General features: G+C 40.8%; 1 protein-coding gene across 1 annotated transcript; it reads right to left on the minus strand.

Moving 5' to 3' along the window:
* Positions 1-1,227: 1,227 nt before the first annotated feature.
* On the minus strand, positions 1,228-26,381 carry CDR2 (cerebellar degeneration related protein 2). Its single transcript, XM_060033069.1, has 5 exons — positions 26,029-26,381; positions 17,624-17,736; positions 5,121-5,269; positions 4,702-4,863; positions 1,228-3,209 (listed from the first exon to the last, which is right to left on the minus strand). Exons 1-5 carry the CDS (start codon positions 26,105-26,107, stop codon positions 2,357-2,359), a joined length of 1,356 nt encoding a protein of 451 aa, XP_059889052.1. The 5' UTR covers positions 26,108-26,381; the 3' UTR covers positions 1,228-2,356.
* Between the last annotated feature and the right edge of the window lie 43,191 nt (positions 26,382-69,572).

Raw genomic sequence — 69,572 nt, forward strand, 5'->3', positions numbered from 1 at the left:
GTGAAGTAAGTCAGAAAGAGAGAGACAAATACCGTATGCTAACACATATATATGGAATTTAAGAAAAAAAATGTCATGAAAAACCTAGGGGTGAAACAGGAATAAAGACACAGACTTACTAGAGAATGGACTTGAGGCTATGGGGAGGGGGAAGCGGTGACAAAGCGAGAGAGAGGCATGGACATATATACACTACCAAACGTAAGGTAGATAGCTAGTGGGAAGCAGCCGCATAGCACAGGGAGATCAGCTCGGTGTTTTGTGACCGCCTGGAGGGGTGGGATAGGGAGGGTGGGAGGGAGGGAGACGCAGGCGGGAAGAAATATGGGAACGTATTATATATATTAAAAAAAAAAAAGAATCTGCCTGCCAATGCAGGGGAACGTGGGTTCCATCCCTGGTCCAGGAAAATCCCACATGCTGCGGAGCAACTAAGCCCATGCACCACGACTACTGAGCCCGAGCTCTAGAGCCCGAGCCACAACTACTGAGCCCGCGAGCCACAACTACTGAAGCCCGTGTGCCTAGAGCCCATGCTCCGCAACAAGAGAAGCCACCGCAACGAGAAGCCCGCGCACCGCAACGAATAGTAGCCCCCGCTCCTGCTCGCCACAACTAGAGAAAAGCCCACGCGCAGCAACTAAGACCCAACGCAGCCAGAAAAAAAGAAAAAAGGGATGATAATGAGCACACTTGTAAGGATATACCAACAAACTGGTAACCAGTTGATTCTGGGAAGAAAGGTTGGGAGGTCAGGGAAGATGAGACAACTTACTTTACAATCTCTTTGTACTGTTTGAAAAAATAATGTTTTACCCCATCAATCCAGTTTTGCCATTGAGCAAAATTAGATTCAATGCTCATTTTAACATCTGAATACTGTAAAATGTCTTTCCTATGACTGAATGATCAAATGTTTTGAGAATTACCTAGTCAAATGCTATTAATTCAGAACCAAGCCTGACATTTCTAAAATAGTGAAAATTATATACAGCATATAAATTTGAAAATGTTTTTAAATCATATAGTAATTTTAATGAACATTTATCAGTATGAACAGAATTTGTGCTATTACACAATTCCAAGGAATGGGAAAAAATGGAAATGGAAAAAAAAATCACTCAGTTCTTCCCAGAGAGATTTGTTGGAAGAAGAAAAGTTGGTAATAACAGCGAAAAGGCTTAAGCTTAAAATAACAAGCAATTGATCCATTTGTTCATTTTCATAGGTAGTTTTATTTGGTTTTTAGAAAAATATACACAATAAATGGGACCTCAGTTCTCTTAAATAGTTTTAAATTAAAAGTATGCAAAAGTATGCAAGTGAGAGGATGAGTGTTATTTCCAGTCAGGACATCAACACTGTTTAATAAAGTGGCAGATAGGAATTTCTGCAGCAAGTCACAAACGTTTACAGGAATGGCAGGAAGTGAGGAGAGCAGCCTGAGGCTGGCAGGCTGGCCAGCTCAGACGGCACAGTGCGGGTACGGGTTCATCGCGCCCCTTCAGCCTGAATTTAAGAAAAGAATGATTTGCCTATCCTAACCACTACAGCTTTGAGTAAAAATATTTGAATGTGGGGAAGAGGCCCTCCAGGGCTCTAACAAGCTAACTGGGCCAACCAGAGCCTGCCCTTTTAGTTTGGTATTCAGTTAGACTAAAATGTTATTAGGGTTACCTGTCAGTCACAGTTCAACCGGTAGCCCATGTAACCAACTCAAAGGCTTGGAGTATTTGTTAATGCCACGTATTTTGGATTAGACCCCTGCTTTCTCCTGAACATTCTTCTTAATGAATTCACAGTATCCAACAGTGTTTGCGAAAGAGATTTTCCCTTGGCAGCCATCTGACTTCTACATAGTTTTGAGAAGTTAAGCAAGGAGGCAGTAGGAATTGCCTTAGCTTTGTTTCAGCTCTGCCCTTTCCCCTATATAATATACACTACATATATATATATATATATATATATATATATATATATACACACACACACACACACACACACACACACACATATACATGCACACTATATACTACAGTTACTCCAGGCCTACTTCTCCAGGAGCACATATTTTCCCTCCACTGGTCCTGGGGTTTTTCAAGGAATCGCAACCTAATTGTCACGCCAGCCAGAGGCCAGTTTGTCATGGGAGTTACTGAGGAGCTTAAATGGAACTCGATTATACAACTGCCGCCGGTGCCCACCTTCCTCCCTCGCTGTATGCATCTGCTAAGTAAGCAAAGCAATGAGGCAGACGTCAGGAGCAGTATCAGGTTTGGGGTCTACACACACTTGTGTGAGTGGGAGAGAGAGGTGATAGGAAACAGGCCAATTAGTGGTGGAGCTGGCGGTTCACTTAGGAATGAGAAGAGAGAGATCGGTATTTTGTTCTCTGTTCGTCTATTTCCTGTTTGGTTTTCTTGATGCAACTAAAGATCTCCTTAAAAAGCACTTTGTATTCTGGTGGTGTCGAGGTGGTGGGGCAACTGATGGGCTCTGGGGTGACCGAGGCCGGTTCCCAGCCAAGGGTGCCAGGCTCGGGCTGGGCGTTCACTGCGGCCGGGTCCTTGGCCCTGGAGGTCTGCACAGCCTTGTGGGCCAGGGAGTCCTCCTCCTGCTGGCACTTCCTCAGCAGCTCCTCGTACTTCACCTTGAGGGTGCTGTACTGCATGTCCACCTCGTGCAGGAGGGAGATGCCCCTCTGCTTCACGGCCTTGGCCCTCCGGATGCAGGTCTCCTCGTGGCCCTTCACAATGTCGCCGCCCGCCAGGCTGCTCAGCACCGTCTCGCTGCTGCTGCGCTTGAGAGGCTTTCTGTGCGCTTCGGGCATGGTCAGGAGCATCTCCTCCAGCAGGCTCTGGCTGGGCTCCTTGACAGGGACAAACAGAGAGTCTGGCACCAGCTTCTCAACCCCATTCACAAAAGGGCGCTCCGACTGCAACATCTGCCGCATCTCCGCCACGTCGGCCTGCAGCTCCAGCACACGGGTTCGGTAGGCCTCCGCGGCCCCCAGCTGCTGCTCCAGTTCGCTGTTCTCCTTCAGCACCAGCCCGTACTCCTCCTCCACGGTCGCCCGCTTCTGCCGCTCCAGGCTCAGCTGGGCCTGCAGCATTGTCACTGTTTTCTTCAAATGCTCGTTTTCTTCTTCATCAGGGCTCTGCTGTAAGGCAGTGATCTTCTCGGCAAACACATGATCGTACACGAAGTGCCTGGGGAAAATGTTGCAAGAATCTATTACACAGGTCAACTGAGAATGCAAAGAGGGAGACTGATGATTTTTTTCAACTCCCTGTTTTTGAGGAGCTGTGATGTGAATGATGTTTTGCCTATTCCACACTAGAGCAGTGGCTAAAATGAACACGTGAGAAAACACAAGTTCTGTGACTAATTTTTGTTTTAAACATTAAAAATACTACAGGGCAATTATACTCCAATAAAGATGTAAAAAAAAAAAAAAACACTACAGGGCTTCCCTGGTGGCGCAGTGGTTGAGAGTCCGCCTGCCGATGCAGGGGACAAGGGTTCGTGCCCCGGTCCGGGAAGATCCCACATGCCGCAGAGCGGCTGGGCCCGTGGGCCATAGCCACTGAGCCTGCGCGTCCGGAGCCTGTGCTCCGCAACGGGAGAGGCCACAACAGTGAGAGGCCCGCGTACCGCAAAAAAAAAAAAAAAAGAAAAAACTACAGAACATCCATTCCCAAAGATCAGCTGTATGACTGATACTGTTCAAGGAAATCAGAACAGCCAGTGGTGCTCAGTGTTGGCTGCAGATTAGAATCACCTGGGCAGTCTTAAAAAATACTGAAGCCTGGGTCCCACCCACCTAGATTCTGACGTAGCTGGTCTGCCACCTGGACTTGAGTTTTTTTTTTTTTTTTGTAAAGCTCTTTATGTGATTCATAATATACAGCTAAGACAGAACCACTGCTGCAGCGATTTTTAAACCACAAACACATATCAGAAACACCTAGGCAGTCTTTTCCTCACACCTAGAGATTCTTATTAGGCCTGAGGGAGTCGCTGGTTTGGCAGTGTGAAAAGCTGCACAGGTGACCTGGTGAACGGTCAACGCTGAGGACCACCAAGTGCACGGGCTGGTCTCTCGCCTCTTCAGACTCCTAGGCAACTTGTAACTGTACTTATTTGTGTGGTTATTTGCTTATCTGCCTCTTCATGAGACTGAAACCTCCACGAGGGCAGGAACTTTGTCTGTTTTGCTCACCACTCCTCACATCTGGCATTAGCACCTGCCTTGCAACAGGTGCTCAAGAAATAGTTCCTAAATAAAGATTCAATCTTAGAACTCTATATTGTAAAGGCATTTCTGCAGGCAAAAAAACCTTGTTTGCCTGGACTTTTGTTTTACTGAATTTTCCATTTTTTTCTTCACTGGAATGTGAAATACAACCCCAAAATCTGTAGTATATCAGAAGTACTGCACCTTATTTTAAATTAAGATTTAACACATTAAAAGCACTAAAATACACGAGACTTTCAAAAATAAGTGTTCACCGAATTACTAATACTCAAGAACTCAATCATTTGTATGTTTAAATTAAGTGGTTTTGTTCAAACCACCGGTGGTCTAATAGCCAAGTGGCATTTCCTAAAAGGGTACTTTTAATCTGCTGGAATCCGGAATGTGTCAGTGACACGAGATGCACTCCTGCTTGCAAATGCCATGGAAAGGCAGGCTCTTACTGGCGGAGGTCATACAGCTCTTTCAGAGACGAGAAGCTGGGTGCCGATTTCTCCCGGTCATGCTTCCCCCGGCTCCTCCCTTGGCCAGATGACTTCAACTCCTCCACTTGGCTCTGGAGGTGATCAATGTTGGCTTGTAGGCATTCAATTGTTTCAGTCAGACTGTGAGGAACAGACAGAAGCCAGTTGCTGCTTGTCATATTAAATTAAGGGCGTAAGCAGTGAGGAGAGATTAGCTGCCAGCCACTCAAACTGGGCTTGCATAATTGGAAAAGACTTCTATTTAATCTCTATTCTCCACAGAGAATTAAATTAAACCTTGCCCCATATTGACCCAAACCCACTACAGCCATGTTCTATTCTAGTTGATAGTAAATGACTTCTCCTAGGGCTTCTTCAATAGATTCTAAAAACTTTACCTCAGAATCTTCTGCTGTGAGGCCCTGCTGTCAGCAACGAGCTTTTGATTTGTTTCTTCCAGTTCCCTTGCTGTGACATCTAATTGCTCATAAACCTTTGCGTGCTGTTCATTCATCTGCCGCAGGAGCTCCACCTGCTTGGTCAGATACTGGAAGAGATGATTGTGACCAGTTTACACGTTAAACAGATAAGATACCTGCAGCATTCCAGCACCAACTGCATCCCACAATTCAATTCAGTTCTGGCACTAACTACTGGAGCTATGAGGGCTCAGCCCCACAGAACCGCCCCCAGTTCAGGCGCTGCTGTCAAGTCCCAGGGATCGCCCGTACATTCAAACAACCAGCTATAAATCTGGGGGCTCCCGTGACCTCCCCTCAGGTTCAGTAATTCGCTAAAACGACTCACAGAACTCAGGAAAGGGATTTACTTACACTTACTGCTTTATTCTAAAGAATACAACTAAGGAACAGCCAAAGGGAAGAGAGGCGTAGGGCAGGGATGGGGGTGGAGAGCAGTGCGGGGCTTTCTTGCCCTCTCCAGATGCACCACCCTCCCAGCACATCCATGTGCTCACCAACCCGGAAACCCAGCTTCACTGCACAGACATGATTCATTCAATCACTGGCCACTGGTGAATGAACTCAATCTCCAGTCCCTGACCCCTCTCCAGAGGTTGGGGATTGGGCTGAAAGTTCTAACCCTCTAATCATGTGGTTGGTCCCTCTGGCAATCAGGAAATCCCAAAGGACTTAGGAGCGCTACACCAGGACATGGGGACAAAGGTCAAATATATGATTTTCATTATACCACAATACCACAGGTTTATTTTATGAAAAGAAGAAATTTAAATCTCAAACTACTTTCCTTAGTAAGAACTGAGTACAAGCCATCCTTTATACGCTTAGTTTCCCTAAAGCTCACCAACATCTCGTGTATCATAAGGCTCTTCTACTCTTACAAAGCACAAAACACACATAAAATTAATATTTGACAGGAAAATCTAAGTGAGACACGATAATCCCACAAGAGAAAAAGCATGGAATACATGATCAATGTTTAAACAAAAATATGTTTTATAGACATAAGAAAAGCCTAAAGAGGAGGATTTTAGATGATTTTTGTTTGAAAAAAATTTAATTTTTTTCCCTCTGGGTGAGACATTCTGGACAAAGAACAGGGAGAAAGTATTGATTTAACCAGAAAAAGATATTTTAACTTAATATTATTCAAAGATACTTTTAATTCTGTGAGAATGTTGTCACCATAATCCTCCTTATTTGTGAGAAACTTGCCAGATTATTTATTTTGGTACTGCTAAGACTGCTTTCTAAATGGCCAAGGATAAAGGGGAATAGTCACAACCTTAATGCCTCAATGTTACGTTTCCTTGTTTCCCCTCCGACTCAACTCCACCTGAAGAGGATGAAAGACAGTATATATTCCAAATGAAATAGTCACAATATTTCCCTGGGGCAAAACCAGAAAGAGGAAAAAGGTAGGTCTGAAGCATTACCAATGACCAAATGGTAATAGACCAGACATGACTTTAAAAATACGTTTCTTGAGGCTTCTCTTACATACCTATACAAGTATTTACAAAGCTAACAGACTTCTTTCACAGACTTCTTTCAAAGAAAGGGCTATATGACTTTCAATGGGCTCTTTAAATGGCAGTGGTATGGCAGAGTTGAAAAAAGTATATGAGGCCTTTTTTCAAACTAGTTACATAGCTCGGTAGCAACGTGTTGAGAAAACACTTAATTCTCATACCTTCTCATCTGAAACTCTTGGCCAAGAGTGTTTTGGAAAATTCTTTAAATTTTAGGAAGACAACACACACTTTATAACATCCCAGCGAGGGTTGGGTAGCACTCTGTTATCAAGCATTGATATTCTCATCAAAAGTATGAATAAAGATTATAAACAGCCTCACATGAGTTCAGGTCAGGGTTTGCTGTCAAATGAACTTGTTGCCTACTTAAGAAAAATATCTTGTTTTTACAGAGCTTTTCGGGTTCAGAACTGAAAATAAATTGTGGATCCATTAGTACCTACCTTGTAGGATTGAAAGTATTAAATGAGATGGAGCGAGCACGCAGCATAGCCCCTGTAAAAGCCTATGTTTATTCTTCACTCCCTCAATCCCCACCAGCTTCTCCTAGAAGTGTGCCTGTAATCCTGCCCTCTGGCTGTCAATATTCTGGTAGATTCCTGTCACTGGTAGGGAATGTTTTCAATCTCTTCGGAATACTGGAGTAGAAAAAGGTTCAGAACATAGGAGTGTATATAATAGCTGCAGAAATTTTGCAAGCTACTTTATGTCAAGTATAAGATCTCAAGTATTCTTTGGGACTGATTCACAACAACCTAAAAAAAGTCTAATGCACAGACCAGACACTAATTATTAAGTTACCACAGGAGCTGTCCCTGCCTAGTGATTGGAACAGTCACATCCTCCGTAGGACACATTTGCCCCACAGAGGGCAGGTGGGACGCCAAGTCTTGGTGGGCACAGGATCAGAGAAGAGAGATGGTCTGATGGGAGGCAGCAGCACAGAAGCTAAGAGCACAGGCTGTGGGGTTGGAATTTGGTTTGAAGTCCTACTTTGCCATTGCTAACTGGGTGACCTCCCGTAAGTAACTTAGTTTTTCTAAGGTGAGATTTCCTCATCACCTACCTCACAAGGTTGCTGTGAGGTTAATATGAGGGAAGGGTTCAGCATGGTATCTCGCAAATGGTAAAATTGCTCGATAAGAGTAGCTATTTCATCCTTATCTACAGTTATGCGTTTTCAAACTTTACATGTGCTAAAATTCAACTGGGGGATTTATTGAAGTATAGGAATCTGGGCCCCTTTCCCCTAAAATTCTGAGTCAATGAGACTGGGGTAGAGCCAGGATTCTGCATTTTTAGTAAAAACCCCAGGTGATGTTAGTGCAAGTGTCCATGGATCACACTTATTAGAGAAATGTTGATCTTGGACATAGAAAATGCTGGAAGCCTCCCCTCCCCCAACCCAATGTCTCTCTTTCTCTTGGGTCCAGGAGACATAAACATTCACTTGGATCGAAATGATTCTTAAGCTTAATGTATACCATTTCCCTTCTTAGGACTTAATTTAGTTGCAGTTATTCACAAAAATTAGGCTATATTTTAACTGTATCGCAACAGCATTCTTTATCATGTTGTATTTTGACATGTTCCTACAATCATAATTCCCTGAAATTATATACTACTTATATAATTGAGTACTCCTTCCTAAACTCTCAGTCCACCCAAATACTGATTCTCTACAGGTGGCTAATCTTAACTACTGCATTTTAAAAACTTGTTAAAATGGGGCTTCCCTGGTGGCGCAGTGGTTGAGAGTCTGCCTGCCAATGCAGGGGACACAGGTTCGTGCCCCGGTCCGGGAAGATCCCCCATGCCGCGGAGCGGCTGGGCCCGTGAGCCATGGCTGCTGAGCCTGCACGTCCGGAGCCTGTGCTCTGCAACGGGAGAGGCCACAACAGTGAGAGGCCCATGTACAGCAAAAAAAAAACTTGTTAAAATGGATAATTTCAAACATATATAAATGCAGAAAAATGGTTTAATGAACCCTCATCTATCCATCATCCAGTTTCACAATTATCAATAGGCAATCTTGTTTCATCTCTACTTTTCCACTCCCCTCATTCCCCAATCAATTTAAAGCAAATCCAAGACATCTTAAGTATACATATTTATATATTTCTAAGCAATAAGACCTCATTTTAACCACAATTCCAATCACACTTTAAAAAACCCCAACAATTCCTTAATATGTTTCAGTGTTAACATTTTCCCATCTCTTAAATGGTTTTTCCAGCTTCATATGTAGTCCTTATTTCACCCTCAGGGGGTACCTTTATCTTGAAATTGTGGAGTTGCCTCCCTTTAAGGCAAGCTCCCCCTTCCTTTAGGGCCTTTATTACCCAATCTCCCCTCTCCCAGGGGCCTCGCCTTTCCTGGCTGGCTCCATCTAATCCAGCAGCCCTTGACCTGAGGTCCACGGGTTGAGAAAAGTTACACCTTCATTTTCACTAACTTCTAACTGAAATTTAGCATTTTCTTCAATTATGAATGGAGGCAACAAACCACCAGTAGTATGAGGAGTACTCAGGACTTCATCACTTACAGGAATCACAGATGTTTCCATAGCACATGATAGTGGCTGCAGAAATCTTGACTTACCTCATCACTATTTGAAATGACAGTTTTTAGATTGCTATTAGATCTTGGTATTTAATGAATTAATAAACACATATTAATATATCACAAATTTATTTTTTCAATATTTTGATAGTCATTTCAATATAACCGATTCCCTCTGTAATTTTATGTATTTTATGTATTTTAAGAGGTTCATCTTAGAGTCACGAGATAGCCAAAGGGATCCACAGCACAAAGATGGCCAAAAAACTCAAGATTATCCTTTAGGCCTCCATGCAAACATAGAGGCTTCAGAAGCCTTTCTAGACCACCCCGTCTAAAGCAACACCACTCCCAAGGCACTCTATTAATTTCCCTCAAAACACTTCACACTTAATAATAAACAACCAAACTGCTTACTTGTTAATGTCATAGTCTTCCTAACCCTCCTTGAAGAAGGTAAGGCTCTTATACATCTAGTCCATTTAGCACAATTCTTGATACACAATAGGGACTAAAAAATACTGGCTAATGGCAATTTCTAGACCTCTCTTCACAACAGCTCATCATGCTTGGTACCACAACTCAGACTGCTGGAATGTCGAGAGCCTTCTTTCAAAGAGTTTGAGAATGGCTTTGGCTATAGCCCTTTTGGGAAAAGGCCCTAATAGATACTAATTCTTTCCCCTCTTGCTCCATTTATGGACAATTTCTCTGTGTTTATTCCCATGGCACAGCTATGCCTCAGCAATCTGAAAGAGACATTTTTTACCAGTCTCTCTTACATGGGCCCCAAGATGTGTCCCTTTTTAAAGATATAATATTCAAATTAGAGTCGTGGCCGACATAAAGGAAATAAGTCAATGTGTAAATAAGTACAAAGAGGCTGTTTAGAAAACTGCAGTAGGTCCCCCTCATTTGATATATAAAAACCTGTAGGGGATAAAAACCACAATGAAACCATTTAGGAAGAACTTGTGATATTTTGGTCTTAGAGGACTTGGCTTTAAGGACAATCTAAAGAATGGCAGGAAGCTTGCTTTCACGTGGTAGGAGTTTAATCTTATTATGATTAAATCAAAACTAATCAGAAAAGCCCTTCACTTCTCCAAGAATCTGTGATAGGTTACCTAACAAAGAAATCTGACTAAATTGGTCAGCAACTTAAAAGAAAAATTTTTAGCTCTCTCAGCAAGTATTGATGTGAGGCCAGAGAATCAGAATCCATGTAGTCAGACACTGCTTTAAGGCTTGGCCTCTAAAACTTCAAATTAGTATTTAATCAAATTTTTTCTGATTCTACAAGGAAATGGGTTAGCTTGTTTTCTACCCTTCATTTAAAGGTATGGCTATGCTTCTCATGTTCTGGTTTTCTCAATTCAGAATCTTTGATCATAGCCTCAAATGAACCTGTCTGGACTGACAAGATCCTAAAATTCAAGTGCCAAAAAGAGATCGAGTACAAAAGTATTTGTCATATTAAACAGCGGTGGGTGATGAGGGGATATTTAAGCTAAACAGTGGAGGGAGGGGAACATGGGGGTAGCAAAAACACAGGCAAAAATGTCCACTTATAGGCAAGAGTGTCAAAGTTTAAGTTCCGTGGGTTATCTCCCACTTGTCTTAGAATTTGTACAGAATGTCGCCTCAACTAGGAGTAAAAGGTTCAGGTTATGTGAAAAAGCTATAAATAGGCCACCTTTACAACTGAGGCAAACTTTTGAAAAAGGCCAGCAGGATTCTATTAACACCTGTTTGCAACTGTAGAACCCTGACCTGGAATGCTGGAAAAGACAGACACAACCAAACTAAAAACTCATAAGGAATGGAATGGAAATTCAGCTTTTATGCAGTGTTGGGATTATTCTTATATTAAGGATTACAGCCCAAATCCTCTGAATTTAGTATCGAAATGACCTTCCACAATACTGAAGAAATATTTCCCATTACCTTTGAAAAACTTCTTTCCCCTGATTAAAATATTGTATTTCCCCTGAAGGAAATTTAGGAAAAAAGTAAAAAGTATGAATATGAAAATAAAAACCACCTATAATCTCACTATTAAAAGCTTGGCTTGTTCTTAAGATCTATTTTCCAATAATTGAAAAGGATTTATTTTTTTCAGAATTAAGATTCTTTCATTACTAAAATTCTTAAAACACACGGATAAACTGTGCAACAATTTATACTGTCCAAAATATATACACACACATAATCTCATCACCTCAGAACAACTCTGTACCAATGTCACGCAAGCATTCTTATCACCAGTACACAGCAGAGCAAACAGGATCTGAAAGGTAATTCACAGGCCTAAAGTCCAGCTATTTGCTATAGAATTAAGGGCTTAAGTCTGAACATCCTAACACTGAGGCCAGAGCTCCTTCCACATCCTTTCAAAATCTCCAGAGGTGGAAACCCACAGTTTAGGAAGTGCTTCGTAAACTGCTTACCTGTCTTCTGTTAAGATACTGATTTGAACAGGTATTCAGTGATTACCTACTATGTTCCAAAGACTATGAATAAACACAGCAACAGCCTTCAATGTTGCAACGGAAAATGGGGAGGTGGCGGGGGGAGAGAAACAGAATAAAACAAATCAAGAAATAAGTGTAATATATAATAGAATATCGATAAATGTCATAGGGGAAGCACAAAATGCTTTAAAATCTCCGAGGATGACGTGAGCTTTTGAAAGAAGGGACACCTCTAAGGCCAGACTTCTTTGACTCCTGTGGGGATAATGCAGGTTTCCAAGCAGAGAAGCAACAGAAACACAAGACTGTGGGCTGCTCACACAATTGTAGAAAACTTTACGAGAATCCGATTGTGTCTGATGTGTCAGATCTCATTACTCTGCAAAGCTTCTCTCCACCCCCTCATTCAGGAGAGAAAAACTTGCTCTAGAATCTTGAAAAATTAGACGCTAAGTAAAAGCCACACAGGTTATAGGCATCTCTGAAGCCAATCATTACTTTCAACGTTTAATCTTTTTTTTACATTAAAAACAATGCCTAACAAAATACTAATTTTTATGAGGACTGTTTGAAACCTGTTAACAGTCTTTGAAAGCATACTTGTAGTTCCACTGAGAAAATATCCTTTCACAGTTTCCTAGTTGTCTATTTCCATAATGAGTCACAGTTTGGGGGATTTTTTTTTAACATCTTTATTGGAATATAATTGCTTTACAGTGGTTAGTTTCTGCTGTATAACAAAGTGAATCAGCTATACATATATATATATATATATCCCCATATCCCCTCCCTCCCACCCTCCCTATCGCACCCCTCTAGGTGGTCACAAGGCACCGAGCTGATCTCCCTGTGCTATGCGGCTGCTTCCCACTTGCTATCTATTTTACATTTGGTAGTATATATACCACTCTCTCACTTCGTCCCAGCTTACCCTCCCCCCTCCCCGTGTCAAGTCCATTCTCTACATCTACGCCTTTATTCCTGTCCTGCCCCTAGGTTCTTCAGAACCATTTGTTTTTGTTTTTGTTTCCAAATATATTTGTTAGCATATGGTATTTGTTTTTCTCTTTCTGACTGACTTCACTCTGTGTGACCAACTCTAGATCCATCCACCTCACTACAAATAACTCAATTTCGTTTCCTTTTATGGCTGAGTAATATTCCATTGTATATATGTGCCACATTTTCTGTATCCATCCACCTGTTGATGGACACTGAGGTTGCTTCCATGTCCTGGCTACTGTAAATAGTGCTGCAATGAACATGGCGGTACATGACTCTTTTTGAATTATGGTTTTCTCAGGGTATATGCCCAGTAGTGGCATTGCTGGGTCGTATGGTAGTTCTATTTTTAGTTTTTTAAGGAACCTCCATCCTGTTCTCCATAGTGGCTGTATCAATTTACATTCTCACCAACAGTTCAAGAGGGTTTCCTTTTCTCCACACCCTCTCCAGCATTTATTGTTTGTAGAGTTTTTTGATGATGCCCATTCTGAGCAGTGTGAGGTGATACCTCATTGTACTTTTGATTTGCATTTCTCTAATGATTAGTGATGCTGAGCATCCTTTCGTGTGTCTGTTGGAAATCTGTATATCTTCTTTGGAGAAATGTCTATTTAGGTCTTCTGCCCATTTTTGGGTTGGATTTTTTTTTTTTTCTTTTTTTTTTTTTTTGCAGTACGCAGGCCTCTCACTGTTGTGGCTTCTCCCATTGTGGAGCACAGGCTCCGGACACGCAGGCTCAGTGGCCATGGCTCACGGGCCCAGCCGCTCCGTGGCATGTGGGATCTTTCCGGACTGGGGCACGAACCTGTGTCCCCTGCATCGGCAGGCAGACTCTCAACCACTGCGCCACCAGGGAAGCCCCTGGATTGTTTTTTTGATATTGAGCTGCATGAGCTGCTTGTATATTTTGGAGATTAATCCTTTATCAGTTGCTTCGCTGGCAAATATTTTCTCCCATTCTGAAGGTTGTCTTTTCCTCTTGTTTATGGTTTCCTTTGCTGTGCAAAAACTTTTAAGTTTCATTAGGTCCCATTTGTTTATTTTTGTTTTTATTTCCATTTCTCTAGGAGGTGGGTCAAAAAGGATCTTGCTGTGACTTGTCACAGAGTGTTCTGCCTATGTTTTCCTCTAAGAGTTTTATAGTGTCTGGCCTTACATTTAGGTCTTTAATCCATTTTGAGTTTATTTTTGTGTATGGTGTTAGGGAGTGTTCTAATTTCATTCTTTTACATGTAGCTGTCCAGTTTTCCCAGCACCACTTATTGAAGAGGCTGTCTTTTCTCCATTGTATGTTCTTGCCTCCTTTATCAAAGATAAGGTGACCATATGTGCATGGGTTTATCTCTGGGCTTTCTATACTGTTCCATTGATCTATATTTCTGTTTTTGTGCCAGTACCATACTGCCTTGATTACTGCAGCTTTGTAGTATAGTCTGAAGTCAGGGAGCCTGCTTCCTCCAGCTCCATTTTTCTTCCTCAAGATTGCTTTGGCTATTCAGGGTCTTTTGTGTTTCCATACAAATTGTGAAATTTTTTGTTCTAGTTCTGTGAAAAATGCCATTGTTAATTTGATAGGGATCGCATTGAATCTGTAGATTGCTTTGGGTAGTATAGTCATTTTCACAATGTTGATTCTTCCAATCCAAGGACATGGTATATCTCTCCATCTGTTTGTATCATCTTTAATTTCTTTCATCAGTTTCTTATAGTTTTCTGCATACAGGTCTTTTATCTCCTTAGGTAAGTTTATTCCTAGGTATTTTATTCTTTTTGTTGCAGTGGTAAATGAGAGTGTTTCCTTAATTTCTCTTTCAGATTTCTCATCATTAGTGTATAGGAACGCAAGAGATTTCTGTGCATTAATTTTGTATAGTTTTGGGGGTTTTATCCTAGCGTTTTCACCGGTTCTGCACATTCTTCATCTACTCAGAGTAGCTTGTTCCAAGACCATTTTCTGGCTGATTTAAAATTTCTCTGGGCTGGTAGGATAAGAGCTTACTTTTTGGTTTTCAACTGTATTTTGCTAAATTTAAAAAATGATCATGTATTACTTTTCGAATCAGGAAAACTCCCAATAAACATTCTAAGAAGTCAGTTTAAAACTTGTACAAGTGATTCCATTTGTGTAAAGTTCAAAGACAGGCTAAACTAATCTAGGGTGTTAGAGTGCTGTTTAGGGGGCGTGGTGACTGGAAGAGCTGGTAATGTTCTCATTTCTTATCTGGGTATTGGCTGCATGGGTATGTTTATGAAAATTCTCTGAACTATATACTTAGCATTTGTGCCTTTTTCTGTATGTATATTTCAAAAAAAAAAAGAGAAAAAAAAAACATAAGGTTTGAGTTAAGGAAAGAGTCCTTATAAAGTTTAGGGGGCTCTGAAAGGATATAATGATAAGAGGCACTATACCTATTGCAAGGGTCATCTTTTAGTACAGAATTAGGTTCTTCAACTGCCTGGTTACTTTTACAAGAGCATCAGGCTTTCCTTGTTGTAGACTACTGGAGGGAGACCTTGGAAGTCTGTTGTGATCTGCAAGTCTGCCTGGGCCCAGGTGTGAACCAAACAGGCAGTAAGGCTGGTCTGTGGGAGGCCTCTGGCTGATAAGCGGGCTTAGCCAGAATTGCCATTTCATCTCCCTGTTTCATCCCATTCCTATTGACTTTCAGGAAGTGATTTATAAAAAGAAAGAAAGAAGAAAGCCAGCCGTAATGGCAGAGAAGAAATCTAAGACAGTGTTGTTCTTAGTCAAAAAACAGCTTTGGATAAAGAGTGAAATGTTGAAGGCTACAATGCTTGGATCTATGAACCAGTGGACCACGTGCTCTGTTACAGAAACAAGAGATCCATGGAAATGTTTCTGGAAGTAATCCAGGCTAAATTTATTTAATTAGCTTTATACATATATTTAATTGTATATTTATTTAATCATTAAGGTCTGACCTGGATACTTCATTTTTATTATGCTTTTCAACATCTTATAAGAATTGGGGGTTGGGGAGAGGTGACTGCAGGGGCCAAGGGACCACATCCGTGTAAAAGCTTGATTACAAACATTTTTTAAGGAAAAAAAAATCTTACAGAAGACTTTAGATAGTGGAGTATTATTTGTAGATTTGGAGACTCTTCAAAGATCTTTGGATTTTTTTCAGAATGTCAATGATCTGTTTCAACTGTTTAATCATCTTCAATACCACAGAAAAGAAAATAAAGGTAGAAAGACAGGTAACTTAGATCATAAAGTAACTGTGTTTGTCATCTCCTATAGTAACAAATAGGCATCATTCTCTAATTATACAAATATTTGGACTTTTTTCATCTATATTTGGAAAAATGTCCTAAAATAAGCATTATAGTATTGAGTTATAGTGATTTATAGGCGCTTTCATGGAAAACATCAATACAATGTATTAAGACTATGTTTCTACCCAAATACAAATAAATGTATCTCACGGTATGCGGTGATCTTCATGTATATGCCCTAGGACCACTCTATGAAATTTTCCAATGAGTTGAAAAACGACGTCTATGAAGCAAAACAGGAATGAGTTCCTTGATCATGTATGACATTTGGCTAGTTTAATAGTTTTAAAATGCCTGGTTTTCCTGCATTTTTAGATTTCTGCCCAATTCTATTCCATTTTGGGTATGGCATGTTCTATGCTCTTCTGATATAGAATATACCAAAAATGATAGCTGGTGACTTCAATATCATTATAAGATACACCTTCCTAGAATTATAAAGGTATATTTCAGTCACATCATTGGCTAAATTCATAAATCCTGATGAAGGGGGGAGGGAAATCTACCGTATGCATCTTAATTATGGTTACTATGTAAAATTAAGGATACTGAAATAGTAAATTTGTCTTAGTTTTGATGATAGGCTTATTTGTATTCAAAAACTGAAATCTGTGTAATTTTGATTGAAGTCAAGGACAGTGTTATTCCACGTCTTTGCATTTTTAGCACCTGGTTCCATATATAATCAGAGCTCAGTAAGTTCTGATCATGATGAATGGCTTCTGTGTTCTAAGGTCTTTTATATTTTTCTGCACATAGACATAAGAGTCCTGGTTCTACTGCACCAATTTGAGGAGAAGGAGCTGTAATTTAAGTGCAATGCTTTTTGGGGGTGGGATGGTAGTTTGGGGCATGAAGTGTTCTAACAGGACAACTGTTTGGTTAATATCCATAACTAGCATCTTTACAGTCACCTGACCTACACATAACTGGGCTACTTTAATGGGACTATGTACAAGACAGCACCTCCATTTTAATCTGGTAATCTAGCATCTTTCATATTACGAAATGCGGTACTACAATTTTTAAATCTTTCATCAAATTTAGGATGGTGTTTGTTAGGGGGAGGGGATGCAGCCAAGGAGGGGTTATAGAGGGAGTCTCAACAATGTGGATGGTTTTCTTTCTTAATCTGCTTGGTGGATACACGAGTGTTCATTGTATTATTCTCTTGTACCTCTTCGCATATCTCAAATATTGCATCATTCATTTTAAAAAGAAAAAAGTGAAAAACTAAGTATAATATTCACAGCTTTACTTTGCTTCACATACTTGTAAATACTGCACCATTTACTTCTAGTATACTTCACCAAGGGTGAAGAGAGAAATTTCTCTCATCACAGCAGACTTACATGTTGGGAAAGCTTAAAGAAAGTAAAAGTCAACCTCCACACACTTCCCAATGGTTCTTTATTCTAAAAAAAGTGTATATTAGAAATTAAACACCGCTTTTAATTCCAAGTGTTATTTTAGTAGAATACAATTGGCGCTAGAGCAGCGACAGGCCACACCTCAAAGGTAACTCTCCCGCTGAGTAAATTACCTCAATTTCCTGGAACTGCTCCTGATTGGTTGTGTACATCTGCTGAAGAGAATCCTCCAGCTCTGTGTTCCGATCCAGTAATGTCTTCCCAAGCTCAGCAGCAAGTTGGAGATCTAGCACAACAAGTAAATCTTAGAATAGTGCAAATGATCTCACCTTAACATTTTACATAACCCAGTCCTTTATTTTAAGAATGAAACAAGACCTAACCCCACATATAAAGTTTAAGTCAGATCCCAATGGAAGGTGGAATGGCACAGAAGGAAACCTGGATTCTACTTAAAAGTCGGTTGTATTAGGGCCTTTTACTAGGTAATGTACTCTTGATGTACCCTCACTTGTAAGACGTGAAGAATAGTGATATTCATTTCTTTAGGAATGATCATTCAGGATTGTGACATCTAAGATCACAATTATTTGCTAATGGACTGGACTTAATCATATCCTGATTGTCTACTTTTCTGGATGGACTGTTAAGCCAAAGTACAGGCAAACCTTTCAATAGTCTCTAAAGTTCCCAGGAATCTGGCTGCTGTGAATGCAACTGTCAAAGCAAAGTGTGTTGTTACAGATCCTGGCCTCCTAAGTGGACTAAAAATTAAGTCACAAAAAGGAAAACTATTGATACATCAGTGATAAGAACACTGCCACAGGTCTCTCTCATTTTTATCTGTTTCTCTTCATGTCCTTCTCCAAGATGAGCAAACCAGATAAGCAAAGCAGAAGTACAGTTTGTGTGGTAACTCAGTCATGGCTCATACTTTCATTTAGCAAAGAAGCATATTTCTTTTCTAAACCTTATTTTTCAAAGCTCTCTCTTCTTAGGCATATAGGCACGTAAGACAGGATTTGTTATAAATCCCAGAAATAAAAATTTAGTGATACAAAAAAAGGACAATAGTTCTAACATAGATGACTGAAACACTTATCTGCATAGTAAATTTCTTTGAGAGGTCCTTTGATATAGTGGGAAATGCACTGAACTGAGTAGGAAGGTCTGGGGTCCAGTTCTGATTGCCATTTACCAGGTTAACTTTCAATATAGTCCCTACATTTAGTGTTTTGTGTAGAGAGATGACTGTCCTGTCAATATGATTCTGAAAATCAAATGAAATAATTTACTTACTTTACAAACTAAGCTGCAATACACAGGCAAAGTTATTATTGGTATTCATTGATTCACAAATGAATGATTTTGTTGCTAGGCACCATGCTAAGATTTGGCTAGAATGGTGAATAAATGGATGAATTTCCTGCTTTCCTGACACTCCCAGATTAATGGGGAAAGGCAGACAGCAAGTAAGTAAATAAACGTGCAAACTGTGATAAACACTGTGCTTCCATACATGTATGCATAATTCAATAATAGCAGACACTGTTCTGGGGATACAGGAATAAACTCAGCTAAAAAATTCCCTGCCTTCATGGAGCTTATACTCTATTGGGAGAAACAGCATGAAAAAAATATATACTAGATAGCAAAAAGTGCTAAAGAAAAAAAAAAAGAAGAAGAAAGGGGGCAGGAAGAGTACGGATGTGGGAGGTTGAAATTTAAGAACAGGTGACAAGGGCTTCCCTGGTGGCACAGTGGTTAAGAATCCGCCTGCCAATGCAGGGGACACGGGTTCGATCTCTGGTCCGGGAAGATCCCACATGCCACGGAGCAACTAAGCCCGTGTGCCACAACTACTGGGCCCGCGTGCCTAGAGCCCGTGCTCTACAACAAGAGAAGCCACTGCAATAAGAAGCCTGTGCACCGCAATTAAGAGTAGCGCCCGCTCACCGCAACTAGAGAAAGCCTGCGTGCAGCAGGGAAGACCCAACACAGCCAAAAATAAATTTATATATATATATATATAAAAAGAACAGGCGACAAGGGTGACATAAGACTCAAGATGTGAAGGAACTGAATACGTGACCCACGTAGATCTACTTAGGGGACCGGAATTCAGGCAGAGGCAAACCTGGCAAGCATGACTGGGGCCAATAAGGAGGCCAATGAGGCCTGAGGGGTGTGTGTGTGTGTGTGTGGGGTGTGTGTGTGTGTGTGTGTGTGTGTGTGGTGTGTGGGTGTGTGTGTGGTATGTGGGTGTGTGTGTGTGTGGCAGTAGGAGACAAAGAGGGGCTCCATGGAACCCAGTGAAGGCTTTTCATACGATCACTCTCTCTGGCTGTTGTGTAAATAGATGGAAAGGGACGAAGGTGGAGGGAGTGTGACAGGGATATTGCAATCATCTGGGTGAGAGAAGGTGGTGGCTTAGACTACGGTGGCAGAGATGGAGATGAATAGAGGTGTAGGATTCTGGATATGTTTTGAATGTAGAGCTAAAATGATTTGTTAATCAACTGCATGTGGTATGCAAGAGAGAAAAAGGAAAAAACCTCTCTGGGTGTGGTGATAATGTACAAAGGATCTACTTCAGAAAGGGAGGTCACGAGGAAAGTCTTTCTTAGGAGATGTTTTAGCTAAAGTTTGAAGGAGGAGGATATCACCTTGTAAACGCCAGGCAGAGGCCCTAAGACAGGAAAGAACCTGGCACACTGCACAGCCCAACATAAAGCCAGTGTGACGGAAGCACACTGCAGGAGAGTGGTATGCAAGCTGGAGGAGTAGGCAGGGATCAGATCACACAAAATTTTATTGGCCACGGGAAAGAAAGTTTATATTTTATTCTAAGTATGATGGAAAGTCATTTCACTTAGTGTCAAAAATATACTTATTATTACTCATTATGAAAACAGGGAACCTCGCCACATATGATTTTAAAACAATTTTTAGAGGCTGACAAATAAGGTTTAACATTATTCTTTACACCAATATTAAAACTTAACCTAGGGCTTCCCTGGTGACGCAGTGGTTGAGAGTCCGCCTGCCGATGCACGGGACACGGGTTCATGCCCCAGTCCGGGAAGATCCCACATGCCGCGGAGCAGCTGGGCCCGTGAGCCGTGGCCGCAAGCCTGCATGTCCGGAGCCTGTTCTCCACAACGGGAGAGACCACAACAGTAAGAGGCCCGCGTACCGCAAAAAAAAAAAACAACAAAAAAACTTAACCTAGAATAAGTGGTAAAAGAAAAGCAACCACCTTTGTTACCTGGTACTGTCCATCTGAGTGCATAATTAGCATTGTGCTTGGTTAGTTTTCCCTCCTTAGGGAAAAACAAAGCCGCAAAACCCACCAAACACCACTATTTTAAAACATTTTACACCCATTTAAAATAAAACCTTATACTTTTGTTAGATAGGTGTTAAAATACATTCTCTTGTGATTTAAATATTAACAATGTCTACTAATGAACTTAAGGCTTCAGATATCAAGTCTATGAAATAACATCTTGTATTCACAAGACATAAAACCCTTTACAAACCATTCAAAGCATTTAAGAGACATTAATTTTTTATATCTTTTCAAGGTAGTTAGCCGATGCTAATCAACCTGACCAAATCCACATGGTGAGTCACAAGCAAAAGATAAACCACTGTCAATTCTAACTTTCACCATCATCCCAATTCTCTATGATCCATATCCACACAATTTTAAGTCTATTGACAGAGATGTCCATATACTTCTTTGTTTAAGGCAGGGAGTACAAATCTTCCTAGCTGAGGTACTTAATCTTTTCACTTGTTTTCCTGGATGGCAATGAGAAACTAGAGTTAAGCTCTTTGGCTTTTACTGCCTGCGCTGCCAGTGAAAGCATCTACAACCCCAGGCAAGTTAATATCTTGTTTTCATTAAGTGAAAAAGGAACTAAGTACAGCTGAGACGTTCCAGAAATAATTATTTTGTACTCAGAGGGTAGGCAATGTGTATACACAGCCCCACACAGGAACCACCACGATGAATTACTAAGGACAAAGCATATAAACATTACCTAGACATTACTTAAGTCTCTCCTGGCCTGCTGTAAAGCGGTGAGTAATTCCTCACTGGGAAGGACCCGAGACTCACCAAAGATATTCTTATCTAGCAATCAAAACCTGAGCCAAAACTGCTTCCAGAATAAAGACTAACTTGAGACCACTTCAGCTATTTTCCTCAGTTAGGAAACTACCTATGCTACTTAATACCAGCCAGGAACAGCTTTCCTTTTCCTGCTGCTGCAGAAAGAGATGCCAAGTATAGCACTCTTCTAGTAAACAGCAAACAGAGAAGAATTTGAGACTTGTCCTTATCGCAATCCTTATTTCTAGTTAAACAAAGCCCCAGCCTGGCTCAGTAACCTGAAGTCTCAGTCTCCTAAATATTTCATAGGATGTTTAGGACAGAATCCTGGCGAAACAAGTCTCAACTACAAGAAAGTGTCTGTGAAGCCACACTGTATAACAGGATATTACTTCATCTGTTAGTTTACAGACAAGAGTCTTTTTTGGTCTTAAGGAAAAAAAAAAAGTTTATTTCCTGTTGTGTAGCATCTGGCTTCCATAACCAAAAGGAGCCAAAAGCTGGCAGTAAGCCCAAGAAAGTTTTCTAAAAAATTAGCGGGGGGAATGGGAGAATAAATGTCTTTTATTTTTAATTAACATATAAAAGAAAAGGAAACAAGATAGTTTTGAAGCCTTATGCACCTGTTCATCTCACCTTACAATAAGGATTTTCATTAAGAGGTTGCCTTTTCTAAATCCTACTGAACTGGCGTAGGCAGCCACTAAAAATACCACAGATTTACTGCAGGCTTGAGAACCGCAACTTTTCAATACCTTCATGTTCAATATTCTTCCACTAATCAGTCTTTGCAAGTGATAATAATCTATTTTAACAGTGTAAACTGTTAGCTTTAAACAGAATATTCTACTCAGCCCTATGCTCTAGGCAAAGTGATTTTTTAAAAAAGATCTTCCTTCCAGAATTCTGAAATCTTTAAATCCCACTGCTATTACATTTTTCTTATTTTACTTCAGTTTTTGAAAAAACACGAGGATGACATATTCCCATGTTAGCTGTAGTCTCTAGCAGTAATTCAATAACATTAAGGCTGAAAGCTTTTCCTATTACCAAAACAAATGCGTCATTTGGTGATGCTTCTGTGCAACCCCTGTTGCCAACGTTACTACAATTGGGAAAGCAAAAAACCTGAATATAAACATCAAGAAAAATGATGGTGTCAGTTTTAATGACCAGTGATTCAGCAAATTAGTTGCTCACATGGAAAATGTACTCCTCTTAAAAAGAAGTAGAAATCTTAGGATTCCTTTAAACTAAGATTTCATTTGCTGAACCATATAGTAGAAACCCGAATCCTTATTCGAAGCTTGCACAGCCCACCAAATGACAATTAAAATAGCAGCTGGTCTAAAAGAAAACCCAGTCTCTTAAGTCTTTTCACCTTGTTCTCAGGGGCACATTTCAGAGGTAGCACCATCATTACCTGCACAGGAGGCTCCTGCTGTCCCAGAAAGGATCTCACCCTCAGAGACCACTGTCAGTGTCCTCACTGTGCCAACTCAGCTCTTTGACAAAAGACAGTCTCTTCATCAAAGTGTTTTATAAAAGCAAAGGGTTTTCTCCTTCTGCCTGCATACAGCTTTATGTGTTTCTAACAAGGTATGAATGGTAGGCCAGAGCCTTCCGAGGTTAGAAACTTTCAGCAATTTTCATTTTTAAAAAGAATGCCCCAAGCAAACTTTGGTATAGAGATTCAATCTACTTAAACAATGCTTCTGTTGCTAAAGGAAAAAAAGCTGTAGTTCTACGACTTTGAGAACAGGATCTTAGTTGTTTTAGCAGCTCTCTACAAACAAGGCTCTCTCAGTAAAATTAATAGTGAGGATGTTAAAAAATGAACAGACATATGTCTGCACTTGATAAAATCCCACTAGATCTGCTTATCAATCTAAGAGGACAGACCTGCTCCCAAACTTTATTCAGCAGCAAAATTATCTCGTGAGGGCTCGCCCTGTGCCAGGCACTACATGTAGTAGGCACACACCAGGAGGTGGCTCTCCTCCAGTCAACAGGTTCCGAGACCGCCAGTGAGTAGGATCCTGCCTATCCTATCTTGTGGACGGGCACTGTGGCCCCAGTGCCTGGATGCACAGCTGGCACAGAACAAAGAAAATGTTTGAGAAATGAACAAATTAAAAAAAAATCCTTTAGAAGTTTAGGAGTTCTTTAACATAATTTAATGAAACTGGGACAAAGATACCCTTCTATTCACACTGTAGCCTTCTTTCTTTTACAGGCCATATTCACAGTTATGATTGTTGGAATTTCACATCTATTCCTACACTACACACTTAAACTAAGTTATGACACACAGGGTTATGTCAAAGTCCATCGCGATAACAGATGTAGAAGTCTTTTGAAAAGCACAGAACAAATTCCAAATGCAAATTGCCATTAAGGAGGTTTGGACCTGTGCTCTTTAAGGTTTCATTAAACTTGAACACCTGATGACTTCATTTCGATCAGAGGTTAAAGAGTTCCACATCTAACCCCAATATGTTGCATTTGCTCCTCAGCAGATTGAAATATTACAACCAGTTGTTCCTAACAACCTCCCGCAGGGGGAAAGTGCAGCGTGGACTAAGGCACCTGATGGAAGAGAGCCATGAAAACAATAATCCTGTGTGAGTGCCTCAGTTCAGTTCAACAAATGTTAAAATCGAGCTCCTATTATGTGCTAAGTATTGTGCTAGATTAAAAAAAAAAAAAGCCCATACAGATCTACACTTTCTAAATACAGTAAAGAAAACTATTTAGCTTTGATTATAGGACAAACTGCTTAATTTATTATAGGGAAATGTTGCAAGTGCACAATGGCTGCCTCATAAATCCTGCAGAAAGTTTCAAACTAGGCCATCAATCCTTAGGGGGAATTCTGAAAACAGGTTAAAATGTAAGACAAATCTGACTTGTGGACGCTGTGAACATGATGACAGATACTGCACTGCAGCCACTGAATAGCTTAGACTATATAAAGCATAATGGTAAACTACTTTGGTTTAAGCGACAGGCCACGACATATCGATTTAAGAAATCACCTTCCCCAAAAAGAATTCCTTATGTTTCTTTTCTAAGTACGAGTCATTCAAGCCTACATTCTTTCTTCCCCCCAAATTCAATGGTTAGCAGGAACAAACACCATGGCCATTTACTATTCAACTAAATGAGATGTTAATTTTTTGTGCAAGTTAGAGCTGAAAAAGTTGATTTACACAGAACAGCTGAAACAAGATGCCTGAATACAATTCCTGAGGATTATTCAGGATTCAGTATAGTGGTTGAGAAAGTTTACTCTGGAGTTTGGAGTGGAATCCTAGCTCCCCCAATAACAGTATCTACTTCTACCTCTGAAACTTCGTTGGATTAAACGAGCACCTGTGTGAAGGGCGCATCAGTGTCTGGCACACAAACGCTGTCTCCCAACTGCAAGTTCCTGCTATTAATAGGCCAAAAGCTGGGTGGCACTGGCTCCAAACTGAGGGCCGCTCTAAGGTTTTCTCTGGAGACAAGAAATCCAAGACAGGCCAAGACAGGAATGCCTGTTTTAAACTAAAAAGTTAGGGTGCAAAATGAAGTAAGTGGCAGAGGTAGAAGTGCTCTCAAGTCATCTCACCTGGCATCCGGTAAACTACTCTGCAGAAGCAGTTTTTTTTTCGCCCCCAACAGTCGAACACCAACTAAAAAAGCTGTAAACCAGGTGGTGAAGAAGAGACAGGGTTTGGGCAGTGACTATGATGACTCCTCATTCTGAGTGGGTGGGTTCAAAAATACTTCGCTGTACAGCAGAAACTAACACAACATTGTAAATCAACTATACTCCAATAAAAATTAGTTTAAAAAAATACTTGCTCCCACACCTAACTTGAGGGAAGTCATTTGGCCGCTTTAACCTCCGCTTTCCCCATCTGAAAAATGGGGATAACGCGAATTACTCTCTCACGGAGTTATTGTGTCTATCAAATGTGTGCAAAGGGCTCGGCACGGTTCCTGCCACACAGCACTGCCAGCCGGGGACTTAACACCTGCAGCAGCTCACACTCGCTGGGAGCCCCGGCTGTGGTTCCCCCCAGAGGCGGAGAGGAAGCAGGGCACGAGCCCGGTAAGGAGCTACCCCTCTCTGCTCCGAGGAACGCCGTGGAGATTAAATCAATTAATCCGGAGAGAGCGCTTCAAACGGTGCCTGGCGCCCGGTTAGCACTGCACACGCAGTAGTGGTGTTGATGATACTGATGATGCTGATGCTGATTACCGCGCAGAAGCCTGGGCCCCGCAAAGCGGAGTCCTCCCGGGTGGGACGGGCAGGCGCGACAGTCCCAACGCCAGGTGAGCGCCAGACCCCGCCCCTGGCATCGGTGGGCCCCAAGCAAAAGCAACTTTTTAACAGTTTCGCGGCCAGGAGGAGTAGCCTCGAGCCGTCAGCCGCCCAGACCAGGCCCCGCCTGGCGATCGCGCCCTCACCTTGCTGGAGGTCCTGGTGGTCGTACCACGGCTCATCCTCTTTCATCTCAAACTCCTCCACCAGGTTTTCCGCCAGCATCTCGGCCGGCTCTTCCGGGGGCAGCGGCCCCCGCCGCCGGCGGCCCGCCTCAGCCGCTGCCCCGGGCTCTCCGCCGGCCCCTCCGCACTCAGCCAGAGCCGCCCTCTGGCGGGACCCGCCGCCGCCGCCGCCCAAGTTCCGCAGCGCCGCCCGGCCACAGCCACCCGCCGCCGCTGCCGCCGCGGGGCGCGCCGCAGCACACCCCGCGGACCAGCTTCCCGACTCGCCCCGCGCCGCCCAACGACACCAACGGCCAGCGCCCCGGCGCCACCGCCTCAGCCGGCGTTCCAAGCCGGCTCCTCACGCCGCAGCCGGGCCCAACGTGGCACTTCGGCAGAACCCTCCCAGACCGGGGCTGCGATTCAAACCCCCGGCGGCGCCTCGGCCAATCGTGAGCGGGCCGCCGGCCGAGCGGCGGCGACGTCGTCCAATCGCTTCTCACCACAGGCCCGCGGTTCGCCCGGGCTCAAGGGCAAGCAGCCAATGGAGACTCCGAAGGAAACAAAGGAGGCGGGAAAAGGAGAAGGGGTGCGGCCGAAGGCCCCGCCCCCTCCTCTGCTTTGAGTCACTTCTGGGCGTGCGTTCGGGTTGCTGGGGTGTAGAGGTGGCGGCCTCCGCGGCCCCTTTGATGGATGTCCAGCCGATGGACGGGCTGCGTGGGTGTGAGGGGCAGGAGTCCGGCCTCCGAGCAGTGGGCGGTTGCGGACGGGAGGCGCGAGGAGTGCCGGGACACCGAGGTCCGCTGCCCTGCCGGCCCCTACTGGTCTTTTGACTCCCAGGTTTGCTCTGCTTAATGCGGGGAAATTGAGAGTCGGTCGGAAGTTTAGAGCAGTTAGCTGTTTTTTCCTTGATATCTGAGCCTCTAACCCACTGAGAATTTGTACTCACTCCCCCTGAAATGGTGGGCCTCAGACCTACCTGAGTATCTGGGGGCAGGAAGGGGTGCAGTTGAAGCTAACTGCACAGTTAAGCATCTGAAGTCATGACGTTGCACCTGGAAAGAAGAGAATGCAGCCCGAGCACTTGATGGCCAGCAGGGCAGTGAACGCTGTTCTCCACAGACAGTAACAAAATAAATACGGCTCATGGGTTGTGGCTTTTACCATCATCGTGCAGACAAAGCACAGAAATTCTAAAGTAGGGTGACAGACCAGAAGGTCAATGTTCTCAGCCTTGATGTAATGGTAAAGGTACGGCTGACAGAAGACAGCTTAGAGTAGAATGCCAGCCAATAAACTTGGAAGAGGTAATAAAAGAGGAATGGTAAACTCACAAATCCTTTTCTTCTGAATCCAGGTATACTAAAAGGTAAAATGTAACTGATCTACTTTTTATTGCTAGGTTAAGAAAGAAGCTAGGTCCCCTGTGTAGCTTGTACTGCCCTGGTTGTCAATATTCTGGTAGAGATATTATTAGCCCAGAGCCAAAAGACAATAACTAAAACCAACTATCTTAATTTACAAGTAAGTCACTACAGAGAAAGCTCTTTGGAAAGAGAGATGATTGGATTTAGGATTTGCTGATGGTGATTTGTGGAAGCTGAAGGGCTGGAATCATGCCTCTGACCTTCAAGAGACTCATCTTTCACAGCCACTAATCTGCAAGATTGAAAGTGCTTTTTCTCCATGGCAAAACTCCTTTTGACTCCGGGTCAAATGGGAAACTGTATTGAAGTGCCCTTTAACATTCTTCAAAAAACAAACACAAAACAACAACGAAAAAGAACGGTCTGGAGAATTAAAGTTATTGATGATTTTAAATGGCAACCCCCCCCCACAAAACCCCACATACCAGACTTTATGCCTTTTAGTATTAGTGTGTTCTTTTTAAGGACACTATTTGGGGAAACGTTTTCCCCCTGCAAAAGCTTGAACAAAAATTGCACTGAAAAAGACAAGTTAGCTTCCAGTGCTAAAAACCCTGCTTTGGAGGGGTTTCCATCATTCTTTTAGAGTCTATAGTCATAGCTGAGAAGCAATCATAAGCAGCCTCTTCAGCAACATTATTATTTGGTTTAGTAATAGGTTAGTGAATAACAACCCAAGCTGATTCTAAAAGGAGGGTTTTGGGTTTCATTTAATAATTCACCAGTATTTTGTGCACCTGCCCACCCTAATCATTACACCATTTTGCTACTTTTAAACTCTTCTGTATAAAACATTTTGTGTTACAGAAGAACCAGTTTCAGAAATCTTTTATTCCTGGTTGTAAAGATACACTATTCTTGTTCTTTGGTGTTTTGTTGCTATAGTAAAATCAGGTAAGGAGAGTTTTTAGATAGTAGTGTTGGCTTTAAAAAGATTCTTAAGTGGTGATTTTCAGTTTGATACCTACTGAAATAAGTGCTTATTACGATGAAAATAATCTAAAGCAAAATACTGATAGTTCCTTTTGCGGATAGAAATAAGGAAGATTTTTACTTCCTCCTCTCTATATATAAACAGAAGTTTAGGCTATGGAGTTTTTTGTAATGTTATTAAAACCTTATATTCACCATATATATATATATTTTTTATATATATATATATCACATAAACCTTATGTTTCAGACAGGGTGGGTGCTTAACTCAAAATCTTTAAAAAAAATTTGAACTCAACTAAGCAAGCTTATGATTCTTTGCAAAATCGTGAGTTTATAAATACCTGCCTTCTGACTTAATGATAGATCAGTTCAGAGGGTGTGGCATGCTTCTTGTTTTAGCATGCCTGAAATAAAACTAAGAAAGAGTGCCTAGATTTTGGTGGGCTAAATTTGTATCTTGGCTTTTGGTTCTCCGGACTCCCTTGTTTTTGGCTCTCTTAGTAACCCTGTGGCCTCAGCTTCAATCTTCATTCTCACTTATGCCAAAAAGTAACTCCCTAGAGTGAGGTCTTCAACAGTACTTCCCAGCGTTTTCAAACCTGAGAATTACCTTTAAAGCCAGAAATGTTGGCTGACCTCCACATAATAGTGCTTGTATTTTTCAAGAGTTTGAGAATGCATAATGATAACAGTTCAAGTATTTGTATTGTATCATTACAGCAGAATCTACAAACATTTTAAGAAAGCTAGTACACAAATGGGCAAAATATTCTTTATTCTGTTTACAGACAATGCTTGGTCTGCATATGGGTTTCATAACCTTTTTGATAATTCTAGGGCTCTACTTGCCATAGAATTAAAATCATTCTTGTATCTACCCGATGCAAAATGAAACTCAGGCACTTAGGTAATTTGATCATTTGAGCCAGATACCCACTTCCCCCTTCTAACTTGCTCTCCCCTTCTCTAAGAAATTGGGTAATATAGACTGAGGTTCCTGCTTAATTCCCAAGAATTGTTCAAGCAGGTAACATCTCTCGAATTATCTGAATACTTTTGTTTTCTGCTTCAGTAAGATTTTGGAGACCTGCCCATTATAAAACAGGAAAATCATGGTGTTATCTTTTTTTTTAATTTAATTTATTTATTTTTGGCTGCATTGGGTCTTCGTTGCTGCATGTGGGGTTTTTCTAGTTGTGGTGAGTGGGCGCTACTCTTCGTTGTGGTGCACGGGCTGCTTATTGCAGTGGCTTCTCTTGTTGCGGAGCACGGGCTCTAGGTGCGCGGGCTCAGTAGTTGTGGCTCGTGGGCTCCAGAGCGCAGGTTCAGTAGTTGTGGCGCACGGGCTTAGTTGCTCTGTGGCATGGGGGATCTTCCCAGACCAGGACTTGAACACGTGTCCCCTGCATTGGCAGGTGGATTCTTAACCACTGTGCCGCCAGGGAAGTCCCCATGGTGTTATCTTAAAACTATAGTCAAGATTAAAAAAGCAAGATGAGTCTATACCTACCTCTTGCTTGGTTAACCTTTTCCTGTTTTCCAGTTGGATAAATCAAGTCCCTGAAAGGGTAAGACAATTTGCCAGATTTAAGAGGAACATTTACATCAGAGCAAGGACCAAAATGTGTTCTTTCTATATCCATCTTAGCTTTGGGCCAAAGTTACATAGAATGTCAGGAGGAGATCAAAAATAAATCTCCCAGTGCAAGTCTGTACTACTGAATGGACAACTTTATGCTAAGATGAAGGGCTTGCAGCTATTCCTTCTCTTTGACACTTGCTAAAGGATGTCACTTCATTGTTTTTTTTCTGTTGTAACCTCCCAAGTAGGGAGGATAATACTGCCGTAAACACATCTCCCTGACCGCTAGTTAAACATGTCTAAACTCTTGAATATATTTCACTTTTATAAGTTAGAAGAGATACTAAAGATATATTCAAGTAAAGCCACACTCTATGCAAATTAGGGTTCCTGGCAACATCTCACAGATTGTTGAGTGAGTGGATAAGAAAGTAAAGTATTAAATCTCGTTGCGTATTCACAGCTAGTGGTTTTGAACTTTTATTTAAATTAACTAGTGTCCAGTGGAATTTTGCCACTCATCAGTTATTGTATGCAAGCAGTGAATTTTAACCATTTCTTTTTTTTCTTAAACTAAAGGAAGAAGAATTCCTCTGTGTGGAAAATGGCATTTTAAAATATCAAAACCATTGCTTGGGCATTTTCTAGGATAACATTAGGGGCTGAAATGCTAAACTCTGTCTTCAATTTCTACTATGTAAAGGCTTTTTTACACCTGTACGAGATTTCAGAAGTGGCCTTTTACCAAGTGCAGGTGAGATGGAGCCCTTGTTGTCCTTTCACCTTAGGACAGAGTTTCTCCTTCCTCATAGTTGTGCCTTGCTGTGATTTTGCAAGGAGCTGATTCCTCATGAGCTGAAAGAGTTAACTATCAAGAAGAGGTTATCCATGTCCAAGATCCTCTGTTTAACGGCAAAGAGACTTTTGAAAGATTGTCAAAACACAACAGCTTTAGAGTTTAAAGGGTAAGCTTTTGGTTATCTGGAAAATTCCCTTATGTGGAAAAATTAGAATTATTAAGATAGTCTATGTTTTGAAATGACCCATGGTATTCACAAATTTTATTGTAACTCATTACCAATTAGATGTTCAGGATGGTTAGAGTTCATGGTCTTAAAAACCCGTATGGTTTATAATGTTACTTGTTTATTACCAACAACAACATCCTTGATCTAATAAGTGTTTTTGCCATTTTGAGATGGCAAACACTAATATTTTAACCTTTCCTAATGAAATTATGTAAAACTGTGCCATGGTCTGTAAACAGGCCGTCACTCTTTGCAGAGGCATGGCTGTGTGCCTTGTGGGGAGACACTGTAGCGTAATGATTGAAAGCACAGACTCTGGGGTCATCTGCCTTGGCTCAAACCCTGGCTCTGTCATTTCTTAGCCTGGCAAGTTGCTTAACATATCTGGCCCTCAGTTTCCTTGTAAAGCAGGGATAATAATAGTACCTGCTTCACAGGGTTGTTTTAAGGATTTAATGAAATAATTCATGTAAAAACTTGTTTGCCTAAACACAAAGTGAATGTACACTGTTTTTGAGAGGTAGTATTAGCTGTTATTATTAATATTTCAATATGTACACCCCCTACAGATACTGGAAGCAATGAGCTTTTTTTTTTTTTTTTTTCAACTCATCAACTTTGGTTACTTCACATTAATTAAAAATTCAGGGGTCATTTTCATCAGTATAAACTATACTAAAATAATCCTGTGGTGTTGTTTTTTTTTTTTCTCCTAGATGACTTTAATGATTTGGAATGCTCGTAACGACCCGACTGGGTATTTTCACAACAACTGTTAGGCTGACTGCTGTTCCAATATCATAGTTCTGTTTTGTGTGGCGGCCCTTTATATGCAGTAGCCTTCCTGCTTCCTTGGCTCCCTTGGAAGTACTATCATGAAGGTGACTGGGTTAGTGGGCTTCACCTGGTGGTATCATTATGTGCTTCTGATAGCACGCTTACCTTTGTTCAGCAAGCCCAGTGTGTACTGTTTGCAGAAATTTTCACTAGATATTTCACTAGTCGGCTAATTATTTAAATTATTTTCACTAATTTCACTAGTCGGCTTCAGCTTATTAAAATCAACCAAGTGGCATCACTGGTAGGATCTACCAGTATCCTTTTCTGTGGTCTCATCTCTGATAACATGGAAATTTTGCTCAGTTTTCAGGCCATCACTGTTGTCATGCTATTCTTGCTACTGCCAGCCTTTACACTGGCATGCGCCACGTGAGTCACTTAGAACCTAAAAGAAGCCCTGAGGAAAACCCTGTCTCAGAAACTGAATAGGATCTCCCCTGGACCTCCATCATCTCACTGATGAGACAAATCTTGATCCAGAAAAACTTTTGCCTTTTTCTGACTATGAATTTCTTCCAAGTCTTCCATTTAACCTTCTTCAGTAACTTCATGATGATCTCTGTTGATAATCTCATTCCTAAGGATGTTCTTCCTTCTTCCATAAGCGGCATCAGGCTTTATCTGCCCACAGGTATGTGATGATTCTTCATGTATCTTCCTACAGGGATTAAAGATGTAACTCTTACCTGGCTGAGGAATTAAAAACCTGATTATATCAGTAGTTGGAAAAAATGATTCACATTTATTAAGAGACCCAAAGATTCAGAGTCCCAGAAATTATACAAGATTCTGTAGAAACATAATGGAAACAAGAGATGCAAGGAAAAAAGGAAGGAGCACCCAAGAAAGCTGAGCAATGTAATATTTTAAACATTTAGCTTTTCAATTTTGTTCTCCTGAGCTTCCTCATTTAAACCTCCACACAACTACAGAGGAAAATACATGGCTTCCTGTGAGCCTGTCATTTTGCTTTATCCTGACATTTAAGATTCCTGTGACTGTTACAAGGAAAAAGAGTTACTTGATCATGGATTCCTGAAGCCAGGTTTCAAAAACACTTGGCTAAAAGACTGGAGTCCTAGAATTCCAGAGCGTTAGTAAAATTCCATGGCCATGACCATTATTGTAGAGGGTGTATCCTCCAAAAAATATACCAACCTGTTGTTTATTACACGATTTGGAGAGTTGATGAATAAAATTGCTTCCCTTAACCTAAATATATCCTCTAAAGATATGACTTAATCTAGCCTATGATATGGGTTTTTCCTGTTTTCACAATTAAAATCTGTTATCTATACTCTTCAGAGAATAAGTTATTCTAGATAGACAAGTTTTTACTGTTTACTAACTTTCCAAAAGATTTAAACCATGTGGGGTAGAAGTAGTTCTGAAATGTTCTAAATGTTGCCACACTTTCTTAAGCAAAGTATGAGGGATAGAACTTGCCTTTCTGCCGTTAGCTCAAGGCCTTTATCATAGTTTGGTTACTGTATATACCATAATACTGGTAACTCACATTTTCTGAGTGCTTACCATGTGCAATGGGCCATGCCAAGTACATTGTATACGTTATCTCGTGTAATCCTGACAACTACCTTTGAAAGACCCATCCTGCCAAATGAGAAAAGGGAGGCTCAGAGGCCCTTAGAGCCGTGCACTTTAAGATTCTCTCTCTAAAGTGTACTGTGTTTATGTGGTCTGTTTAGCAGAATTTACCAAATAGAGTAGCATTTTTGGCTTATCAGTATAGTCTCAGGGACTATGTGTACACAGTAAAATGATGCTCCCCCTTCATGGCAGTTTGAGGTTTTTCAAGCTGTTTGCTGACCCAGAATGGGGAGCTGTTTGAGTTCTTGTTTCTACTTGTTATTGTCAGATTCTAGGCTATATATACATTCCCACTTTTAATCATGTACTTGCCTATAGTATCTCCTCCAGGTAAAAAAAAGTTTGTTAAACTCTTACATAAATTAAAAAAAAAAAAGTAGATAGATATTTTTATTTTTTTGGCCACACCCAGTGGCATATGGCATCTTAGCTCCCTGACCAGGGATCGAACCTGTGCCCCCTGGAGTGGAAGCATAGAGTCCTAACCACTGGACCACCAGGGAATTCCCAATAGATAGATGTTTTTAAGCAGTTTAATTGAGATGTAATTCACATACCATACAATTAATTCACCCATTTAAAGTATACAATTCAGTGGTTTTTAGTATATTCGCAGACTTGTGCAACCATCAGCACAGTCAATTTTATTTTTGTTTATTTTTAAATTTTTTGGCCGTGCCACATGGCTTGCAGAATCTCAGTTCCCCGAACAGGGATTGAATCTGGGCCAAAGCAGTGAAAGCCTGGAATCCTAACCACCAGGCCACAAGGGAACTCCCACCACAGTCAAGTTTAGAACATTTCATAATCTCAAAAAAATGAGTTGAAATAAGGTAGTTTTTTGGTTACGGTTTTATTGAGGTATGATTGACTCTCAAGAAACTACATATATTTAAACTGTACGACTTGGTACAGTTTGACCTATGTATGTACCATGAAACCATCACCACAATCAAAATAGTAGACGTACTCATCGCTCTCCAAATTGTCCTTGTAATCCCTCCCTCTAATTCTTCCTTAGTTTGCATTTTCTAGATTTTTATATAAATGGAATAATACAATACGTACTATTTTTTGGTCTGGATTCTTCAGTCATGTTGCTGTGGTATCAGTATTTCATTCCGTTTTATTGCCAAATAACATTCCATTGTGTGGATATACCACAGTTTGTTTACCTATTCACTTTTTAATGGGCATTTGGTTGTTTCCAGTTTGGGGCTATTACAAATAAAGCTGCTGTGAAAATTTGTGTCTTTTTTTTTTAGATGAATTTTAATTTAATTTTTATTTATTTTTTATACAGCAGGTTCTTATTAGTCATCAATTTTATACACATTAGTGTATACCTGTCAATCTTTGTATGGACATATGCTTTCCTTTCTCTTGGGTAAACCCCTAGGAGTAGAATGGCTGAACTGCATGGTAGGTAAATGTTTAACTTTTAAAGACACTGACAAACTGTTTTCCAAAATGGTTGTACCATTTTACATTCCTCCCAATCATGTATAAGTTTTCCAGTTCCTCCACATTCTCATCAATATTATATCAGGCTTTTTAGTTTTGGCTATACTAGTAGGTGTGTAGCAGTATCTTATTGTAGTTTTGATTTGCATTTTCCTAATGACTGCTAATGATGTTGAGCATCTTTTTTTTTTTTTGGTGGTACGCAGGCCTGTCACTGTTGTGGCCTCTCCCGTTGCGGAGCACAGGCTCCGGACGCGCAGGCTCAGCGGCCATGGCTCACGGGCCCAGCCGCTCCGTGGCATGTGGGATCTTCCCAGACCAGGGCACAAACCCCTGTCCCCTGCATCAGCAGGCAGACTCTCAACCACTGTGCCACCAGGGAAGCCCTTGAGCATCTTTTAATGTGCTTACTTGCCACCCATATATCTTTTTGGTGAATTATTTGTTTAAATATTTAATTATTTTTTAAGTGAATTGTATATTGTTGAATTGTAAGAGTACTTTATATATTCAATATATTATGTATTCTCAGTAAAGGTGCTTTGTTGGATATATGTTCAGCAATATTTTCTCCCAGTCTCTCTTGGCTATTAAATTTTAAGAGAAGTATAGCCAAAAGATTTCAACGATCATTTTTCTCAAGCCTTCACAGTAACATATGAATCTCTGTTGATCTCAATAAAAAAATCATTATAAAGTGGAAATCCAAAGTTGCCTTAAATTTTATTCTTAATTTCTAAAGAAGTGACACGTATAAATTATTGGGGTAAAAAAAATGACAGCTTGTTGGAATTTGTTGTTATTTATGTGGCTAAGTCACTTTAACACAATACCTGTTGGTTTTGGTAACGAAGGCTAAGCACTGTATTTTCATTTTCTCAGGCTCTCTTCCCAGTGGCTTTCTTTTTGAGGAATTGAATAAATGAAAGGAGAAAAGAATGAGCAAGTGCTTTTTCTCTCTAATAACTGTTTTAATCGGTCTGTGACTCTTCCACATCCCACTCCCCTCCAAGAGGCAGAATAGTAAATGGGTTAGGAGCATGGAGACTGCCAGGGAGAAGTCTGCCTCCCCACTTATTAGCTGTCTGACCCTGGGGAAGTTACTGAAGCTCTCTGTGTCTCAGTTTCCTTCTCTGTAAAATGAGAATAAAAATGGTACCTACGGACTGGAATTGTTATGAGGATTAAATGAATTAAGACATACAAAGTACTTAAAATGGTTCCTGGCACAAAATAAACACTCTAGAAATGTTAGCTTTTATTAAATCTCAGTGCAGCAAATATTTATTAAACTTTCACTATAAGCACAGCATTGCCTTTATCTCTGTTTGGATTTAGGCTTCTTTGGCATTTGTTTGCCAACACTTGTTCTGGGACACATTATTCACAAGCTTCTACTCAATAAACACATGAATGGAGAGCCAAAACCCTTAGTTTGTAGAAGGCTTTACTTTAGTAAAAGAAAAAGTAGTCTCTTTTTTTGTCGTTATATTACTCATCATTGGCTCCTATCTTTTTTTTTAAGATAATGTTTTTTAATTTAATTTTACTTATTTATTTTTGGTTGCATTGGGTCTTTGTTGCTGCACGCGGGCTTTCTCTAGCTGCCTCGAGTGGGGGGCTACTCTTCGTTGCGGTGCACGGGCTTCTCAATGCAGTGGCTTCTCTTGTTGCGGAGCACCGGCTCTGGGCACGCGGGCTTCAGTAGTTGTGGTGCACGGGCTTAGCAGTTGTGGCGCACGGGCTTAGCAGTTGTGGCTTGGGGGCTCTAGAGCGCAGGCTCAGCAGTTGTGGCGCACGGGCTTAGTTGCTCCGTGTCATGTGGGATCTTCCCAGACCAGGGAATCGAACCCATGTCCCCTGCATTGGCAGGCGGGTTCTTAACCACTGTGCCGCCAGGGAAGTCCCTGGCTCATATCTTTTTACATTGGACAGAAAAGTAATAAGGAACAATTATTAAGTACTTTATATGATGAGAGAGACAGAGACAGAGAAGGGGAGGGAGTGCTAGTGGGAGGAAATGCCTCTTAGGTAAAGTAACTTGTCTATGAATGAACAGCTGATAAAAGTGGCAAAGCTGGAATTCAAACCTAGGGACATCTGATTTCAAAATCTTTCTCTTTCCACTTTGCCACATATTTCTTACATTATTACTTTCTTATATTTTGTATAGTATTTTTGTATTAGAGGTTGAAAACAAGAAGCTTCATTTCAATATGTGGAACTGTGTAAATTTACAATATTATTATTAAATATAGGAATGTAGGGGGGCTTGCTGGGGTGTTTTACATACTTTACCTTATAGAACTCTAAGAAATGCCTTGGATCCCATCAATCACTGAGCCATTGTTTTAATATTAAAAAAAAAAAGCGCTCTTGTTCCTTGAAAGTACAGAATTAAACCAAAAAAATCAGTCAGGGGGAAAACCCCTTATTTTTGTTAAAGAATATTGGTATTACATCATTGAAAATTCTCCTCTAATTGTAATGTATGCACATTTGGTTAGTGAAAACAGTTCAGGGCTAAATGATATACTTCTTAAAACTGAAAACAAAGAGGATCTTTTAATCTTTGTTAATGTACATATGCATATTTAGCACTAACTTTTTGGTCTAGAACAATGAACTTTTTCATTGGTAGCAAGAAATGCAGTAAAAAAATGTGATTGAGCTCTTAACATGAATCGAGTAGAATTATGAAAATATATAAGATTAGGCAGGAAACACAACCAGAAGAAATGTAGATAGAATCATAAACTATTGTTTATCTCTGGTGCTTGATTTTAGGATTAAGAAAGTACATTTCAGACATATTACAGCAAGAAGAATAGTAAGATATTCATTTAACTATTTACTACTGTGTGCTAGGTGAATTCTGGGCTTTAATCCCAAATTTTAAAATCTGAATTTATTTTAGATTTGAGCTGGCCTTTTCACATTACAATAAAGCAATGCTTGTTGTTTCTAAGTGATGGTTCTTTCCTAGTTGGTTTTAGTAAAACCTCATGTTAGTGTGAAAATAAAAATGTATGAAACTGTTTCTCACTTTGTTCATTTTATAGGAAATAATAGCTGTTTCCTTGTTATTTATAGAATATTGGTCAGCTTTTATGGATATCAATGGATAATAACATTTCTAACCATGATAGATAGTATTAGTTGTGTGTTTCAACTGATGTTATAATTCAGAAGCAAATTTATCTTTGGCTGAGAACGTGTATTTCGTTGTCAGGAAGAATAAGCATAATTCATGGGATTCCATCTTAACACGACGCCAATCTGCTTCCATTTCAGGGCCTTGCACTTGTCAGCCAGTCCCGGCTGAGGAAGTTCGGTTACTATGTATCTTGTTTGCATTCTACCTAGAAGGAGCAGCCTCCATTGTCATGTTACTTCTTGGACAGCAATACTATTATTTGTTGGCTCGTTATCTCACTTTTATCATGTAAGTAAATGCCGGTGCCAGTCCCAAAATTACAGTAGGTCTTGCCATTTCCTTTCAAGCAGTGAAACATCTTTGATCTGAAATGTGTTTAACATTCATTTCTAGGCAGAGTCATTATACCTTTCTGTCAAATTGAATGTGAACTCCTTTTTTGCAGAGACTTCTAATGCTAAATTTTGTGGTAAAGTTAAGCACCTCTTTGTAACCTATTAAAGGGCATCATTTAGTAAACGCTGCTGCCAAATAATCATCTTGTCCCCAAAAGATGTTCTTTGCCTTTGCCATCTTGGGAAATGGCTCTACCATCTTTCTAGTTGCCCGCATCAGAGATTGAGAAGTTGTCTTTGCCATCTCTTTCTTGTCTCCTACATCCAATAAGCTACCAATTATTAGTAGTTTTAGCTCCCTAATATGTCCTGAATCCACCCCTTCTCTGTTTCCACTGCCATTCCTTTAGCTCAGGTCCTCATCATCTCTTACCTGGATTTCCATATAGCCTCCCACATGGTCCCCTTGCCTCTAGTCCCCAGTCCCTCCAACCCCTTCTTCCATATTGCTTCTAGAGTAACGTGTCATTCCATTGCTTAACAATCTTAAGTGGCTTCTCATTACTTGCAGGATATAATGCAAATAATGACATATGAGGTCCTTTGTTATGCAGGCCCTGTTTACCCTTTATCCTCATTTCTTGTTACTCCTCCACTTAGAATGAACTCCCTGCCATAGAGAAACATTTTGCAGTGCCTGATTCAACACCTCCATGTCTAACACGCAGCATTCTGTGCCTGGAGAGCTTTCACTGTTTCTTATATGGCTCTCTCCTAGTGTTTCTTTAGGCTGCAGCTCAGGGGTGTGTTTTCTGGAAAGCCTTCCTCTATTTCCTCATCTGGATTGGTTGTCCCTCCTACATGACCCCAATGCCCTGTGCTTATCTCTGCTGTAGCATTTATACCCCTGTCTGTGATTGTCTGTGGCTCCCACTGGACTGAGCTTATTATGAATAAGGTCTAGTTTCTTATTACTGTGGCCCCATTATCTACTATAGTTCCTGCAAATAGTTGGTCCTTAGAAAATGTGTTTTGGGTGAATGAATTAATAAATCCGACTCCAGGTCCCTGCTGGAACAATTTGAGAAAATTTTCATGAAGACTTACTTGCATTTTGAATACATTGGTAACGGAGAGTATACTAATTAACCCAAAGGATTGAATCTCTGTGAAACTTCAAGATGTTAGAACCCCACATAGATAGCTATTCTATAAATCTACAATAGTGGCCTTGGCTATATCATATTTAAAAGGACATCTTGATAGGGATTTTTAGAATAAAAAATTTTGTTTGCTTTTTTTTTTTTACTTAAACATACCTCCATTTTTATTCTTCTATCATAACTAAAATGTTATATGTCCTTTTATAGTTCTTAACTTTCCTATCTTGATATCAAGAGATTTCTGTATTGGATGTGCTGTTGAACTAGAAGATTTCTAAATGCTTCTCCAGTTAAAATATATTGGAATTTATATTATTAAATACTTACTACTTATATATAATATTTTACTTAACTCATTTTTTTTTGCATGGGATAAAGATTGTGCAAAAGAAATATAAGAAGATAATCTACCTTCCCTTAGCTTATGGTAAAGAATTAGCAAACATAAGTAGTAGATTATAAATTTAAACTGAAAAAAATTTAAAATATCTGCTATATTTGCCTTCTGTTATCAAAGATAATTTTAAAAGTTATATGTTTATGTGAATGAGAGATAATGGATTCTCATTTCTTCTGTTTTATTGTGCAGTTTACAAAATATTTATGCTGTTTAAAATATAAACCAGAAAAACACCATGTCATTATTACCATGCTCATAAAGCTAGAAAGTTCATTTTAATTAAGGCAGATAAACTATAGGAAATAAAAGGGAAAAAAAGGAAAAATAAAGAGAAAAAATGTCTGATGAATTCATGGCATGTTTTGTTCTTTAGAACCTATCCGTAATTTAAGCAGATTTAATGAGCAGTCATCTGGGAATGAGGAAAAAGCATAGTAAATTTTTCAAAATGTAGTTATTTTATTTTTAAAAGAGAATTATATATTCATAGATATATTTTGGGAGGATAGAAGCGTGTGCCTAATATATGTTTACTTTTGTAGTATATTATTTCATTTTTCCTTTTTGCAAACCGAATGTCTACTTTTATTTGTTGTTTGGTTTTTAAACAAATCTGTGCCTCCTAGTTATAGAATTTTCATTTGTGTATTTAAAATTGTTTCTAGGGTGATTGTGCAAGCTTCTTTTTGCTCATTTAATCTGCCACTAGCTGACATGTCAATGCAGATGTACTGAAGTTCAACTGGCAGTAAGTAATATTTTTTCAAATATTAGCTATAAAAATATCACATGGAGGCAGGACCTATCAGAGTCTCCATATCTCAGTTACATTGCCATTACAAACCACATAACTGAAAGATGACCATAAGAGGCAGCACTGGGAATCAGAGAGCAGAACATACAGGCTATTCATAATTGTTCACCCTGGGCAAGTTTTCTCTGCTTTTGAAAGGACATCATAATTTTTTTATCCCTCAGCTTCACACAGCCAGTGCTACAACAAGGTTAAATCTCAGAAACCGAAGTGAAACCTCAGATAGCTTTATGTTATAATATTGCTGTATGCATTCTGACACTGGATGGTCAGGCAAAATGACCTTCGCCCTGTGACATCACAAGAATTAAAAGTGAAAATCAAAGTCCATCTTATCCTCTTTTACTTGAAAAAGTGTAAGCTGATGACGAGAGATTTTGTTCCTTGGTATGGTTATTATAAACGCTTTAGATCAGCTATAAAATTCACTTGATGGGCAAATATTTTGTGATATGTGCCCTATTTTATGGATTAGAGAGGACTGTATTATTTGAAGACTGGCATAGTTTTATTAGCTTTTAGAAGCTGCATGGCTTTTTTTTTTTTTTAATACAACTTAAATTGAAGGAAGCTTTGCCAATCCAGCTTGGTGATTTCTTCCTTATATAATTTCTTTCCTGTTTCAGGGTTTGTTGCTAAGTCATATTTGGAGTGATGAGCAAGGTGGTGAGCTCCTTAAGGTTCAGGACCGTGTCCCTAAGTGCCTAGAAAAATGACCGGCTCAAATCACTTTTTAAAAAAATGAATAAGTTAACAAGAAGAAACATCAGTAAACATCTTATGACCCTCAAATTCTTTTTGAATGAGACTGGGTACAAATGAATAAAATGCCTCAAACAGTCGGAAAGCGAAGGGCACTGACATTTATCAAATGCCAATGTGTGTAAGCACTGTATGGCTTTTGCTCATTCAAGTCACACACCAGCCATGTGTGGTAGAATTATTGACTCAACAAATATTTATTGATTGCCTCCTATATGTCAGGCACTGTGGTCAATGCTGGGGATACAATACAGCAGGTCTTGTAACAGATCCTTTCTAAAACATACTCTCTCCTATGCACATGCTGTATGCTTCTGACTGAATGGCTACTCTTGAAGACACATGTGCTTTTCTGCTCCCATAAGTTATATCCTTACCAAGAGTCAGTACTTTTTGTTTCAAATTGGTTAATGTCAGATGCAATTGTTATTATAATTACAACACTTAATTACACTTATATTTTATAAACTTAGGAAATATAAGTATGAAATGAAAGTTATTTCTATGAACACTAAGTTGAATGCTTTAGAAAAACTTGATAAAGATTAAGTGTAAAAAAATCACTATCAAATCTGATGTGATGAGAACTGTAGATGTTTTGGGGAAAAGTCATAAAAATCTAAAGGTATTCTGTTCTTAGATTGCCTTGTGAACAACTTTAGGTTCTCTCTATAACTGATAGTAGAAACCATAGATCATATCCTATGGATACTATAGATGCCAGAAAGATGGCACAACACTTTCATCAGTGGACTTGTACTTAAAGAAAAGGTGGGTGAATGAGTATAGTTAAGTTGAAATAGAATGCTCAATGTCTTATCTTCTGAAAATGATTTTTTGGCTTCAGTCAACTGTCATCCTGATCAGGTCAGATAAGAACTTAATGCAGGGAGCCAAAGCAGGTGTAACCCTTGCCTTTATGGCACTGACGGTCTAGTGGAGGATACAGACAGCAGTTGTATTATTATATTATCATGAAATCATAATTATCCCCATTGTCAGGAAACTAAAACTCTTGAGGGGTTAACTTTCCCAAGGTAAAGTAACCAGCAGATTGAAGAACTGGGAATGACTCTCAAGGTCTTACCATCAAAGCAATCTTCCAATTCTCTGGCCTCATCTTTTCCCTTCTTTCCTTTCCTTTTCTTTTTTTCTTCCCTTTCTTCACCTCCCCTTTTTCTTCTCTTCTTCTTTAGTTGCAAGGTTTCCATCATTAGTTGAAATATGATAAAATTTCAGATTACTCAGTCAATGCACTGGATTTATTTTATGTGACGTAACTAAATTATCAAAAAATGATATGGCAGGATTCTTACAGAGAACATGTTAAAGTAATCCTTTATAAACTTTGGGCAGAAAGACTTAAGTATGAATCCCAGTTCTACTAGTTGCTAGCTGTGTGACTATAGACAAGTTAGTCTGTCCTCCCATCCCGAAAATAGGAGTGATAGTATCTTCCTCATGGGATTGTTGCGGAGCTTAAATGAAATAATACATATTGGTACTGGAGATATTGTGTGTTCAGTTCCAGACCACTGCAATAAAGCAAATATTGCAATAAAGCAACTCACATATTTCTTGGTTTTCCAGTGCATATAAAAGTTATGTTCATACAATAGTGTAGTATATTAAGTGTGCAATAGCATTATGTCTAAAAAATGTACATACATTAACTTAAAAATACTTTATTGCTAAAAAATGAAATGTCCAAACAACTACAATAGTAACATCAAAGATCACTCATCACAGATCACCGTAACAAATATACAGTAAGTCCCCTACAAATGAACCTTCAAGTTGTGAACTTTCAAATATGCGAACATGCATTCGCATGTCCAATCACATAAGTTAGCTCACATGTCTGGCATACGTTGTCATGTGCGTACATCCGCTACAAGTGGTTGTGCTTTTGTGTACTTTACTGTACAGTACTCTGTAGAGTACAGTAGTACAGTATCTTTATTTCAAGCCCAGGATGTCCAGAAGCAAGCGTAAAGGCAGCAGTATATAGCCCATTGTGTTAGTTGGGTGCCTAGGCTAACTTTGTTTGACTTAAGAACAAATTAGACTTACGAACGCGCTCTTGGAACAGAACTCGTTTGTATGTAGGGGACTTACTGTAATAATAATGATAATCTTTGATATCTTGCAAGAATTACCAAAATGTAACACAGAGACACAAAGTGAGCAAATTCCATTGGAAAAATGGCTCCAATAGACTTGCTCGATGCATGTTTGTGGCAACCCTGCATTATCAGATGATGGTTAGCATCTTTTAAACTATTTCTATTATTGTCTATTTAGGCTCAAGGAGGACTTAATAGCCAAAAGGTCCTTGATACTTGTATACATATATATGTATATACATGTACGTATATACACACATGTAATTTGTGTGTGATGTAGACACATGCTACTTTTTTCTGTTCCAGGTCACCCCTTTCCTCAATGGCCTTTGGCATCAATGCTTTATTTACCAAACCTGCTCAGTCTTTAGCTCCCATGATGATACTCTCTAGGCTAAACCAGTATGGATATGAAAACCCAAACAAAAGGTAGAGAAAAAAATTGCTTTGAAGTAACGTAATAGAAATATGAAAGCAAACTCAGCCTTTTACATTGATTAGTAGGCAGTATCTTAGACTTTGGGCATTATTAGTCATTAATTTATAGATCTTGCGTAAACTACAATAAAAAGTATTCATGTCAAAGGAATTTCAATAGGAATATCTTTAAGGGTATTCTTTAAATTATGTATGCTACAGATGTCTATGTAATTCACACTAAGCTACATACTGATTGCTTTTTTAAGTCATTCACTCATTTATTATTTCATTCCACAAATGTTTCTGAGGGCCTGCTGTTATCTGCTAGGTTCAAAGGTTCTGGGCATACAAGATGAATAAGGAGACTCCAAAGCCCCACAGATTGTGAAGCACTGTGTAGGGCCCCACCAGCCTTTGGTGATAATGGGCACTGTGGTAATGCAGGGAAGAGGTTCCTGCCTCTGTCTGCCTAAAGTCAGGGAGCCCTTTGCAAAAGAAGGGTTTCTTGAGCTGAATTTTGGAGGCTGAGTGGGATTTTTCTCTTCTGAACACAGAGGAATGTCATTGCAGGCAGAGAATACAGCATGGCAGATATCCAGAAGCATGAGAGAACTCTCACTAAGGTATTCATTTACTCACTCAACAAACGTTGTTGAGAGCCTACCACATCCTAGGCTCAGTGATAAGGCAATGAACAACAGGGGAACAAAATCACAGAAGCCTCTGCCCTCACACAGCTTACATTCTAGTGGGAGGGAGGCAGGCAGACAAGAAATTAGCTAAGTAAAATACATAGTATGTTAGTTGGTGAGAAGTCCTCTGGAGAAAAATAAAACAAGAAGAAGAGGAAGGCTTGGGGAAAGCTGCATTTTTAAATAAGGTGATGGGAAGGCCTCACCGCCAAGGAGATGACATTTGAATAAAGACCTGAGGGAAGGTGGGAGGGAACCAGGGTGCTCTTTGGGAAGAGTGTTCCTGGCAGAAAGCACAATGAGTGCAGAAGCACTGAGTGCAACATGCCTGGCACTAGGTCTGCGGAGGCTGCCAGCATGACTGGAGCAGAGTGAGCAAATCCCATAGATCCTTGCAGCCCTCCTTTGTTACCTTGGCTTCACTATGAGGTAAATGGTGATGGTGAGGCAGTGGAGGATTTATTCATTTGTTTACTTGGCATTATTTTTTAAAGCAGTCGTAGGGTCACAACAACACTGGGCAGAAAGTACAGAGTTCCTGTAAATTCTCTGCCTTCCCACGAACTGCTTCCTCCACTATCAGCATCCCGCACCAGAGTGGTACAAATGTTATAATCCATGAACCTACATCCTTATCACCCAAGTCCATGGTTTACACTAGGGTTCGTGCTTGATGTTACACATTCTGTGGGTTTTGACAAATGTATAATGATGTGTGTCTTCACTGCCCTAAAAATCCTCTGTGTTCTGCCTATCCATCCCTCCTTCCCACCAACCCTGACAACTACTGATTTTTTTTTACTGTCTCCATAGTTTTGCCTTTTCCAGAATGTCATATAGTTGGAATCATACCTTTTCAGATTGGCTTCTTTCACTTAGTCATATACATTTAAGATCCCTCCATTTCTTTTCATGGCTTGACAGCTCATTTCTTTTTAGCACTGAATAATATTCCATTGTCTGGATGTGCTACAGTTTGTTTATTCATTCACCTACTGAAGGACATCTTGGTTGCTTCCAAGTTTTGACAATTATGAATAAAGCTGCTATAAACATCATGTGCAGGTTTTTGTGTGAACCTAAGTTTTCAACTCCTTTGGGTAAAGACCAAGGAACACAATTGCTGGATCATATTATAAAAGTATGTTTCCTTTTCTAAGAAACTTCCAACCTGTCTTCCAAAGCGACTATACCATTTTGAAATCTCACCGGAAAAGAAATGGGAGTTCTTGTTTCTCCACATCGTCCTCAGCATTTGGTGTTGTCATTGTTCTGGATTTTGGCCATTCCAATAGGTGTATAGTGGTATCTTGTTTTAATTTGGAATTCCCTAATGGCATGTGATCTGGAACATCTTTTCATATGCTTATGTGCCATCTGTATGTCTTTGGTGAGGTGTCTCTTCAGGTCTTTTGCCCATATTTAAATCAGGTCCTTAGTTTTCTTATTCTTGAGTTGTAAGATCTCTTTGTGTATTTTGGATATCAGTCCTTTGTTAGATATACTTTTTGCAAATATTTTCTCCCAGTTGGTGATTTGTCATTCTCTTGACAGTGTCTTTGGCAGAGCAGAAGTTTTTAATTTTAATGTAGTCTAGCTTATCCATGATTTCTTTCATGTATTGTGCCTTTCATGTTATATCTAAAAAGTCAGTGACACCTAGATTTTCTCCTAGTGTATCTTCTAGGAATTTTATAGTTTTGCATTTTACATTTAGTTCTGTGACCCATTCTGAGTTAATTTTTGTAAAGGGTACAAGGTCTATGTCTAGATTCATTTTTTGGCATGTAGATGTCTAGTTGTTCTAACATCATTTGTTGAAAAGACATTTTATTGCCTTTGCTCCTTGGTCAAAGATCAGTTGACTGTATTTATGTGGGACTATTTCTGGCCTCTCCATTGTACTCCATTGATCTAATGGTCTATTCTTTTGCCAAAATCACAATGTATTTTTTCTCTTCCAGTTTTTTTTTTTTAATATTTATTTATTTATTTGGCTGCGCCGGGTCTTAGTTGAGCATGCAGGATCTTCGTTGCGGCACGTGGGATCTTTTAGTTGTGGCATGTGGGCTCTTAGTTGTGTCATACGAACTCTTAGTTGTGGTATGTGAGATCTAGTTCCCGGACCAGGGATCTAACCTGGGCCCCCTGCATTGGGAGCACAGAGTCTTAGCCACTGGACCACGAGGGAAGTCCCTCTCTTCCAGTTTTATTGCGATATAATTGACATACAGCGCTGTATAAGTTTAAGGTGCAGAGCATCATGATTTGACTCACATACCACATGAAATGATCATCACAGTGAGTTTCATGAACATCCATCATCTCATATGGATACAACACAGTGTCTTATTACTGTCGCTTTATAGTAAGTCTCGATGTCAGGTAATATCAGTGCATTGACTTTGGCTTTTTTCAGTGTTGTATTGGCTGTTTTTGATCTCTTTCCTTTCCATGTAAAATTTAGGATCAATTTTTTGATAGCCACAAAATAGTCTTCTGGGATTTCCTTAGGGCTTGTGTTGAATCTATAGATCAAGTTAGGAAGAACTAAAATGTTGACAATATTGAGTCTTCTATCCGTGAACTTGGAATCTCTCCATTTATTTAGTTCATCTTTGATTTCTTTCATATTTTGTTAGATTTATGCCTAACTATTTCATTTTGGGGGGTCCTAATGTAAATGGTATAATACTTTTAGTTTCAAGTTCCATTGCTGATATATAGGAAAGCAATTAATTTTTGTATATTAACCTTGTATCCTGTAACCTTGCTATAAATGCTTGTTAGTTCTAGGAATTGTTTTGTTGCTTTTCTGTTGTTGGTTCTTTTGGATTTTCTACATAAATAAGAATTTATTTTTTTAAGTTTTTCTCACAACTCCCTGCATATTTCTATTATAAATATTTTCAAATATACAAAAAAATTTGGATAATTTATACAGTGAAGACATATATTCACCACCTATATTCAACTATTTATATCTTACTATATTGGTTTTAACACATATTGATCAAGGTATCCATCCCTCTATCTATATATCAATCATTTTGTTTTTCCTCACAACTTCTTTTTATTATGAAAAATTTTAAACACAAAAGATATTGAAAGAATGATACAGGGAAAATCCATGCACCCATTTCTTAGGTTTAACAGTTTTAACATTGTGCCATATTAGCTTTATCTGTATTTATGTGTATGTAAGTATTTTGTCCTCTGAACCATTTTAAGGTTAAGTTGCACATATAGTAGCATATCATACATCTTGTAGCTTATGTACACCTTATAGTTTAGCTTACATCTCCTAGAAATAAAAGCATTCTGACTGAAGAGTTCTGAGCACAGTAATGACATGATTTGACTTACCTTTTTTTTTTTTTAGAAGATATTGGGGGTAGGAGTTTATTAATTAATTTATTTTTGCTGTGTTGGGTTTTCATTTCTGTGCAAGGGCTTTCTCTAGTTGTGGCAAGCGGGGGCCACTCTTCATCGCGGTGCACGGGCCTCTCACTATCGCGGCCTCTCTTGTTGCGGAGCACAGGCTCCAGATGCGCAGCTCAGTAGTTGTGGCTCACGGGCCTAGTTGCTCCATGGCATGTGGGATACTCCCAGACCAGGGCTCGAATCCATGTCCCCTGCATTAGCAGGCAGATTCTCAACCACTGCGCCACCAGGGAAGCCCTGACTTATCTTTTAACAGCATCCCTCTGGCTGCTGTGAGAGAATAGATGAATGAGGGGAGTTAAGACATGGGAAACCTGTAGTTTAGTAACATATGGTATATTGTGCTTGATGGTAGCTGGAGGGAGGTGAAGCTGGAAAGGTCAGGGGGTGATGCTGCATTTAAATTTTCTTAATCTTATACATCACGGTGTCCCAAATGTGATGACTTTTTAACTTTTGTTATATGAGTTCTCTCTGTACTATTATTTACTTAATATTTTTCTTTAAATTTATTTTAAATCACAAACTTAAAAAAATCTGGTCATAAGCAAAAGTATCCGTGATATATATGTATAACTGAATCACTTTGCTGTATACCTGAAACTAACACTACATTGTAAATCAACTATACTTTAATAAAAGTTAAATTGGGACTTCCCTGGTGGTCCAGTGGTAAGACTTCTTACTTCCACTGTAGAGAGCACGGGTTTGACCACTGGTCAGGGAACTAAGATCCCTGCATGTTGCCCAGCGCAGCCAAAAAAAGAAACAAAATTAAATTAAATTAAATTATTTAAAAAGTAGGGCTTCCCTGTTGGTGCAGTGTTAAGCATCCGCCTGCCAATGCAGGGGACACGGGTTCGAGCCCTGGTCTGGGAAGCTCCCACATGCCGCAGAGCGACTAAGCCCGTGCGCCACAACTACCGAGCCTGCGCTCTGGAGCCTGCAAGCCACAACTACTGAGCCCGCATGCCACAACTACTGAAGCCCGGCCAACAAGAGAAGCCATCGCAATGAGAAGCCCGTGCACCGCAATGAAGAATAGCCCCCGCTCACCGCAACTAGAGAAAGCCGGCGCACAGCAACGAAGACCCAATGCAGCCAAAAATAAATAAATTTTTAAAAAACTAAAAAATAATAAAAAGTATACATGAAAACATTCATTTGGTGGGTTTCACTTTTTCTAACACAATTAAAATAGTTAACCATTAAAATAACAAGAACTATTGTGTATCATCTGAAAATCATCACATGTACTACCAGGAGTACAGACGCTGTACTTTGGGTAAGACTACTGTAGGTAAAGGAAGTCATTGAAGATTTTTATTTTAATGGAGTATAATTGCTTTTCAAGGTTGTGTTAGTTTCTGCTGTTCGATTAAGTGAATCAGCGATATGTATACCTATATCCCCTCCCTCTTGGACCTCCCTCCCACCCACCCCATCTCACCCATCTAGGTCATCACAGAGCACCGAGCTAAGCTTCCTGTGCTTTATAGCATGTTCCCAGTAGCTATCTATTTTACACATGGTAGTGTATATATGGCAATCCTAATCTCCCAATTTGTCCCACCCTCCCCTTCCCCCCTCTTTGTCCAAATGTTCATTCTCTACATCTACATCTCTATTCCTGCCCTGCAAATAGGTACATCTGTACCATTTTTCTAGATTCCACATATATACATTAATATACGATATTTTTTTTTCTCTTTCTGGCTTACTTCACTCTGTATGACAGACTCTAGGTCCATCCACATCTCTACAAATGACCCAATGTTGTTCCTTTTTATGGCTGAGTAATATTCCATTGTATATATGTACATGTACCACATCTTCTTTATCCATTCATCTGTCATTGAGGTTGTTTCCATGTCCTGGCTATTGTAAATAGTGCTGCGGTGAACATCGGGGTACATGTGTCCTTTTGAATTATGGTTTTCTCAGGGTATATGCCCAGTAGTGGGATTGCTGGGTCAGACAGTGGTTCTATTCTTAGTTTTTTGTTTTGTTTTGTTTTACTATCATTACTCTGAATTTTTTAAAAATATATTTATTTATTTTTGTTTATTTATTTATTTTTGGCTGTGTTGGGTCTTCGTTGCTGTGCACGGGCTTTCTCTAGTTGCAGCAAGTGGGGGCTACTATTTCATTGCAGTGCGCAGGCTTCTCATTGCGGTGGCTTCTCTTGTCGCAGAGCGTGGGCTCTAGGCACACGGGCTTCAGTAGTTGTGGTACACGGGCTCAGTAGTTGTGGATCATGGGCTCTAGAGCACAGGCTTAGTAGTTGTGGTGCACGGGCTTAGTTGCTCTGCAGCATGTGGGATCTGCCCAGACCCAGGCTCAAACCCATGTCCCCTGCATTGGCAGGTGGATTCTTAACCACTGCACCACCAGGGAAGCCCCACTCTGAATTCTTTTTCAAGTAGGTTGCCTATTTCCTCTTCATTTATTTGGTCTTGTAGGTTTTTACCTTGCTCCTTCATCTGTAACATATTTTTTTTGTCATCTCTTTTCTTTTTTTTTTTGATGCATGGGACTGTGTTACTGTCTTAGTGGTTGTTTGGCCTGAGGCTTCCAGCACTGGAGTTTGTAGGCTGTTGGGTAGAGCTGGGTCCTGGTGCTGAGATGAGGATGTCCGGGAGACCTCACTGTGATTAATATTCCCTGGGGTCTGAGGTTCTCTGTTAGTCCAGTTGTTTGGACTTGGAGCTCCCACCACAGGAGCTCAGGCCTGACCCCTGGCCCATGAACCAAGATCTCGCAAGCCACGTGGGGTGGCCAAAAAGAAAGAAAAGAAAAGAAAAAAAAAGGAGCAGAGCAAGAACAAAAGGTAAAAAATAAAATAAGATTAGAAAACTAACAGATATGTTAGAAAAAATAAAAATATAGATGAAACAACAACTGGAAGGTAAAACAGAACCAAAAAAGGAAAAAAAAAGGCTGGCAGAGGCCTTGGCTGTGGGGGGGCGGGGCTTAGGCAGGGGCGGGGTTTAGGGAGAGGTGGGGTCTAGGCTCAGCACGGCCGGAGGGGCCCTGGAGTGCCTCTGGCCTTGGAGTGTGGATGATCAGGCCCAGGACCTCGGCAGGCTCCCTGGGCCCAAGTGGGTGGGGGAAACGCTAGCCACGCTTCCCCTCCAATCCTCTGATCCCAGAGGGTCCCTCCCCGTTCGCCTCTACTCTTCTTGCCCCCCCCCCCCGGCCCCACGCCCCTAGGACCCATGTGACTGGATGGGGCCTCTGAGGGCGCAAGACCAGGCCTGGGACCCCAGCAGGCTCACCAGACCCAAGTGGGCAGGGGAAACCCTAGGTGCATTCCCCATGATCCTCTGATCCTGGAGGGTCCCCCCCGTCTGCCTCTCCTCTTCTTCCCCCTACGCCTACACCCCTAGGACCCATGTCGCCAGCGGGGACCCCAGAAGCTGGAGGACCAGGCCTGGGAGCCCAGCAGGCTTCCTGGGGCCTGTGTGCGCAGGGGAAATGCAAACTGCATTCCCTCCCCGGTACCGAGGGCCCCTCCCAGTTTGCCTCTCCTCTTCTTCCCTCCCCTCCCCTCCCCTTCCTCCCACCTCCCTCGCACACCCCCAGGATCCACGCGGCCAGAGGGAGCCCCGGAGGGCGGAGGACCCGGCCTGGTACCCCAGCAGGCTTCCCGGGGCCTGACTGGGCAGGGGAAACCCTAGCCGCATTCCCCCGCCGATCCTCCAAACCCCCGAGGGTCCCTCCAGGCGTGGGAACCCCTCCCCTCCCCCAGCCACCCCTCAGGGGCGGCAGTGCCATCCGGCCTCCACTTCTCCACACCCTCAGTCCCCCGACATCCTACCTGGTCACTCGGGGGTTCCTCCCATCCCCTTGGGTGTCGAGGTCCCCCACCAGCATCTGGTAGGCGCCCTAGTTGTGGGGAGACCCGAACTCCGTGTCCTCCCACTCTGCCATCTTGACTCCACCCCGCCACTGAAGATTTTTAAACTTGGGAAAGACATAACCTGAATTTTGTTTTAGAGCATTCTGGCAGTGGTATAAAACAAGGTTTGGGCGCGGGGGGCAGAATTAAAGCCTAGTTACTAGTCACCTACCGTAGAAAAAGTGCTCAGAATACAAAGATAGATAAAATAGTTTGCTGCCAGTAAGGAGCCTGCAGTCTAGTAAGGGTGACAGACATTAGGACAGGTAATTGCAGCACAGAATGGTAGGTGCTATGACTAGAAGTATATGCAATATGTAACAGAGGCTGAAAGGTGGGCATGATAGACACTGCCTCAGAAACCAAGTGCAGGAAGGCTGTACACAGGAAAAGATGCTTTAGTCATTTCAGTGGAGGCATTAATACTATGAATGAAGATTGGAGGTACCTGGGGAAGAGGAACAGTATCGCAAAGCGTGGACATGTGAAATGATGGGGCATTCATTCAACAAATATTTACTGAACACTTAACTATATACCAGCTCCTGTGCTGAGTCCAGAGAACAAAGAGACAAGAGATGCAGTCCCAACTCTGAATAAGCTCACCGTCAATTATAGTGAAAATCATAGTGCTATGTGTTAGGTGTTATTGATGTAAGTGTGGGATGCTATGGAAGTATATACTGTCTGAGCATATAATTCAAACCCGGTAGCAAAGAAATGATCTCTCAGATGAATTGTGAAAATGCAGTAGGAGTCTGTGCAAGTACAGAGAGGCATGAGATCATGTGACATGCTTGGAGGAGCTGTGCATGGTTTAGCAGAGTTTGAGAAGTATGGATCTGATCCTGAAAGGAATGGAATATTATTGTTGTTAAACCAAGGGGTAATAATAATATCATACTCAACTTTGAATACATCACCCTGCAGTGTAGAGAATGGTTTGAAGGGAGGTTAGCCAACTCACAGAGAAAGAACAGTTTGAAGACCAGAGCTGGTTTTATATGAGAAACGCTGGTGGGCGCCTGAGCTAAAGCAATGTAACATGGAAGGTCAAGAGGAGATTGACACAAGAGAGGTTAGAGCATTAGAATCATTAGAATTTAGTGATACTTGGATTTGGAGGCATGACTGACAATTGGGTAACTGTGTGTTGAAAAGTGAGTTGAATGTGTGACAGAAGTGAATGTGGGCTGTTCTGGAACACATTTTTCTGTAGAACTTTAAGAAACTCTTTCTCAGTCTTAGCTTCTCCATCCACAAAGTGAATGTTTTCCACCTGCATTAGGGAAGTTGCTCGAAATCCAAGTAGCGTTAAATGCCTCAAGCAATGTTGTAGAAGAAAACCGTGGTGACAGAAGGGGGAGAGGAAGAGACTCTGGAGTAGAACTGACTCGAAGTTCATTTGCTGGTAGATGTGAGAGCAATGGAGGAAGAAACGGTGTGCTTAGCTTGTGCCCCTCCAAATTTTCTTTGAGAAACAGAAGCTCTAAAGTAATAGTTCTCAACCATGTTGCACATTGGAATCACTTGGAGCTTGAAAAAGTCCTGATATTCAGGCCACACCCTCGGCCAGTTAAATCAGAATCTCTCGGGTGAGATCCAGGCATCAGTATTTTTAAAAGTTCCCTAGCTTATTCTAGTGTGCAGCTGATGCGGAGAGCCTGGAGATTTACTTCCTTGGAAATAAGAGGCTCTGGAGACTAATTCTTGTTGACTCAGGCATAGATATGTCGACAACCAGACACGTTGGCTGTGTCATCTCGTGCTGCTGTAAGCATTTTTAGAGTCATAAACTTATTCAGGGCACTCAAGTATCATTTATCTTTGATAATTTAACGTTTGGCATCTTGTGGCCTCACGTAGCTAATGCCAGTCTGAAAGTGGCTGACTGAAGTCCAGAGGCTAACTGTATACTTAGCAGGATATGGTTTGATGATCAGAGAGTGCTTTGATAGTCAGCAGTATGACAAATTTAGCAAAAATGTCTATTTGAAATAAATTTCATACTTGCAAGTGAGTTTTCTAATATCTGATTAATATTTTACTATTAAAATATACAGAACTGTGTGGTTCAGGGGTATTATTCTCCCCCCTGTGATTTTTGAAAGATGGTCTGTGGTTCCTTGATATAGTTAGAGAAATGTTCGTTCTGCAGGGTAGATTATTTTTCTAAGTTTAATAGATCTATTCGGCAGCCTGTAAATGTAATTGTTAAACTTACTGCTAATGGAGATTCATAACGGAGGTACTTGGGCAAGAAAACCAACGTGTAATCTCTTCTAATTATAGGGGATAAGGCGTTTCATGTTGTAATATTAGAAATTGATTACCTAATTAGTTTATACACGTAGCTTCTATCAAAAAAATGCAACAAAGTCCATACTTTTCACACAAAACAAACAATGACGATGAAATTCTAGTATATTTTAGATAAAGGGCTACTCTGTCCATTTGGTCAATTAAGCATGCTCGCGTGCTTTTATCAGCAAACATTTGTTGAGTACCTACTGGGTGTGAGCACTGTGCTGGGAGCTGAGGTAAAACAGTCGTAAGACATGCTGCCTTTTTGCCTTTGGGAGCTCACGTGGCGCTAGTGGTTGAGGCAGACGGCAAAGTCCAGTGCAGTGAGCCAAGTCCGGGGTTGTGATGAGCACACAGTGCAGGAGGAGCACAGACTTGACCCTTGGTGGCTTGGCGCCGCCCTGACGTGGTAGTACTGTCTTTTAGCCCTGGCCAAATCCCTGCTGCTTGCACATTCTGCAACAGAAAGATAACATTTTCCCAACGTTCAAAGTCTGCCAATTTATTTGTTGAATTACAGTGTCATCTGTAAAGACTTTGCAGGAAACCTAAATAAAATCTATCACACACACACAAAATAGTCTTCTAGATCAATCTGCTATATATATAAGTGTGTTGTTAAATACTGTATATGCAGCCTTCCTTTTTCTTGTCTTTTGTCTGGAAGCCTCACAATAGATACTTTCCAAATTATACTTGCAACGGAAGTTTAGGAGATGACTTTTCTCTTAATAACAGAGTAAACAATACTGTCTTTAACTCCAGCGAAGAAGCAGATCCAAAGTGAGTTGCTTCAGGGTGAATAATTGACAAAAAATAACCTCAGGCCTTTGTCTTTTAAATAATGAAAACAATCTTGGTATTTAACTACATGTAGTTAATCATTAAAATCAATCTTAAAACTGTGTTTTGAAAACAAGTAATTTCCATAGAGATTTACTATAAGGACAGCCTGGAAATCCTTAGGCAAGCATCTCTCCTGCTTTTTTTAATGACTTCTGTTTCATATTAGGATGAAATCAGTGGTTTTATTCAGTGTTAAAGATTAAGTTACCTAGACTAGAAACGAGCTAGTCTTATGTATTATACTTGGTGCTGGTGGATTTTGCTCTTTCAAAGTATCCATTCTATATCATACTGTTGATTCTGCTGTAGTTATGAAATGCTTATTGTGAATTTCTTTATTAATGTTTTACATATTCTTGCTTTATGAGGCGACTGATGAAGCATAGAGGCTTGAAAAGGAAAAAAAAAAAAATCCCCTCCTCTGAGCAGCTCATGTGTCCTAGTATAGGATCCCTAGGAGAGCTAGAGATAGTCAGCAGTTAGAGCACTCCACATATTCAGAGCCTCAAATTTTGTACTTTGGTGAGACATGACTTTCCCCTTCTCCATCACTGCCTATTTGGGAACGAAGGATTAAAAACAAATAAAAAATCTTACAGCTGTGTATATGAACTGTGTACATCTGAGCATATACATTCATTGGGGTTGCTAGAATGAATACCGGGATAATCAGTTAATACCTGATTCAAGATTCTTATAATAAGTCCTTTTGCCAACTATGATGAACATGAGCACTTGTAGCATTCTAAATTATTAAGAATATTTGGCCCCAAATATTCTGCCTGAAGCTAAGTCAGTTTATTAATAGTGTCAGAAATGGAGCTGTGATGTGAAATTTGGTGTAGGAAATTCTATCTGGAATTTCATAGGACCACAATAATATAGACCCTATGTTTTGCCACAGAATTATCAATGCTGTGTCGATTTCTTCCCTATAGCTCACTTCTCTTCCTCTGTAAATAAGGGTCATAATGTTTCATTGCAAAGGGACCGCCTGAGGACAAGATTATGTCCAAAGAAGGAGATAATCAACATTAGGGATTTTTTTTTTTTTGGAGAAATATTATGATCTTACTTTTTTCCATTTAGTCTTTATAGTTGGTAACATTAACAGTAGCTCCCAGCCTCTGACAAAGAAAAACAGGTATATCAGGAGTTAAATCCTTACATTTTGTTCTTGTTTTTTTTTTTTGCGGTACGCGGGCCTCTCACTGTTGTGGCCTCTCCCGTTGTGGAGCACAGGCTCCGGACGCGCACGCTCTCCGGATGCGCAGGCTCTGGATGTGCAGGCTCAGCGGCCATGGCTCACGGGCCCAGCCACTCCGCGGCATGTGGGATCTTCCCGGACCAGGGCACGAGCCCGTGTCCCCCGCATCGGCAGGCGGACTCTCAACCACTGCGCCACCAGGGAAGCCCAATCCTTAGATTTTGACGCCAGCCATGTGATCTGTCAAGCTCTTCTTGTTCTTGATATTTGGTGTAGACAATTGCCTTTCCTTGAGAGTTTCTGAATTCATTTCTGAAGAGAGCATATAACTTCTCCTTTGAAAATGAGGGTTTTTTTTCCTTCTGATAAATTTATATTATAAATACCATTTTTTTCTTGCAGAGATTTTTAGTTTAGATCTAGGTTAAAATCTCAGCTCCATACTTACTAGCTGTGGAATGCTGGGTGATTTAATTAACCTGGCTAAGGCTTAGTGTCTTCTTCAGGGTTATTGTGAAAATCAGTAGCAATGACAGAAAAGTGTCAAACGGGGCAAGGCACATAGGAAGGCTGCCCTACGTGTTATGCCATCACTGTTCTTACAAGGGGCTCATCAGGCTGACCCTAGAAAGGAGAAATTTCTTCTTGAGGCGGCAGCAGCTTATGTGGACTCAGGCTTCCCAGACCCTAATTCAAAGGAGACTGTATGGCCACAGAAACCATATTTAGGTCTCTTTGGCCTTTTCCATCCTGGGTTCCTCTTTCTCTGCAGTTCTCACTGATACCGATTTTGGCAGCAACTTCTTTGACAGGATTTGTCTATTTTTGTACTAATGACTGTAAACATATTACTCCAATCCCATCAGGAAGCAACTTTATTAATTTTTTATATATATATATAATATATATGAATAAATATATTTATTATAAATAAATAAATTTTATAAATAAATAAATAAATTATAAATAAATATAAATAAACATAAATTTATAAATAAATATAAATAAATAAATATTATAAATAAATAAATTATATATTTATTATATATATTATTTATATATATATAAATATATATATATATATTTTTTTTTTTTTTTGCGGTACACGGGCCTCTCACTGTTGTGGCCTCTCCCGTTGCGGAGCACAGGCTCCGGACGCGCAGGCTCAGCGGCCATGGCTCACGGGCCCAGCCGCTCCGCGGCATGTGGGATCTTCCCGGACCGGGGCACGAACCCGTGTACCCTGCATCGGCAGGCGGACTCTCAACCACTGCGCCACCAGGGAAGCCCTGAGCTTATTTTGATAGCAGAAAAGGAGAGTGGAAAGGAGGCAGACTTTGCTTTAGTGTTGAGATGTGGAAGAGCCCCAGTATGATAGGATTGGAGGTGAGAGGATAGTGATTTATATGGCCCCCTTTACCTCACAGAGCTGAATTTACATGGTTTAGCAAGGAAAGCTAAGCTAAGACAAGTAAGTAAGCTAAATTAAGAAAATGAGGGAAAAGATACCAGACAGTAATACTTCAGAACGTAATAACCCGCAGGTAGATATTTTTCTTTTAAAAGTAGAGCATGGGCTTCCCTGGTGGCGCAGTGGTTGAGCGTCTGCCTGCTGATGCAGGGGACACGGGTTCGTGCCCCAGTCCAGGAAAATCCCACATGCCGCTGAGCCTGCGCGTCCAGAGCCCGTGCTCCGCAACGGGAGAGGCCACAACAGTGAGAGGCCCGTGTACCGCAAAAAAAAAAAAATAATAATAAAACAAAAGTAGAGCATTGTGAGAGAAAATTGGGAGCAAATTTTTTCCATAAGCAGAGGTTCTTTACATTTATTTATTTATTCATTCATTCATTCATTTATTTTTGGCTGTGTTCCGTCTTCATTGCTGTGCATGGACTTTCTCTAGTTGCGGCAAGCCAGGGGCTACTCTTTGTTGTGGTGTGTGGGCTTCTCATTGTCGTGGTTTCTCTTGTCGCAGAGCACGGGCTCTAGGAGCGCCGGCTTCAGTAGTTGTGGCACACGGGCTCAATAGTTGTGGCTCCTGGGCTCTAGAGCGCAGGCTCAGTAGTTGTGGCGCACGGGCTTAGTTGCTTTGCGGCATGTGGGATCTTCCTGGACCAGGGCTCAAACCTGTGTCCCCTGCATTGGCAGGCAGATTCTTAACCACTGCACCACCAGGGAAGCCCAGAGGTTCTTCTTATAAGATAAAATTAAATATATTTATTGTCTCTTTGCCTCCACTAGAATGTAAACTTTGTTGAGGGTAAGGATCATTGTTGAATTATTTACTCTGTACTGTAAGCATCTAAAACAGTAAGTGTGCAATAAATAATTGAGTGAACTAAATTATAAGCAGAGCTTAGGTTTTATTTTTCTACCAGAGATTCATTTAAAAATGTTGTTAAGGGGCTTCCCTGGTGGCGCAGTGGTTGAAAGTCCGCCTGCCGATGCAGGGGATGCAGGTTCGTGCCCCGGTCCAGGAAGATCCCACATGCCACGGAGCGGGTGGGCCTGTGAGCCATGGCCGCTGAGCCTGTGCGTCCGGAGCCTGTGTTCCGCAACGGGAGAGGCCACAACAGTGAGAGGCCCGCGTACCGCAAAATAAAAATAAAAATGTTGTTAAGGATGAAATTGACATTCTGAAATTATAAAAGGCCAACTGGTCACTAGGTTCATCCACATCCCAGTAGAGGGGATGTAATGTGAGAGAAGAAAAGAAATTCCCTAAATCATGTGCATATCTCTCAGATTAGAGTAACATCTTAAAAGAAAGAGGAAATCTTAAGAAAGGAGCAGAAAGATCAAGGAAATTTTTGGACAGCATCAAGTGATTCAGTGAAGTAGTAGGGTAATGAAAATTGTTGCAGCTTCGGTAATAACGGTGTCAGCCTGAAAGCATTGGGGGTTAGACCACAACGTGATATCAAACTGCCTTAATCATTTAAACGTTCATTCCCCTGCCTTCCCTTGAACTTCCAGCCTAAGGCTTTCTCCCTGTAGTGTTGTCAGCACGCTCACATCAGGCTTTGCCTCTGCTGATAATCACAGGTGTTCCGCATGCCTCCTCTCACCATGAAAAAAAGAGAAAAAGACAATTCTGTCTTAGAGATAGAAAATCTCCCAGAGAGAACCCCTGGCAGCTGGAATCCAATTTCTTGTTGTTTCTGAAATTGGAATCCGCTATAACTAGAGTATGCCGAAGGATAATGGGCTCCTTGCTGTTAAACACTCAGATAAAAAGCACACAGGTGCCTAGCCAAGCAGAAACCAGTCTTTTCATAAAACACTGGGCTTTGAGCACATACTGTCCTAATTCCTTGACTAGCAGCTCATGGTCATGGCTCTATGGTTTTTTTCTCCTTTAAAGGTCTTGATTAGGCTGCTTCCTTTCTTTTATTGTGTTTAAGAAATGTGTGATTTAGGCTGCTGCAAAGTGGGATTTGGGTTTCCCTTACCTTGTTGGCGTCTTGCACCCTTTATTGGTCCAGTCCTCCCATCTGGTCTGTCTTGTGGTTCCAATCAGTGAACAGTCAAAGGTGGGGAGAGAAGCATCATGCTTCTGCACACCTACAACATCAAGTTCAAAAGTATAGTCATGACCTTGTCTTCTCATTCTTGAAATCTGTGCTCAGCTGTTTCAAACCTCCTGTGTCCTTGTTAGTAATGGCCAATTAGAAATCACTGAATCCTTTCCCTATAGTGGTCAGAGGCAGCCAGTTATGGTAATATGGACATGAGTGCCAATGGTAAAGTTACACCATTTGGGCCACTTCGGCTGCAAGTGACAGAAACCCAACACAGGCTAGCTCAAATAAAAAAGGAACTTACCAGCTCATAAAACTGAAAAGTCAGGCAGAGCTGGATCTATGTAGCTAGTACTCAGAGGATGTCAGGAACCTGTTTATCTCTGACTTTCCCCTCTGTGTTGAGTGTAAACTTTTACCACATGGCAGCAAGATAACTCCATGTTTACATGGGCCTAACAGCCTCAGATCTTAGAGGAAACATGTACATTTGTCCCAGTAGCACAGCAGAAGTTCACAGGTGGACCTTGAAAGGCTTTGCGTGCGTCACATGTCTGTTCCTGAGGCAGTAGTTGTAGCCTGAGGCTGGAGTCCTCTGACCAGGTCTGGGGGTGTGCCTGCCCTTGGGGGTGGTAGTCAGCCTCCACTGCATCTTCAGAAGTCAGCCTCCACTGCATCTTCAGAAGTAAGACAGGGTTACTGTGGAAGAGGGCAGAGGATTTTTCTTTCTTTTTTTTTTTTTTTTGCGGTACGCGGACCTCTCACCGCTGCGGCCAGGATTTTTCTTAAGGGAAGGAATGCTAGGAAGACAAAACACTATGTGCACCCAGAAATGAAGCTTTCCATAGATAGTTTGGGTGGAGCAGAAGTGTAACCAGATCCTGAAAGCATTCTTGCTCCTCTGTTACTTCTAGAGGCTACAGTCAGTATGTGTTGGGTAGTCCAATTGATGACCCAAGCCTTTGTGGTTGTCTCAGAGCATAGAAAGTAGCAACAAGTGGGCAAAGCCTGGGTTGGTCATAATCAGCAATTCTTGTATTGAGCAGGGCTCAAGGTGAAGCGTGCTTTTGTGGAGCAGTAGTTGGAAGGGGTGGTCATACCTAAGCAAATGCAATCCAGCCCAGAGCACCAAGGACTTTCCCACCTGTGGCTTTTAGAGGAGGAGGTAGTGATGGTTGGACGTTCTGCCCATGATTCTAGGCAGAGGCCTTCTAGTAAACATCTACTTATCCTTCAGGACTCAGCTCGAATCCCACTTCCCTGCGGGAGTCTTCTCCGGGCTCCACCTGCCAAGAGTAGACCAGACGCTCTGGTTATGCGCTCCTATCTAATGCTTTGTTTTTTCCACCTCAGCACTTTTTCTTCTTACGTAGTCATGTGTAAGTCGATCTGATTTATGATTACTTGATTAAGGTCTATCTCCAGCACTGGGAGGTGGCCTCCGTGAGAGTAGGAATTCTGTCAGTTTGGCCACCATTGGATAACCAGTCCTTAACCCAGTGCCTCGCGCTTTAATCATCACACGGTGCCTATTTTTTAAATGAGTGAATCACACATGGGTTCTGGTTATTGCAACTGGTTTTAGTATGAAAATGTAACAAACCGCCTCCTTTTCTTGTATCATATAGTTTGATCTTCCCACTTATTTCCTTAATCGGCTGAATTAACGAGGTGCTGTTTTAAATAGCCCAAGTAACCCAAAAGAAGCTGCAGACTAGATAACCAGCCCTCAGATGATTAGGAGGCCTCTTTTACTGTGTATGATTTAAATGAAAAAATATGATCTATCAAATATAATGGAGAACCATAGGCATCTTTGGGCTTAATTGAAGTTCTTGGCAGTAAATAAGGTTGTGTCATTTCTGAATATTATTATTAACTCTGGTTTCCTCTTGTAGCCTCAAATTTTGTAGAATGGAAGTAAGTTTAGTAATAAAAATGAATGCCCAGCTCCTGCCACTTTGTTTGAAACCCATTGGATGGTAATTTCAAGACTAAAATGTTATGAGTATATAGATGCATATGCCTATGCATTGCGCCCACCTCCACCTCTGTCCTCCTGTGCCCGGTGTGTGGTCCTTTGCTGTGGCCTCAGCATTTCTCCCCAGGCATTGTGATCCAGAGTTTACATGTCAGCTCCTCTGGTATAATCAACCGGAAGGTAGGGTTTACTGACTTATTCAGTTATTTGAAAGAATCAAAATTATTTGATAAAATTTCAGTTACCTTTTAAATGGGTTCAATATATACCAAAACTTTTCTGAAACTTTTTGTTGTATAGCTTTGAATTAATAAGAAAAGAAGCCACTGGGGAAACTAAACGTGTTTTTTTGTTTTTGTTTTTGTTTTGTGGTACGCGGGCCTCTCACTGTTGTGGCCTTTCCCGTTGCGGAGCACAGGCTCCGGACGCGCAGGCCCAGCGGCCATGGCTCACAGGCCCAGCCGCTCCGCGGCATGTGGGATCTTCCCAGACCGGGGCACGAACCCGTGTCCCCTGCATCGGCAGGCGAACTCTCAACCACTGCGCCACCACGGAAGCCCTAAATGTGCTTTAAATCTTTTTTTCCTCCCAGTACAATCTTAGATCTTCATGATGCCGTGTTTAATTTGATTTGCCTGGTCCTACTGGGCATCGCAGGAATTTGGATTCTGGTTTGCAGCCCATTCATCAGGAACAAGACAGGAACAAGACAGACCACACAGGGGCTCTCTAAGGGCAACATCAGCCATCATGGGAGTCAAATGAAACTTCAGTTGTTTGTCCTTATAGAGTTTACATTATGCCAGAGGGTAAAACTGTTCTTTATAACCTCTAATTTGTTTAGAAAACAAACAAACAAAAATCCAGCACAACTTAGGGGTTTTTGACTCCATGATAAGGAAGTTAAATATGAATTAAGTGGGCTGTTTCCAAGTGGTCTCATAGCCTGGACACAACCTGTCACTCCTCACCCTTGAACTGCTATGTGAGCTGCGTTGTGTTGCCCAGAGACCCCCTGACTGCGTGTGCCACTTTCTTTTATTTTTTTAAAGCCTCATATTGCTTCTTTGACTGATTTTATTAGTGATACATCCCTTTTTTTTACCCTTTTCATTAAGTAATACTTCATCACCATCATCTGTACATTGCCTGTGATTAACGGTTGTCAGACTTGGGAATTCAGGGACCTCGATAAGAGGACTCATATAGTCCAGGTTTCTGTGGTTCACTGTCTTGGTTACAGAGCTTTTGGTTGTAAAGAAACAGGAATTCATCTTCAGCTCTCTTAAATAAAGAGAGGTTTCTTGTAAGGATGCAGTAGGCAAATTCCTAGGCATCAGGGACAGGAAATAGGACTAGAGTGGGAGAGGCAGGGTGGCTGAGGCAGCTTTCTCTGTTTCTGTCACCTTCATTGTTTTCTCTCTCATTCTCTCTCTCTCTCTCTCTCTCTCTCTCTCTCTCGCTCAACTGGCTAAGAACCGGACCTTTCAGTTCGGTCGCCCACCTTCATCTGACTCAGACTCTGTGTGCTGGTCCAGATTCTCTTACCCAGGAGTGATAAGTGGCCCAGCATGAGACACTGGTACACACTGGTGTGATAGAAATGCTTAACGATTGGCTCTCTGAAAAAAAAAAGTATGCATATATACATGTGTAATTTTATTATAAATTTTACTGATAAGAAAGGTGTATAGCATATGACTTACAAATCATAATAAAATATACCTCCTTTTTTTTTGAAATTCCGTTTACCTATAATTTCAGTGTGACTTGCTATTTCTTTTTCTTTTTTTTTTTTGGCTGCATGGTGCGGCATGTGGGATCTCAGTTCCCCGACCAGGTACTGAACTCGCACCCCTGCAGTGGAAGCGCTGAGTCTTAACCACTGCACCACCAGGGAAGTCCCATGACTTGCTATTTCTTACAAATTCCATATTGCATTAGAAGTGTTTATAATTGGCAACAATAGCCATGAAATCAAGACTATGAATGAATGCTTGACTGCTATTCAGTTCCACAAAGAAGTCACTCATGTCATGACCAAGCAGTGTAGTTCCAACCTAAATATTGTTTCATATTTTCGTTTATGTTAACGAGTAAGACAAAACGGACACAATGAAGACACTTCAGAACGGCACTCAGTCAGCCATGATGTGAGCAACCTCTTTGATTAATTGAATGATAGGTTTTGAATACTGGAAAGAATATGTTCTGAATTTCTTGTGTTTTTCACAGTGTAACAGCTATAGACATGAAAGTTTTGAGTTTAATCTGCATTATTAACATTTTATTACTTTCTTGAGTCTAGTCCATGCGTTAGCAAACCGTCACTGCTGGGCTAAATCCAACCTGTGGCCTATTTTTGTACAGTATGAGATCTAAGCATAATTTTTACATTTTTTAAAGGCTTATAACACAAACAAAACTATGCAATAAAAACTGCATGTGGTTTACAAAGCCTAAAATATTATATGGCTCTTTACTGAAAAAATTTGCTAACCCCTGGACTAGACAATCAACAAAACAAAGCAGCAATTTATACTGATTTCCATGGTGTAAATACATCCAACATGGCTAATTTCAAGCTACAAATGTGATATCAGGGAACACAGATTTGGGAAGAAGTGCTCAGTAGCATACCATTATAAAATTGGAAGATGAAATAAATAATCGTAACTCCATATACACATGTCATATCACCATACAGGTAGAATAGACATTAATAACATTAAAGAATAAAAATAGTAAAATGTAGTAAAGTAGTTAGAAAGTAATGTCTTGAGTATTTATCACCTTTGTTTTTAATATAATTTATTTGATTATATATATATATAAATTTTATATATGGAATATAAAATTTTAAAATAATGGCCATGTTTAAAAACCTGTTTGAGAAGTTCCTGAAAAGTTAGCAATGGCTCTCACCAGCCAGCTTACCAGTGGGTATACTTCACAAGCGTACTCTGTGTCTCTGCTACTTGGTTGGTGGGTAAGCATGTTCAATAAGAAGTGTAAGGAGTGTAGGTGGAGTAGACCTGATTCATATTCTGAGTTCTCTGATTCAAGCCAAGATATTGAAGTAAGAGAGTGCAAAATGGTATAGTTCCTGAATTTGTTTTCTTTTTGCTTTCCCTGAAATCAGCGAAGTTCTATCAGGTCCTTGAGATGGGGAAGGCCAGGGATGGAGATATTGACTGCATTATCTTCCAGTGAGGTCTGTTTATCATAAATTCACACTTAATCTTGAAAGGGAAGCTAAAGATTGTGAAGAAGTTTGGTTTTGTGCAAACTGTAATGTGCAGAGTGTCCCGTGAGGAGAGAATCAGTGAACTTGAAGATAGGTCAATAGAAATTACAGGCATACCTCATTCTACTGTGCTTCACTTTATTGCATTTCACAGATATTGCTGTTTTTACAAATTGAAGGTCTGTGACAACCCTCTGTCAAGCAAGTCTATTAGCATCATTTTCCCAACAGCATTTGCTCACTTCATATCTCTGTGTTATATTTTGGTAACTCCTGCAATACACCCATGATCAAGTAGGATTTATTCCAGAAATGCAATGATAGTTCAATATCTGCAAATCAATGTGATACACCACATTAACAAATTGAAGAATAAAAATCATATGATTACCTCAGTAGAAGCAGAGAATGCTTTTTGACAAAATTCAACATCCATTTATGATCAAAACTCTCAACAAAACAGGTATAGAGGGAACATACCTCAACATAATAAAGGTCATAAATGAAAAGTCCAGAGCTAACATCATACTCAACAGTGAAAAGCTGAAATTATCTTCATTTCCTCTAATATCAGGAACAAGACAAAGATGTCCACTCCCACCACTTTTATTCAACATAGTATTGGAAGTCCTGGCCACAGCAATCAGGTAAGAAAAAGAAATAAAAGGAATCCAAATTGTAAAGGAAGAAGTAAAACTGTCACTATAGATGACGTGATACTATACATAGAAAATCCTAAAGACTCCACCAAAAAATTGCTAAAACTTATCAATGAATTTGGTAAAGTTGCAGGATACAAAATTAATATACAAAAATATGTTTAGTTTCTATATACTAACAATGAGCTATCAGAAAGAGAAATTGAGAAAACAATCCCATTTACCATTGCATCGAAAAGAATAAAACACCTGGGAATAAATCTAAGGAGTAAAACTATACTAGGAAAACTATAAAACACTGATGAAAGAAATTAAAGATGACACAAACAGATGGAAAGATATACCCTGCTCATAGATTAGAAGAATTAATATTGTTAAAGTGACCATACTACCCAAGGCAATTTACAGTTCAATGCAATCCCTATCAAAATACCAATGGTATTTTTCACAGAATTAGAACAAATAATTCTAAAATATTTATGGAAACACAAAAGACCCCAATAGTCAAAACAATCTTAAGAAAGAAGAACAAAATTGGAGGTATCATGCTCCCTGACTTCAGACTATACTACAAAGTTACAGTAATCAAACAGTATGGTACTGGCACAGAAGCAGACACATAGATCAATGGAAAGGAATAGAGAGCCCAGAAATGAACCACACTTATATGGGCAATTAGTCTTTGACAAAGGTGTAAAGAATATACAATGGGGGGAAAAAACGCCTCTTCAATAAACGGTGTTGGGAAAACCAGGCAGCTACATGCAAAAGACTCAAACTGGACTACTTTCTCACACCAGATGCAAATATAAACTCAAATTGGATTAAAGACTTAAATGTAAGACCTGAAACCATAAAAATTCCAGAAGAAAACATAGGCAGAAGGCTCTTTGACATCAGTCTTAGCAATATATATTTTTGGATATATATTGCTGTAATATATATAGCAATATATATATAACTATTATATATTTATATATAATATATATAACTATTATATTTATATATAATATATATATAATATATATATTTTGTTTTCTTTCCCTAGGCAAGGGAAACAAAAGCAAAAATAAGCAATTGGGACTACAACAAACTAAAAAGCTTTTGCACAGTGAAGGAAGCTATCAACAAATGAAAAGGCTACCTACTGAATGGGAGAAAATACTTGCAAATGATATATCCAATAAGGGGCTAATATCTAAAATATACAAAGAATTCATACAACTCAACGTCAGAAAAACAAACAACCCAGTTAAAAAATAGGCAGAGGAACTGAGTGGACATTTTTTCAAAGACACACAGATGGCCAACAGGCACATGAAGAGAGGCTCAACATCACTAATCATCAGGGAAATGTGAATCAAAACCACCTCACATATCACCTCACACCTTTTTGAATGGCTATTATCAAAAAAGACAACAAATAGGCCCTGCGCTGCCAGGAACTGATCCCTAGGGCTGGGTGAAGGAGTTTCCTGATCTGATGAGTCTGTTGCAGCCAGCCACACTTCTGGATGAGTTACCGTGGCAACTGAAGAGTCCATCACCCACATCCAGCCATACCACTACATCCATGATGTGATGGACCAGAACAGCAATGTGTCCTGTGTGGAGATTGGGCCAAAGACTTACATCTGGCAGGAAAATGAGAGGGTCCTGTTTGCCCACATGCGCACAATGACTGTTCCCCCATGCCATTACTGCACAGTGGCAACCCAGTGTTCCGGGATGCCCAGGGCTCCATGCTCTTCAATGTCACAGGACAAGTATGGCTCCGCCACACTGACTTAGAGATCTGGCTGACCCAGGACCCCAACCCCCTGTACCCAGGGGAGGTGATGGAAGTACCAGGCATTGATGGGCAGTGACAGCAGTGGTGGACCAGGAGAGGCCCAGGCTCAGATGCCCGTGGTCATTCTACAGAAAGTCATCGCAGACCTGCAGTGCCAGCCAGGCGCTCGTCCATGTTGCCCTCAGACCCTGGGCCTGAGTGAGGGGGCACCCCACCTTCACTTCTGTAACATTTCTTTACCTTCACCTCCTTGCCATTTTATACGGTTCCCTCCGGGTTCCTCTACTAAGCAGTGCTTCTTGATCCCGGAAGCATTAAGCACATGACCCGGGAGGTTTGAGGCATTCCTGTCCACTTAAATGCAGACACTTTGGGGAAAATGTGTGTGGAGATAGTAAAGTCATGAAGAGTGATTTGGATGTTAACTCTTAAGGAATCTGAGAGAAGGGTGTAGGGGAATTCTTTGTACTATTCTTGCAAATTTTATGGAAGTCTCAAATTATCACAAGTTAAAAATCACCCATATCCAGGTTCTACCTTAGACAAACTAAATCCCTCTCTTGGGGGGGAGCCGTGGTGGGTGGTCGGGCACCAGCATTTAAACACTCCCTAGGGTGGAGAGAGAGCTTTCCTCATCGCTGCCTCTTTAACCTCTGCTTCCCCGGCAGCCCCAGGTCACAGCAGCTCATGCTCAGACCTCACATGCTCCAGGCCAGGAGGGCCCGGCCTTCCCTTCCTCAGAGCCCAATGCCACCAAGATGTTCCTTTTCTACCGGAAAGTCAGCACTCACCCTTCTTCAAGGCACTGGCTTATACGCGCATCAGTTCCTTTCCCTTCACTGGGGTGGCACCTGGCTCGGGCCTGCCTTCCCCCACCTTCCTGCTCTCCTGGGAGGCTCACTAATGTCCACGTGATGACTGGGTCAACATCTTAGCCTTCTTGACCTCAACTCTGACCCTTGCCTCTTGTGCTCTGCTTCAGCCCCGCCCAGTGCCATGTCCACTCTGGACTTGGTTGTTATTCCCCCACCTGCCCACCTCTGAAAGAAATTTTTTTTTTTAGCTAAAATATTTATATTTTCTTTTTTATTGAAGTATAGTTGATTTACAATGTTGTGTACGTTTCAGGTGTACAGCACAGTGATTCAGTTGTACATACGTATATATCTACTCTTTTACAGATTCTTCTCCCTTGTAGGTTAGTACAAAATGTTGAGTATAGTTCCCTGTGCTATGCAGTAGGTCCTTGTTGCCCCGCCTCTGAAATTAAACCCAGCTCCTTCTTAAGCATCAGTCTCCCCTTCCTAGCCTTCCTCTGTTGTCATGTTGTCTCCAGGCTTTTGCATCCCATCTTCTCTCCTATCCCTCAGATTCTCTTCCTGGTCTCTCCCTACCCCCAGCGGAACCTCGTCATTTTCACACACTCTGCATGTGCTGGACCTGCACCCAAACCCGGTCCTGGATTGGTGTTACCCCCACCTGACCTTTCTGTCCTCACACCCAGGGCAGATCCACCCCAACAGTGTTATAAGTAGCTAATGGGGTAAGTGGTTCATTCCAACCCAAGCCCTGCTCGTTAGTTCTCTTCCTTCCCAACCAGCTTTCTCTCCTTTTTTTTTTCCCTGCATGCCTCTAAATATTTATCATACTTAGTGACAACTTGGTCACCTACTTAGTTAGAAATTGAAGCCATCTGGAGGGATCTGGGTCTGTGTCCCCTTCCCTTACTTTACACCTACCCTTATCTCCTTTCTACCTGTTGGAGCCTCTAGGAGTTTCCCCTCCATCCGTGGACCCAGGAAGATGCATCCTTCTATCTCTGAGATCTTATCCCCACCTAGAGCTTCTCTCTCCCGTCTTTAATTTCTC

This window comes from Delphinus delphis, chromosome 15 (genome assembly GCF_949987515.2).
Source record: "Delphinus delphis chromosome 15, mDelDel1.2, whole genome shotgun sequence".
Classification (NCBI taxonomy): domain Eukaryota; kingdom Metazoa; phylum Chordata; class Mammalia; order Artiodactyla; family Delphinidae; genus Delphinus; species Delphinus delphis.

Coding starts and splice junctions, on each gene's coding strand:
- CDR2 (XM_060033069.1), bottom strand. CDS start 26,107: ATGCTGGCGGAAAACCTGGTGGAGGAGTTTGAGATGAAAGAGGATGAG. Junction 17,737..26,028: donor CCACCAGGACCTCCAGCAAG/GTGAGGGCGCGA, acceptor TTGTTGTGCTAG/ATCTCCAACTTGCTGCTGAG. Junction 3,210..4,701: donor GAGCTGTATGACCTCCGCCA/GTAAGAGCCTGC, acceptor CATTTTCCCCAG/GCACTTCGTGTACGATCATG.